This window comes from Peromyscus maniculatus, chromosome 1, assembly GCF_049852395.1.
Source record: "Peromyscus maniculatus bairdii isolate BWxNUB_F1_BW_parent chromosome 1, HU_Pman_BW_mat_3.1, whole genome shotgun sequence".
Classification (NCBI taxonomy): domain Eukaryota; kingdom Metazoa; phylum Chordata; class Mammalia; order Rodentia; family Cricetidae; genus Peromyscus; species Peromyscus maniculatus.
In genome coordinates, this window is record NC_134852.1 from 26,474,454 (window position 1) to 26,546,542 (window position 72,089).

General features: G+C 40.9%; 1 long non-coding RNA gene and 1 pseudogene across 3 annotated transcripts in view; one reads left to right on the plus strand and one right to left on the minus strand.

Annotated features, from left to right (window-relative positions):
• Positions 1-23,599: 23,599 nt before the first annotated feature.
• On the minus strand, positions 23,600-34,566 carry LOC143272156 (pregnancy-specific glycoprotein 22-like; annotated as a pseudogene). The gene is made up of 6 exons (XR_013049609.1): positions 34,286-34,566; positions 32,877-33,236; positions 29,493-29,852; positions 27,892-28,251; positions 26,950-26,988; positions 23,600-25,192 (listed from the first exon to the last, which is right to left on the minus strand). The product of XR_013049609.1 is annotated as a pregnancy-specific glycoprotein 22-like (transcript).
• Positions 34,567-68,907: 34,341 nt separating this feature from the next.
• LOC143272563 (uncharacterized) overlaps positions 68,908-72,089 on the plus strand; it is a 12,831-nt gene continuing 9,649 nt past the window's right edge. The window contains exon 1 of one of the 2 annotated variants that reach the window (XR_013050223.1): positions 68,908-70,957. This is a non-coding gene — a long non-coding RNA (uncharacterized LOC143272563). Of the gene's footprint in view, positions 70,958-71,490 lie in introns of those variants that run through there. The other variant, XR_013050219.1, reaches the window with a different exon arrangement.

The following is a 72,089-nucleotide window of genomic DNA, read 5'->3' on the forward strand; positions in this document are numbered from 1 at the left end:
TTTTTACTATGTTAATCCTGCCTATCCATGAGCATGGGAGATCTTTCCATTTTTTGACATCTTCTTCAATTTCTTTTTTCAGGGACTTGTCATATAGTTCCTTCACTTGCTTGGTTAGTGTTACCCCAAGGTATTTAATATCATGTAAAGGGTGATCTTTCTCTGATTCCTTTCTCAGCCCATTTGTCATTTGAATATAGGAGGACTACTGATTATTTTAAATTAATCTAGTATCCTGCTACATTACTGAAGTTGTTTATAAGCTGTATGAGTTCCTTGGTTGAATTTTTTGGGTCATTTATGTATGCTATCATGTCATGTGCAAATAGTAAAAGCTTGACTTCTTCCTTTCCAATTTGTATCCCCTTGATCTCCTTTTGTTGTCTTATTGCTCTGGCTAGAACTTCAAGTTCTATAATGAATAATTATGAGGAGAACGGACAGCCTTGTCTTGTTCCTGATTTTAGTGGAATCACTTTGAGGTTCTCTCCATTTTCTTTGATGTTGGCTGTTGGCTTGCTGTAAATTGCCTTTGTTATGCTTAGGTATGTTCCCTGTATTCCTGATCTCTCCAAGACCTTTATCATGAAGGGGTGTTGGATTTTGTCAAAGGCCTTTCAGCATCTGCTGAGATGATGATCAAGATTTTTTTCTTTCAGTTTGTTTATATGGTGTATTACATTGACAGACTTTTGTATGTTGTACCGCCCTTGCATCTCTGGGATGAAGCTTACTTGATCATAGTGGATAATTGTTTTGATGTATTCTTGGAGTCTGTTTGTTGATATTTTATTGAATATTTTTGCATCAATGTTCATGAGGGAGATTGGTCTGTAGTTCTCTTGGTTTGTAGTGCACTTTGTTTGGCTTGGAAATCCAGGTAATTGTAGCCTCATAGAAGGTGTTTGGTAACATTCCTTCTGTTTGTATTGTGTGGAACAATTTAAAGAGTATTGGTATTATCTCTTTTTTGAAGATGTGGTAGAAACCTACCAGATCTGGCTAGGAGAAGTCTTTCCAATTCAATGGTCTTAAGAAGCAAGCTGGTGTAGCTATCCTAATGTTCAGCAAAATAGACTTCAATCTAAAATCATTCAAAAGATGCGTATGTAAGGACATTACATATGCATCACAGCATAGATGAACCAAGATGAAGTTTCAATTCTGAACATTTTTGTTCCAAACACAAGGGCACCCCATATGTTAAAAAAACACTAGTAAAGTTTAAATCACACATAAAGCCCACACATCAATAGTGGGAGACTCCAACACCCCACTCTCACCACTCGACAGATTTGCTAAATCGAAACTTAACAGAGAAATAAGGGACTTAACCAATGGTTTTTTTTTTTTTTTGGTTTTTCGAGACAGGGTTTCTCTGCGTAGCTTTGCACCTTTCCTGGAGCTCACTTGGTAGCCCAGGCTGGCCTCGAACTCACAGAGATCCGCCTGGCTCTGCCTCCCGAGTGCTGGGATTAAAGGCGTGAGCCACCACCGCCCGGCGGACTTAACCAATGTTATGACTCAAATGGCTTTTTGTATTTTCATATGAAGGTGAGAATGATCTTTAAAAAATTGTGTTGAGATTTTGAAGCAGAATGCTTTGAATCTGTAGACTGCTATTTTTAGATATTAATCCTACTGACCAATGAGCACGGGAGATTTTTTTCATTTTCTGATATCTTCTTCACTTTCTTCCTCAAATACTTGAAGTTTTGATTATACAAGTCTTTCACTTGCTTTGTTATTGTTTTCCATAAGATATTTTATTATTTTATACTATTTGAGGCTCCTTTGAAGTTTTTTTTTTTTTTTTTTTTTTTTTTTTTTTTTTGGCTGTGTTTCTTTCTCTAATTTCATTCTGGATCCTCTTAAGAAATTTTGGCGGTGGCTAACTAGTAATAGCAGTGACTCTTCTTTATATGAGTTTGGGGTCAGAGTTTCAGATACTGCTTCCCTCAAACTCTCTGGTCTTGGGATTTTTTTTTGTGGGGAGCCTTTTAGTGATTATGCTCTTTTATTAGCTTTTCATGACCTGTTTAAATTACATGTGTGATCTTGATTTCATTTTGGTCAGTGGGACCTATTCTTTCTGATGTGTTTATCTTAGTGTACTTAGAAGGATCTGGAAGAGTATTTCCAAGTAGGATTATCTGAGATGTTGGGAAAGACCACCACTAAAGTTTCCTGGAGTCATCCTGGAACTGTGGGTCTGGATGCATTCAAATGCAGGGAAGAAGAGAGCCACCTTCAGAGGCTCCTGGTTCTGCTTCCCACTCACCATGTATGAGCTCTTACTTGTCATCCATCTTGTGAAAATTAAGACCTCTGACAAGTTAAGTAAAACACCCCTTCCTTGATGGTGTTTATAGCAGCAAGTATTGAAACAACATACAAGAGTAAATAGTAGCTGTGAAAATGTGACATGATCCCTCTTTGATGGAAGACTAACCATGAGAAATAAAACACACTTGTGATGGCTAAACTTGGTTCTCAACTTGACTCTATCTGGAATTAACAAAACTACAAAATGGAGAGCACAACTGTCAGAAATTATTGCTTAACATGAAAGTAGGGAAATCCCCTATTTGAAAATAGGGACTTTTAAGGAAGGAAGACACATTCCTTTATTCCAGACCTAGAGGCTGAGGGGGTCTGGATGTCAGATCATCTGGGCCATGGTGTCATTGGGGATGTTTCAGGGGGTATTGGCTGGTCAAACTTGATGAATCTTAATCTGGAATAAATCCATAGCCTCTTGCTTTCTGTGGAAACAAAAGCAGAGCCTCCTTTCCAAAGCAACATATTCTTATATTCAAATATTGGAGTCAAGGTACCTTTAAAACGTACATATTGGCTTAACTCAACAGCTTTTACAATCAAATGTTTTTTTCTGAATTTAAAAGTCCTAAAGACAACACTATCCAGATTCTCTGTGTAATATCCATGTTCACATGGCTTTTTTTAATACTACCTTTATTGTCTCTTTAAAGACTTTATTTTTAAGAACTATTACTTTATATAACTGTATATGTTCCTTTTGATCTCTCTTTCAAGCCACATACATTTTTACACACCTCGTAAAGCATTTAAAGTCTTGTTTCATCTGAATATGTCTTATTGTGAATCTAATGCTTTTAAACTTCAGCATTACTAGGACTCAAATGGCAGCTTTGGCTGGTGGCTCTGCCCACCTCAGCTTCCCAACATGGCTGTGGTACATTTACCACCAGCTCTGGGACCCACCATCAACTCTTAGAAACAGTGGTTCTATGCTTCTATCAAAGCAGCATGTAGGCCAGAAACCTCTTCTTCTTCTTCTTCTTCTTCTTCTTCTTCTTCTTCTTCTTCTTCTTCTTCTTCTTCTTCTTCTTCTTCTTCTAAACTAGCAGAAACTATATCCAATACACAGCATAGTGCACAGGTTGGAGGCACCTCTGTGTAACATAGCATAGGTCAAGCCTGCATGCCACGAAACCCCCATGGAGTACCTCAAACCCACAAGCTGCCACTAACTTGAGAGAGACAACTAGGAAGCTGTTTTTAGCTCCATTTTAGAATCTTTTTTCTCATGTTTTAGGTGGAAACTCTTGCCAACCTGTTGGGTACCATTATGTTCTAGGCCAGCCAACCTCCCTGGCAGAGCACTCGCAAAAACCAATCCTGATAAACAATATCTGCAGGCTCCAAATGTCCTTCTGATAAACGTTGTTGGAAAATTCCTCTGGACTCCAACCAGAGAGCTCAAAGGTTACACACCCTGACCTAGTCCTATGACACAAAGCCTTTTAACACCCTGCTTGCAATTTTTCCCTTTAAAAAACTCCATTCTGAGAGCTCAGGGATGTCCTCCTTCCAGCCCCTGTGTCAGAGAGTTGGACACAGACCAAGCCCTGGCTTGCTTGTAATTCTTAAACCCCTGTGTGTTTCACATTGTATATCGGCTCTGTGGTGGTCTTGCTCTGGGGTCTTGAGATTCGGGCACAACACCTACATCTCATCTCGCTCCAGTTAGTCCTGTCTTGTTGAGACTCTCTAAGCCTAGAGGACACAAATAAGTACAGATTCAATCAGCTCAGCCATTCTCATGGCTTTCCTGTAAGTCTGGCTCCAACATTACTTAACTGTTAATTCAGGAAAAAAAATCAATCAATTTTTTTGGTCCCTTAATTTTGATTAATCTCAACTACGTGAGAGGGAAACTGTTCATTAAAGGAAAAAAAATTGACAGAACCAAACTGAAACACACATACATACACACACACACACACACACACACACACACACACACACACACACAAACACACACTCTCTAGACCAAAGGATTACCCAACACATGTTCATACACATGAACATACAAGGAGAATCAGGTGAAGTCTCACACAAATTCTTAACCATGGATAGTGGCACCATGCACACAACTCTTGTTTGACCACAGAGAAAGTGCCTTTACCAGACATTCCTCAAGACTTGAGAGCCAAACAACTCCTAAACTGTTTCCTTCATTTGTGGAAATGATAAATTCCTCTGAAGTGTAATACAGCAATTAAGCAAAGGATGTCTTGAGAGCCTGGAACTCAGGAGGACCACACCCTAAGACAGCCTTGTTCTCCATACCCATCCTACATCAAGGGGCTCTGAGTCCCACACTGTATCTATTTCTGGTCTCTGGGAACTCAGTGGAACCTTCCTAAATGTAGGGTAATTACCAGAGAACACTGCTAGGACATGGATGCAATCCAATAGAAAGTCTGGATTGTCAGGTTTTCAATTTCCCTGGGTGTTTGGGGACCCACTGTACCATGGAGCCTTTCTAGGGTAGCTCTCAAGCACAGATTGCATATTCTGAATTCATACAATTCTGTTAAAAAGAAGAGTTAGCCAGAACCTGCATAAAGCAAGCAAAACAGTAGGGGGAGAACATAATTGATTTATTATGCTGTTGTTTTAATTTTGGCAGCTGGTGCTGTGGAGGTGATGGATTTTGTAGTCTGAGCTGTACTTCCCCATGGGATCTGGTGATACCTCACACATATTTTGGACAGTGAAGCAGCTGGCCATGGCAAGCTTCTCCTATGAGTCCAGCAGGGTTTTTGTTTTTGTCTTTCAGGAGAATGAAGACTGAGGAATCTGAAGAACACTGGACAAATAAGACATATCCTCTAGAAAAAAAAATGTCCCAAGAAAAGGAGTAAATTGGCCTATTGGTATATCACATATAAAATTTCATAAATCTTCCTAAATGATTATTTCTGCTTTTCTCTACATACACTTAACACAAATGCACTTTATGTAGCCCCAGTTCAATTAAAAATTAAAGCTGTTTTTGGAATGGAGAATGGCTCTCTCCTTCTCTAAACCCAAGCATGTTGGTAAAAGGAAAATGCAAAATCTGTGTATCATGTCAGAAAAAAGAGCCATCTGATATGGGACAGAAGAAAACCAAATAAATTAAGGAACTATTTTATTGCCATTAATCTCAAATCTTTGGTTCAGTTTCGATTCTTTAAACTTTTATTAAGGTATGAATTTTACAACAAAAATTATAAGATTTATATATACATATACATATATATATTAAGCCTTTGTTATGATATTAATTGTCATATAGTGTATGAACTAATTCTAGTGATAAAAAGGCTTCATTTAGTTGCCTATACATGTTTTTTGTATTCATGTTTCTATCAGGTTTATGTATGGAATCATGCCCAGGTCTAACAGCAAATTTGAAGTCTCCAAAAAGATGATGGAGCCCTACTATGAAGGGTCCACATGGACAATAATAATACCACTAAACTGACATCATCACCCAAAGATCAGCTTTGGACTACAAACTGCTGCTCAGAACAATTTCGAGATGGCTAGCTGAGATGATCCAGCCTCACAGACTATTTGAACAAAGACTTGAGATAAGCCGCCCTGCACTTTTGCATTATGCAGAGACTGGACCACAAATGATACATCTACCACTCCAGAACTTGACAATTAACCCCAAATTTGTCTTTTCATCATCCTCTAAAGATGTCTTCACCAAAGACAGCAGAATGTAATTTCAAGAACACAACGCCCATATACCCAATAGATGGGATGGGTGGTTTTTGGTTTTTCAATGTGTTTTGGGTTTGGGATAGTTGTCATTGTTTAGGATGGTTGGTTATAAGTTGTTATTGTTAATGGCCAAGAAAGAGGTTAAATAAAGGAGATTATATTTTAGATTCTTATTTGAAAAAAAAGAAAAAAGAGGATATAGATAAGAGGTAGATTATTGAATCTACTCTGAAAAAAAGATATAGAAATGATAGAATAAAGGGTAGATTATTGAATCTACTCTGAAAAGAAAAAAGTACAGGATATAGATATGATATAGACAAAAAGTTATATTATTGAATCTACTTTTAAAAGCCAACTACTAGTTTTAAATACATTGGATTGGATTTTATATATTGTATACAAATTATATATATCTATTGAGATTTATATTGTTAGAAGAAAACGCTCTACATATATTTCTAATCTTGTCAGGATTTTGTAGCTATACAGTTTCTTTAACAATGTAATGCAGTTTGCTAATCCTTGGATGTTATTATTACCAAATATCAGAATATAAAGAAAGGAAAGATAGTAGTTAGACATTACAATCAAACTTGTAATCATATTAGGTATGTTTTCAAGGCCAAGCAGTGATAAATTTTCGATAGACAGGTCATCTTCAAACCCTTTGGAGATCTACAGAATAAGGCATTTCAAATGTTTTGGTAACACAGATTTTATTTCTTTTATAATGACTATGAGACATTTCTGCTCCTAGCAGCAACAGTCTACTTCAGAGAAGATATGGCCATTGAAAAAGCTATATAAAGAGATAACTTTCATTATTGCAAATGTTAGCGCCTGTGCAAGTAAGTGCCCTTGCATTGACTGCTGAGAGTATGCTATCCAAAATGGACAAAAAGTAAACAAAACAAAGGATTACCAATCCTTGCCAAGATAAGAGTGGTTGCAGCTTTGGCACCAGGTGTCCCCTGAGGCCAGGACAATGTGGCACCATTGCTGAAGTGGCTTTGCAATCTGGAAAAGGTACAGTGTCCCTTTCTTTGAAGACATCTAAACAGGCAGTGGACCGATGGCTTCTGGTGTTTAGTGGAACAGTAGCTGAAATATTTATTCTTGAAAGAGGAACTAGGCTGATGGAGTCTAACCTCTCAAAGGTAGACTGGCATTTCATAAAGGAGATGAAGTCACCCACAAGCCAGGGAAGCTGAATTCCAAATACACCAGCAATTTCCAGAATTTAAAATCCTGAATCATGACAAGACACTGGCAGAATTCACGTTTATCTGGTACATGGAATACTCAAACCCAATGTGAGATCGAGCTGTAGGCCTTGTGTACATCCCACTTCACAAATGAGTCTGTCGGACATGCTAAACCTGTAGGCCAAAGATGATGCTCCAAGGTGCATAGAAACCTCAGGTGACTGTTCAGGCAGTTGGCTGTTTTTGTAGTAACTCATTTTTTAGAAGTCACTTGTTTGCACTTCCTGTTTTACTAGTTAATATTATTTCCTTCTCGGGTCTCTGAGGGAGTTGAAGATGAGATATTTATGGTTACAGTTTTCCTTGTTAAGAAATTTCAGAAAAGAATTTCACTAAGGAGGTGTAAGTTTATAGATTTCAAAGACACCATAAGATGCTTTTCTATTGGTAATACAAGATAGAATAGAAAGTGAATTAGGTACATTTTGGACTCAACAAAATAAGAAAGATAGAGAAGCAGTTTCTCTGAATTTGTCAAATGCAAATGGACTACACATTGTTGATTTATATTTTGCTTGTACATATTATATATAGTTATTGTACTTATTGTATATAATTTTTCTCATATTAGTTATAAATTTTCTTAATTTTAGTTAGACAAAAAAGGGGAAATGTGGTGATATTTTATTTGTGCTTTAATTAAGTTTGCCTTGAGATCAGAGGAAAGCCAGCCACTATAGTAAACATAGAAGTCAGAGAATGCACATCCTTAATCCTATCACTTAGCAGGCAGGGTCTCTGTGTGTTCAAGGTAGGGAACAGAGCCAAGCATGGTGACACATGCCTTTATTCCCAGTACCAACCATAGAGACCTAGAGGTATGTACAGACAGACAGAGGGTGACTGAGCTGTGTAGGAATTGGAAGTGAGGGAACTAGACTAAGAGGGCCAATGAGAGGGCAGAAAAGCAAGGCTATAAAGGCATGGGCAGACAGGAAGTAACTTGCATTTGGAATCTGCAGAGTTGGTGAGGTAAGGTTGGCTGGTGGCTTTCCCTATTTTCCTGATCTAAGGCTTTCACCCCTGTATTGGCTGGGTGGTTTTATATAATAAGACCATTTTAGAAATTCTTCTACCAAACACATAGGGAGAGACAGAGAAAGAGATGGAGAGAGTGAGACTGAGAAAGAATGAGAATAAGAGACAGATACTTAGCAACACAGAGACACAGAGAGGGAGATGCTATAAAGACAACCAGAGGTGGTTACCACACATTCCCACACTAGAACAAAGGGAATGAGACTCTCTCTCTCTCTCTCTCTCTCTCTCTCTCTCTCTCTCTCTCTCTCTCTCTGTGTGTGTGTGTGTGTGTGTGTGTGTGTGTGTGTGTAATTATTAGAATGATGTACAGGCTGTCTATATTCCTGCTAATCCAACAATGGATGGCTATGAACAGAAATTCCATACATCCAAAGGATGCTCAGTCAATGAGGCTGGATGTCTCAGCTAGTCTTCAGTAGATGCTGGAATCCAAAAGGAGTAGGCTCTAATGCCAGTGAAGGTGAACAAGCAGGCAAACATGCTAGGAAGGTAAGAGCAAGAAGGTAAAGCACAAAGACTTTATCTTTAGTGTGTCTTTACAAGCTTTCAGCAGAAAGTATGACCCAATTAAAAATGTGTTTTCCTGCCTCAACACCCAGGATAAAGGAGTGAGTCTTCTTGCCTCAAGATCCAGATAGAAGTGGTTCTTCCTACGTGGTGGTGAGTTCAAGGCCACATTGGAAAGAGCCAGGCATGGTGACACATGCCTTTAATCTCAAGAAGTGAGCCTTTAATCCCAGGGAGTGATGGCAAAACCAGAAAGATATATAAGGCGTGAAGACTAGAAAGTACAAACATTTGGCTGGTTAATCTTTTAGACTTCTAGCACCAGTTCAGCCGAGATTCATTCAGATATGAGGACTCAGAGGTTTCCAGTCTGAGGACACAAGATCAGCTGAGGAACAGGCAAGGTGAAGTTAGCTGTGGCTTGTTCTGTCTCTCTGATCTTCCAGTGTTCACCCCAATAACTGGCCTCAGGTTTGATTTTATTAATAAGACCTACGATTTCTGCTACATCTGACTCCCAACGTTCATAGTATGAATTCACAAAAAAGCTGCTTGCCTGTGGCCTTGTGGGCCCCTGCTCAGACCTGAGTTACTTTGAGCCAGTTTGGTGAAGCACACTGGCTGGATTTACTGAAGGAGGCAGAGGCATGAGGATCCTGAGTTTGAAGCCGGCCTAGGAATCTGGCTAAGGAGAAGCTTTGGCTGGGGCTCAACCACAAAGGTGGCAGTGGAATCATGGATGCAGCCACTGCCGCTCCCAGTTGCTGGCTGCTTCTCATTCCTGTTGGTGACTGCGGTGATGCTGCTACCTGGGACGAAGGGTTTACTGCTGCTTGTTCAGAGAATTGCCAGGACCATCATGTTACAAGAAAGCATCAACAAAGGTCAGTTTGGAAAAGTTTGGCAAGACAAATGGTGGGGAGAAATTGCTGTCATGATTTTCTCTTCTAGGGAAGAATGTTCATGGTTCTGAGAGACAGACATTTATCAGACTGTGATTACTCCAAACCACAGAGGAGACAAAAAGAAAAGTCTGCAGGGAATCATGACCATGCTTAACAGCAACTTTGAAATCTTTAAAAAGCTTAATGGATCCCACAATGACGATTCCACACAGACTATGATAAATCTATTAACACCATGGAAAGATCGACTTTGGACTACAAACTACTCAGAACAATTTTGAGATGGCAAGCTGAGATGATCCAGCCTGACAGACTACTTAAACAAGGACTAGAAACAAGCCCTGCACTTTCTCATTATGCAGTGACTGGACAAATGATACAGGACTTGACAATTAACCCAAAAACTTTTCTTTTCAGGATCCCTTAAAGATGCCTTCACCCCCAGAAAGCAGGAAGTAATTTTAAGAAAATGACACCCACATTCCCAAGAGGTTGGATGGGAGGTTTTTGGTGTTTAATAAGTTTTGGATATTGTCATTGTTTATGATGTTTGGTTACATGTTCTCAATTGGTGTACGGTGTGCTTATGTCTCCAGTTTTCACTTGTGTTCCTGGGGGCTGTTTTCTTGGTGAGGGGGCTGCAGAAAGGGCAGCTGGCCACTCTCTGGGGCTCCAATGAAGTGGGGGAAGGGGTACAGGATGTGGCCCCAGGGCTTGGGACTAGAGACCTGGTGTTATCAGTTCAGAGATGGGGCCTTACCTATTCCCAATCTAGGCAGATTGGTCTTTTGTCTGGTTTTCACTAGTGTCACAGGGGACTGTTTTATTGGTGAGGGGGGCAGGGGAAGGGTCAGCTAGCCCAACTCTGGGGCTCCAGTGGCTTGGGGGAGGGGTACAGGATGTGCCCCCAGGGCCTAGGGGCTAGGGAACTGGTCTGCCCAGTCCAGAGATGGGGCCTTACCTGTTCCTAATCTGGGCAGGTTGGGCTTATGTCTCTGGTTTTCTTTCTTTCTTTTTTCTTTTTTTTTGGTTTTTCAAGGCAGGGTTTCTCTGTGTAGCTTTGCACCTTTCCTGGAACTCACTTTGGAGGCCAGTCTGGCCTCGAACTCACAGATCCTCCTGCCTCTGCCTCCCAAGTGCTGGGATTAAAGGTGTGTGCCACCAGCGCCCGGCCTGGTTTTCACTTTAAATGCCATATTCTATAGGTCTTTGAAGTATTTGAAGACCATCTATCTAAAATATATCTCTATATGATTGTGAAAACATACTTAACTATCTATAAATTTGATGATGATAGACAACTAACTACTGATATTTCTTGAATATCTTAAATAGTGTATAATAATAGTTTTCAAATATTAGAACTTTAGATTATATATTTTAAAACTGCATAGGTATAGTATCTTAAAAAAAAGTAGAAATATACAGACAGTATAACAAAATTGACTTTAAATTTATGTCAATAAACTAAAATCCATACCAATGTAAAATATTTTGAGATTAACAGTTGTTTTTAAGATTAAAGTAGATTCAATAGTCTACCCTTTCTTAAATCATGATAATCTACTCTTTTACCCATCATTTCTATATCATATCCCCTTTTCTTCTTTAGAAAGATACTGACTGTGACCATTAACCATTTATAACCGACCCCCCCCTTCAATGAAAACAAACATTCATAAACAATATTTTGGGAATTTGGGTGTAGTTCCCATGACTCCTTCCTGCTGATTGTGGGTGTTGGTAATCTTTTTTTTTTTTTTTTTGGTTTTTTGAGACAGGGTTTCTCTGTGTAGCTTTGCGCCTTTCCTGGGACTCACTTGGTAGCCCAGGCTGGCCTCGAACTCACAGAGATCCGCCTGGCTCTGCCTCCCGAGTGCTGGGATTAAAGACGTGCGCCACCACCGCCAGGCTGGTGTTGGTAATCTTATGGGGACCCTGAGAAAATTTACAATTATGGTAAAGTCCTGAGTGGGGTATTTTGTGCTGCTGGTCGATCTCAGCCAGAAGCATTGAAACTGTTTTGGATGCAGAACTCAGAAGAAACTGTAAGTGAGGTGTATTGAATTGTTGGATCATCTGGGACATCTGTTTTATTGGTGTCCGGTCCACTTGTTCTGAAAATATAGAAACTTCTAAAGGTAGCATATGTATCTGCATCAATATAAATATAAACTGTATTGTATACAAACCAGTCAAAGATAATTTTTGTATTATATTGAGGCAGGTAAAATATATGTTACATGTCTTATAGTTACTTTAGGTTTATTTTCTCATGTCTGTATTTAAGATTTCATGGGGTCTTCCCAAATAAAATCTGATTTTTTCGAGAGACCGGCCCCCAGCTCCCAGCCTGCCCCTGACGACTTCCCTTCTGGACCAGAGGTGAGTGCCTGGGTCCAACCAGGACCCCATCCCTGGCCACCAGCCACTCCTGAGAGACCTGCCCAACTTGGCACCAGGTTCTGGCCACCGGGCAGCTCCCCTTCTAGCCCCACCGGGAGGGATCCCCATTTCCAAGCCCCCGGCAGCCCCTGCAGTCTCCGCACCCTGCCCCCACGCCCATCTGCCCAAGACCCCACCCACTTCCTGAGACTTAGAGACCGGCCCCCAGCTCCCAGCCTGCCCCCGACGACGACGACTTCCCTTCTTGACCAGAGGTGAGTACCCGGGTCCAACCCGGACCCCATTCCTGGCCACCAGCCACTCCTGAGAGGCCTGCCCAGCTTGGCGCCGGGTTCTGGCCACCGGGCAGCTCCCCTTCTAGCCCCACCGGGAGCGATCCCCATTTCCAAGCCCCCGGCAGCCCCTGCAGTCTCCGCGCCCTGCCCCCACGCCCATCTGCCCGAGACCCCACCCACTTCCTGAGACTTAGAGACCGGCCCCCAGCTCCCAGCCTGCCCCTGACGACTTCCCTTCTGGACCAGAGGTGAGTGCCTGGGTCCAGCCAGGACCCCATCCCTGGCCACCAGCCACTCCTGAGAGGCCTGCCCAACTTGGCACCAGGTTCTGGCCACCGGGCAGCTCCCCTTCTAGCCCCACCGGGAGGGATCCCCATTTCCAAGCCCCCGGCAGCCCCTGCAGTCTCCGCGCCCTGCCCCCACGCCCATCTGCCCAAGACCCCACCCACTTCCTGAGACTTAGAGACCGGCCCCCAGCTCCCAGCCTGTCCCCGACTGCCATTCTGGACCAGAGCTTGCCCCTGACTTCCCTTCTGGACCAAAGAGTTGGACAAGAGAACTCCCTTTTGGACAAGAGAGAGAGTCTTCCTGAGTCTGTCAGCTCTTTGTGAAACAAGTCCACTGATAAGACCAAGAAGGAATCACAAGGAGATGGGCAGACGTCAAAGCAGAAGTACATACAGCAAAATGAAGAGCAATACAGCATCACCAGAACCTAGCTCGCCTCCAACATCTAGACCTGAACACCAAAAATTGGAAGAAGCAGAAGAAAGTAGCCTTATGAGTAACTTCATGAAGAAGGTAGAGGCTTGTGTAGAGGAAAAGACAAGAAAATTGGAAGAACGCTGTAAACAACTAGAGGAAAGGGCAAACAAATTAGAAGAAAACAATAAAGCCCTCCAAGAAAACAATAAAGTCCTGGAAGAAAACATTAAAATCCTGGAAGAAAACAATAAAGCACTGAAAGAAAATCATGAAAAAGCAATGAAACAAACAAAGGAAACAGTCCAAGATCTGAAAAGGGAAATTGAAAAAATGAAAAAGACACAAACAGAGGGGATGCTGGAAATAGAAAACCTGAGTAAAAGATCAGGAACTTCGGATGCAAGTATAACCAACAGAATGCAAGAGATGGAAGAGAGGATTTCTGGCATTGAAGATACAGTAGAAGAAATAGTTCCATCAGTCGAAGGAAACACTAAAGCCAACAAAGTCATGAACCAAAATGTCCAAGAAATCTGGGACACCATAAAAAGACCAAACTTACGAATTATAGGGATAGAAGAAGGTGAAGAATACCAACTCAAAGGCACAGAAAATATATTCAACAAAATTATAGAAGAAAACTTTCCCAACTTAAAGAAGGAAATGCCTATGAAGATACAAGAAGCCTATAGAACACCAAACAGACTAGACCCCCAAAAAAAGTCCCCTCGACACATAATAATTAAACAACTAAATGTACAGAATAAAGAAAGAATATTAAGAGCAGCCAAGGAAAAAGGCCAAGTGACCTATAAAGGTAAACCCATCAGAATAACACCCGATTTCTCAATGGAGACTTTGAAAGCCAGAAGGACCTGGACAGATGTAATGCAGACACTAAGAGACCATGGATGTCAGCCAAGACTAATATACCCAGCAAAACTTTCAATCATCATAGACGGAAGGAACAAGACATTCGAAGACAAAACCAGATTTAAACAATACCTATCCACAAACCCAGCCCTACAGAAAGCACTAGAAGGAAAATTCCAACCGAGGGAAGTCAGATACACACTTGAAAACACAGGCAATAGATAAAGCCACAACAGTAAACCCCAAAGAAGAGAAGTACACACACACTACCACCAAAAATAACAGAAATGAAGAATCACTGGTCATTAATATCCCTTAATATCAACGGACTTAATTCACCTATAAAAAGACATAGACTTACAGAATGGATACGAAAGCAGGACCCATCCTTCTGCTGCATACAAGAAACACATCTCAAATTCAAAGATAGACACTACCTAAGAATAAAAGGCTGGGAAAAGACTTTTCAATCAAATGGTCTTAAGAAACAAGCAGGGGTAGCCATCCTGATATCCAACAAAATAGACTTCAAACTAAAATCAATCAAAAGAGATCAAGAAGGACATTACATCCTCATCACAGGAAAGATCGACCAAGATGAAGTTTCAATTCTGAACATATATGCCCCAAACATAAGGGCACCCACATATGTAAAAGAAACATTACTAAAGCTTAAACCACATATAAAACCCCACACATTAATAGTGGGAGATCTCAACACCCCACTTTCACCACTGGACAGATCTCCCAAATCGAAACTTAACAGAGAAATAAAGGACTTAACCGATGTCATGACCCAATTGGACCTAATAGATATCTACAGAACATTCCATCCTAACAAGAAAGAATATACTTTCTTCTCAGCACCCCATGGAACTTTCTCTAAAATCGACCACATACTTGGCCACAAAGCAAATCTCAACAGATACAAAACAATCAGAATAACCTCCTGTGTTCTATCAGATCACCATGGTTTAAAGCTAGATTTCAACAACAACAAAAACTACAGAAAACCTACAACCTCATGGAAACTGAATAATGCTCAACTGAATCACCAATGGGTTAAGGAAGAAATAAAGAAAGAAATTAAAGACTTCCTAGAGATCAATGAAAATGAAGACACCACATACCCAAACTTATGGGACACTATGAAAGCAGTGCTAAGAGGGAAATTCATAGCACTAAATGCCCACATAAAGAAGTTGGAGAAATCGCACACTAGTGAATTAACAGCACATCTGAAAGCTCTAGAACAAGAAGAAGCAAAGTCTCCCAGGAAGAATAGACGCCAGGAAATTATCAAAGTGAGAGGTGAAATTAATAAATTAGAAACTAAGAGAATAATACAAAAAATTAATGAAACAAAGAGTTGGTTCTTTGAGAAAATCAACAAGATAGACAAGCCCTTAGCCAAACTAACCAAAAGACAGAGAGAGAGAATCCAAATCAACAAAATCAGAAATGAAAAGGGGGACATAACAACAGACATTGAGGAAATCCAGAGAATTATAAGGTCATATTTCAAAAACCTCTACTCCACAAAACTGGAAAACCTAAAAGAAATGGACATTTTTCTGGATAGATACCACATACCTAAGTTTAATCAAGACCAGATAAACTATTTAAATAGTCCAATAACCCCTAAGGAAATAGAAACAGTCATTAAAGGTCTCCCAACCAAAAAAAGCCCAGGACCAGATGGTTTCAGCGCAGAATTCTACCAGATCTTCAAAGAAGAGTTAATACCAATACTCTCTAAATTGTTCCACATAATAGAAACAGAAGGAACATTACCAAACTCCTTCTATGAGGCTACAATTACCCTGATTCCTAAACCAAACAAGGATGCAACAAAGAAAGAGAACTACAGACCGATCTCCCTCATGAACATTGATGCAAAAATACTCAATAAAATACTGGCAAACAGACTCCAAGAACACATCAGAACAATTATCCACCATGATCAAGTAGGCTTCATCCCAGGGATGCAAGGGTGGTTCAACATACGAAAGTCCATCAATGTAATACACCATATAAACAAACTCAAAGAAAAAAACCACATGATCATCTCACTAGATGCAGAAAAGGCATTTGACAAAATCCAACACCCCTTCATGATAAAAGTCTTGGAGCGATCAGGAATACAGGGAACATACCTAAACATAATAAAGGCAATATATAGCAAACCAACAGCCAACATCAAATTAAATGGAGAGAAACTCAAAGCAATTCCACTAAAATCAGGAACGAGACAAGGCTGTCCACTCTCCCCATACTTATTCAATATAGTACTTGAAGTTCTAGCCAGAGCAATAAGACAACATAAGGAGATTAAGGGGATTCAAATTGGAAAGGAAGAAGTCAAGCTTTCCCTATTTGCAGACGACATGATAGTATACTTGAGTGACCCCAAAGATTCCACCCAGGAATTGATAAAGCTTATAAACACCTTCAGCAACATAGCAGGATACAAAATCAACTCAAAAAAATCAGTAGCCCTCCTATATACAATGGACAAAGAAGCTGAGAAGGCAATTAGAGATACATCACCCTTTACAATAGCCAAAAATGACATAAAATACCTTGGGGTAACACTAACCAAGCAAGTGAAGGACCTATATGACAAGAACTTTAAGTCCCTGAAAAAAGAAATTGAAGAAGATCTCAGAAAATGGAAAGATCTTCCATGCTCATGGATAGGCAGGGTTAACATAGTAAAAATGGCAATCTTACCAAAAGCAATTTACAGATTCAATGCAATCCCCATCAAAATACCAACACAATTCTTCACAGATCTGGAAAGAACAATACTCAACTTCATATGGAAAAACAAAAAACCCAGGATAGCTAAAAGAAACCTGTACAATAAAACAACTTCTGGAGGCATCACAATCCCCGACTTCAAGCTCTACTATAGAGCTACAGTAATAAAAACAGCCTGGTATTGGCATAAAAACCGACATGTGGACCAATGGAATCGAATTGAAGACCCTGACATTAACCCACACACCTATGGACATATAATTTTTGACAAAGAAGCCAAAAGTGTACAATGGAAAAAAGAAAGCATCTTCAACAAATGGTGCTGGCATAACTGGATATCAGCGTGTAGAAGGCTGCAAATAGATCCATATCTGTCACCGTGCACAAAACTTAAGTCCAAGTGGATCAAAGACCTCAACATAAATCCAGCTACTCTGAACCTGCTAGAAGAAAAAGTAGGAAATAGTCTTGAACGCCTTGGCATAGGAGATCACTTCCTAAATATAACACCAGTAGCGCAGACACTGAGACAAACAATCAATCAATGGGACCTCTTGAAACTGAGAAGCTTTTGTAGAGCAAAGGATACGGTCAACAAGGCAAAGCGACAGCTTACAGAATGGGAAAAGATCTTCACCAACCCCACATCTGACAGAGGACTGATATCCAGAATATATAAGGAACTCAAGAAATTAGACATCAAAAGGACCAACAGTCCAATTGAGAAATGGGCTTTAGAACTAAACAGAGAATTCTCAACAGAGGAATTCCAAATGGCTGAAAGACATTTAAGGAATTGCTCAACTTCCCTAATCATCAGGGAAATGCAAATCAAGACAACTCTGAGATACCACCTTACGCCTGTCAGAGTGGCTAAGATCAAAAACACTGAAGACACTTTATGCTGGAGAGGATGTGGAACTAGGGGAACTCTCCTCCACTGCTGGTGGGAATGCAAGCTTGTACAACCACTTTGGAAATCAATATGGCGCTTCCTTAGAAAATTGGGAATCAATCTCCCCCAAGATCCAGCTATACCACTCCTGGGCATATACCCAAGAAATGCTCAATCATACCACAAGAGCACTTGCTCAGCTATGTTCATATCAGCATTGTTTGTAATAGCCAAAACCTGGAAACAACCTAGATGCCCTTCAACTGAAGAATGGATAAATAAATTGTGGCACATATACACAATGGAATACTACTCAGCAGAGAAAAACAACGACATCACACGGTTTGCAGGCAAATGGATGGATCTAGAAAAAATCATCCTGAGTGAGGTAACCCAGACTCAGAAAGACAAATATGGTATGTACTCACTCATAGGAAGATGCTAGATGTGGAACAAGGATGACTAGACTGCTACTCACATCACCAGTGAGGCTACCTGGAAAACGGGACCCCCAAAAAAAGACACGGAGAAATGGACAAGATCTACATGAATAGCCTGGTCATGAGTGGGAACAATGAAGGGCGACAGTCGAGGGAAAGAGTGGGAGATCCTAGCTGGATCAAGAAAAGAGAGGGAGAACAAGGAATAGGAGACCATGGTAAATGAAGACCACATGAGAAGGTGAGAAGGGGAGGAAGCAGAGAGCTAGGGAGGCCCACGAAGATCCACAAAGATACCCCCTCAAAAGACTGCTGGCAATGGTCGCGAGACGGCAGGAACTGACCTACTCTGGTGATGGGATGGCCAGACACCCAAATAGTGGTGCCATAAACCCCATCCAAGGACTGAGGAATCTGAAGGCAGACATCCACGGCTGGTCCCCTGGTGGAGCACTGGGAGTCTAATTAGTGAGTAAGAAGAGGATTTATATGAGCGAGAATTGTTGAAGCCAAGGTTGGATAAAGCACCGGGACAAATAACCAAATGAATGGAAGCACAGGATCTATGAACCAAAGGCTGAGGGGCCCCCAACTGGATCAGGCCACCTGAACGGGTGAGACAGTCATTTGGCTTGATCTGTTTGGGAGGCAGCTGTGCATTGGTGCCAGGTCCTGGGCTCGTTGCATGAGTTGGCTGTTTGAATCCTGGGACTTATGCAGGGACACTTGGCTCGGTCTGGGAGGGGGGAATGGACCTGCCTGGACTGAGTCTACCAGGTCAACCCCGGTCCTCGGGGGAGACCTTGATCTGGAGGAGGTGGGAATGGGGGGTGGGCTGGGGGGAGGGGTGGGCGAGAGGGGGAGAACAGGGGATTCTGTGGCTATTATGTTGAACTGAATGGTGTTATAAAATAATAATAATAATAATAATAAAAAAAATTATAAAAAGATAAAAAAAAAAAATCTGATTTTTTCTTAATCCATAATAAATATATAGTTTCTCATTTCCTGTGTAAACAAAAACAGAACCTCTTTTTTCAAAGTAACATATCTTCTGACTTAAACATTGCAAACAAGATTTTTCCAAAATGTACAGGTTGGTTTAATCCAGCAGCCTCTACAACTAAATGCCTCATAGCAGTTAAAAATCCCAAGACATCATAATAATATACAGAATCTAAACTGTCTATGTATTTTCCATCTTTATTTAGCTTTTTTATATTATTTTATTTCCTTTTTTTTTATTTTATTATTTTAAACTATATATCTTTTTATGACTTTCTATACTTTCTCTTTTTTCTCTCAAGTCTGCACACATTTTTTAAAATAAGGTGACCCATTTAGAGGATGTTTCCTTCTGAATCTGTTTTATTGTATATCTATAATCTTTTTCTTATCACTGCTTTAAACTGCTAAGGAGGCAAGGACCAAAGTTGTGGCTTTGGCTATTGGCTCTGCCCTGCTCAGCTTCCTAACATGGCAGAGGTATCCAGGAGAGTTGCACTTATTCCCCCTAACTCTGAGGTCCATGATGCCATCAGGTAGCATGAAGCTGGCCCACAAACCTTTTTTTTTGTCTGTATGAGTAAATGATAAATCCACCATGCAGCATGCTGCGTGGTTTGGAGACACCTCTGCGTACGTAGGCAGGAATCTGTCATGTTATGCTGAAGCTAAAATGCTGCAGCATCTCTGTACTGTGGCCTGCATAAGAAACTAGGAAGCTGGGTTTTTTTGGGGGGTTGTTGTTGTTGTTGTTGTTGCTCCATTTATGTGTTCTAGAACATTTTTAAAGCTTTCTTTGGTCTTATGTGGGAATTCCTGCCCCATGTGGGTTGCCATTTGTAAATATAGGCTATTCTGTCCCACCCAGTCCCACAGTCACTTTTAAAATAATCATTGAGAGGCTTAATATCAACTACAAATACATATTCACAGCACACAGAAATATATCCCAAAGCAACTACATATATGTCTCTATATAAATATGTAAAGAACATCATCTGGGCATTTAGTGTTGTTCATCTCTATATGTGTTTACATCAGAACAACTGGGATTGGATGACACACTAGAGGATCATCCCTGGAAATACTTAATCTCCCTCTCTCAATACTCGATACTTAATTGCCTATAGCTCTTCATTCAGGGGAGGGACCATCTCCATCCATGCTGCCATGTCAATTGGTGTTGTCATTTTCAGGTCTGTTTAGATGGACACATGGTTGACATTTCTTGGATGCAGCTTCCCTGGCATATATAGAAGACACAATCTCACATGACATGACATGGTTCTCTGACTCTTACATTTCACCACCTCTTCTTCAGAGATGTGCCCTGAGCCTAAAACAAGAGGATTACATTATATACAAAGATCAATTTGGGCTGGGGACGCTGTGGTGTTTCATTGTTCTCCACATTTGGACAAGTTTTGGGTTCCATTGGTGGCCTCCACCAGTGCAAAAAGAAGCATCTTGAAGAATGCTGAAAGAAACACTTGTCTGTGGGTTTATCTACCACAGGTTGGGATATATCCTGAATCTCAGATCTAGGTGTTAAAGCTACCATGTTCTTTCTCTCCACTGGGCTGGAGTTGATGATTGTAGTTAGGTCAAACAGTGCTGTGCAGACAACAGAGAGGAGATAGCCCTGTGTGGGACCTCTGACCCTTGCAAAGACATGTTTCCATGGGTGTTATTCACTAACCTCCCTGCCAACCAGAATCACAAGAAAATAAATAAGAAAATGAATCATAGTCAGGTGCAAGAAGATCTAAGAGATCAGAGATAGTGGGGACTCCTTGCAGTAGGGGACGAACACAGACTTTTCATGTGTGAGCTGAGCTACAGAGCTTGATGGTAGACAGAGCAAAGACTGACTTGTAGGATGAAGTGCTGTGTCCCTCCAGATGTACTGTCCTCAACTGCTTAGCTTGGACCAAAGCTCTTCAAGGCTTTGCTGTCTAAGGCCATCCTACAGATAGTTGTTAATGAGAGTTCCATTGCACTTCACTGGGAAGCCTCACAGTCTGTCCTACAGACTTGACATGTAAATAGAAACCTCAGACAGGATACCAGGAACAGGCTTCCTTTCAGCTCAGTGGTCCAGCAGGACCACAACATGAGCCATGCTACTCATATGTTTCATGATGACTGACATGAGCCACTGGTTCCCTAAGGATGAAGAGTAAATATAGGAATGATCTAGGAATGTGAAGGAACAAGGTAGTGTTTACAACAGAACTACCTTTGAACTTACATGTTAACACCCCTTCTCTTAGACACATTAACCATATAGACAGCTGTCTTGAAGTTCAAGTAGAAACTGACGATCCAACCTCCAAAAACTAGAAGCAAGAACTTTCTAAAAATGACCTGATGGCCGATATTGCATAACAGGTGTGCTGGTTAGTGTGTGTCACCTGACAAGCTAGAGATATCTGGGGAACCTCAAGAAATTTCCTCCATCAGCATGATTTGTAGGTACATCTATACAGCATTAATTTAATTATTGATAGTCATGTGAGGGCACCTCCCACTGTGGATGGTAACATTACTAAGCAGGTCATACTGGGATATACAAGGAAAAGATAACTGAGGGAATGATGGAGAGCAAGCCAGGAGGCATTGTTCCTCCATTGTCTCTCTCTAAGTTCGATTGGTAAAAATAATGATACAAATAAAGAAAAACAGTAGAGAAAATTAAAGAATTAAAAGATTATTCTTTCAAGTTTTTAATGGTATTGATGGCCTTTAATTACATTAATTACATTAACTTTGTTTTTTTAAAGATTAACATTATTGGCTATGTGGTGGTCACACACACCTTTAATTACAGCACTTAGGAGGCATAAGGAGGTGGTTCTCTGAGTTTAAGAGCAGCCCAGTCTACAGAGCCAGATCTAGGAAAGCAAGACCTACACAGAAACCTTGTCTCAAAAAAATGAAACCAACAGAAAGATTAATAATACTAATACTAGAAGTGAAATTTGAGACCTTACTGCCTATTCTTCAGAATATTAAGAATTCCATTAGTATTCAATAGCTATGTGCAAACTGTTGAGTGAGCTAGATGAAGCAAATTCCTGAAAGCCCATAACCTAATGAGATGGAAGCCTGAAGAGACACAAAACTGATTCCATGTATAACACATACCTGAATCAATAAAGACATGTTTCAAAGTGCAGAGTTTTAATGATGAAACTAGCCAAACTAGGTATAGAGGGTAGGCCATGCAGGAGGGGCCATGTGGAAACCCACAGTAGACTCAGTATTAGGTGGGGACACTGACAACTTTCACTCAAACACCAGGATCAATACCAGGATGCTGCTGTGGCCAAATCTGTTCTGTATTCCCTTAGGAGTCCTAGACAGAACAAGTAGGCAAGACATAGAAATGAAAGGTGGCCAATCAATTGACTATGAAATATATATATATATATATATATATATATATATATATATATATATATCCAGGAAAAAGGACCCTGTGCACGATCACATTGTACATGCCACTCTCAGGATGAAACACAAAAATCCAGGATAGCTAAAAGAACCCTGTACAGCATAGCAACCTCTGGAGGCATCACGATCCCTGACTTCAAGCACTACAATAGAGCTATAGTAATAAAAAAAGTTTGGTACTGGCATAAAAACAACAACATGTGGAGCAATGGAATCAAATTGAAGACCCTGACATTAATCCGTACAGGTATGAACACCTAATTTTTGACAAAGAAGTCCTCAATGGAAAAATCTCAAATGGCTGAAAGACATTCAAGGAATTGCTCAACATCCTTAGTCATCAGGGAAATGCAAATCACAAGGACTATGAGATAGCATCTTACAACTGTCAGAATGGCTAAGAACAAAAACAATGCAGACAGCTTATTTTCGAGAAAATGTGGAGGGAGGGGAACATTCCTCCACTGTTGGTGGGAATGCAAACTTGTACAGCCACTTTGGAAATCAGTTTGGAGGTTTCTCAGAAAATTGGGAGTCAATCTACCTCAAGACCCAGCTATACCACTCTTGTGCATATACACAAGGAATGCTCAATCATACCACAAGGACACATGCTCAACTATGTTCATAGCAGCATTATTTGTAACAGCCAGAACATGGATACAACCTAGATGCCCCTCAACTGAAGAATGGACAAATAAAATGTGGTACATATACACAATGGAGTAGTACTCAGCAGAGAAAAAAAATGACATCATGAGGTCTGCAGGCAAATGGATGGAACTAGAAAATATCATCCTAAGTGAGGTAATCCAGATTCAGAAAGACAAACATGGTATGTACTCACTCATAAATGGATACTAGATATAAAGCAAAAGATAACCAGATTGGAACCCACAGTTCCAGAAAGGCTAGCTAGTAAGGAGGACCCTAAGAAGGATGCATGGATCGTCCAGCACTGGAGAAAAGGATGAGATCTACATGAGCAAATGGGGTGGGGTGGGGTAATAGAGGGCAAGGGATGGGGGATGAGAGCTTAGGGGTACAGGAGGTTCGAGCTGGAGCAGGAACAGAGTGGGAGAGCAAGGAAAGAGGTACCATGATAAATGAAGACACCATGGGAATAGGAAGAAGAAGAGTTCTAGGGAGGTTCCCAGGAATCCACAAGGATGACCCCACCATAGACTACTGGCAATAGTGGAGAGGGTGCTTAAGCTGGCCTCCTCTGGTGATTGGATGGCCTAATACCTTAACTGTCATTGTAGAAATCTCATCCAGTGATTGATGGAAACAAATGCAGAGATCCTTGGCCAAGTCCAATGTGGAGCTCCAAGAGCCCAATGGATGAGAGAGAGGAGGGATTCTATGAGCAGGGGATATCAAGACTATGGAAAAAATACAGAGACAACTAGGCAAACTAGTGGAGACACACGAACTGTGAACCAATAGCTGAGAAGCCCTCATGGTACTGGACTACGCCCTCTAGACAAGTCAGACAGTCGTTTAGCTTAAACTGTTTAGGGGGCATCCAGGCAGCGGGATTAGAACCTGTTCCCAGTGCATGAGCTGCCTTTTTGAAACCTAGTGCCTATGGTGAGACACTTTGCTCAGTCTTGGTGCAGAGATGAGGGGCTTAGACCTGCCTCAATTTAATGTACCAGGCACTGCTGATCCCCCATGGGAGACCTTGCCTTGGAGGAGGTGAGAATGGAGGATGGCTTGTGGGAAAAAGCTGGGTGGTGGGAAGAGGAAGGACAGGCGATTCTGTGGTTGGTATGTAAAATAAATAGAAAATCTCTTAATAAAAAAATAAAATAAAATAAATATTTAGGAACCAGTTATGTCCACAGAGAAAAATGGACAGACTTTTCTGTCACTCTTCCTTCCTTCACATGGATGACTGTTGTGTAGAGAGGCCTTGATTTTAGGTAAAACTATTGGAACATATGAGAGGATGGTAATCTCTATGCAAACAGTGCACCATTTAACAGGTGATTTACAGAATACAGAAGTTTGGGCAGTTCCTGAAATAAATCCCACACATTCTGAGGATAGATTATATGTTTAATCCACAACTAAGCTCTTAACCCCTTCACAGTATTGATTACCATATTGATGTCCTTATTTTCCTTTGGAGACTAAGTCTCACTATGAATGCTGGCCTTTCTTTGTTTATACATTTATCCCAGGATTACAGGCTTGAGTCACCATATGGCTGTACCTGAGTGGTAACTGAAAGTTTTTTACCACATTACTTTTCTCCATTTTATACCCCATTGATAAAGAAATGCCCTCACTCTGTTATAGGATTAGAGGAGAAGTTACTCATGCATCACGACCAGGCTGACAGGAAGACTGGTCTTCGAACTGACAGGGTTGAAGACCTCACACTTATACTCTCCAGCATCCTCGCTCCTGACAGGATATATTCTGAGTCCACAATTCATGGGGGACAGGGACATCCTCTCTGTGAGCTGCAGACTCTGATTATTGAAGATCCAACGGATGGAGATTCCAATATCAGCTGAGAGGCAACTGAAGAGCACAGAGCTCTGTACTGTGACTGTGGTATCAGAGACTCCCAGCAAGGGCATTGTCACAGGCTCTGTAAAGAAACAGAGGAGTGGACACAATGACATTAGTCCTTCAGAGATCTCAACCAGCCCCCCTATAGATTACACTTAATCAAGCCTCCATGGTAGGTAAGTTAGAACTGTGACAATAATCATATCTTCTGCTTTGGATCTGTTCCCCATGGCCTGTGTGATCCTGATTCAAGCACTGTTACCTCTGCCTCCAGTTCACTATAATATGACAAACTGTGCATGATCATTGCCATGTGTATGAGTTAAGGTTAGGTGTGAGCAATGGCCTGACCTTGGGATCTGGGTGAGCTGCTCATATCAACATCATCTGTTACTCTTTGCCTATGGAAGAGAATTTTTTTTAAAGATTTATTTATTTATTATGTATACAATATTCCGTCTGCATATATTGCTACACCCCAGAAGAGGGCACAAGATCTCATTACAGATGGGTGTGAGCCACCATGTTGTTGCTGGGAATTGAACTCAGGACCTCTGGAAGAGCAGTCAGTGCTCTTAACCTCTGAGCCATCTCTCCAGCCCCGGAAGAGAATTTTTTAAACTCAACCTCTTAGGACAGGGAGCTGCCTGGAGAAATGTCCCTTCTGTGCCTTCTCCTGAGGACCTGACACTCCTCTGAAGTCTCCCAAGACCATCAGAAGAGATGGATTATGTCCTGATTCCTGTCCACTGAGACTCACTCAGGAGGAGATGCCATTTGACCTATGAACTGCAGCTGTCACAGCAGTGCACAGCTGGCTCCACGCTCTATAGGACTTGGACAGTCAGTAAAGCCTTGTTCCCTCTCAGCTCTGACAGGAAGTCAAATTATAGCCTTGAGGAGATGCTCTCTAGGGTCAACTAAAGTTGAGTCTATGACAGAAGTCTGGAGCCAGTGCTTCTTCCCTTACTGTATAGTAAGCTGGGCAGTGGTAAGTGGGTATCTACAGACTAAAAGAAAGGGTCGAAGGGAAGAGAGACAAATTTACAAATATGGAGATATATATTGTCTTTGGTAAAAAGGTAGAGCCCTGCATACTGAGAAGCTTAGGTGCATCAGTCAGTGAGGTAGGTAACAGTACCTGCCCAACTCAGATGAATAAGAAAATTACCTCCATGACCTCAGTGCATCTGAATGAGTCATACCCTCTGTGTAAAATCTCTCCCCAGATGTCTTCATGTTCACTGTCCTCACATGCCTGCTCACACACAGAATATGTGTGTGATGGGAGTGCCTTCTCCCACTTCTTCCTCTACAGACTGAGTCTTCACCTTCTGACCTCTTTGATCTTTTCCCTCTCTGGATGCAGTCAACCCCCGACTTCACTTAAAGATGGACCTCCTGGTCTGTATTTTAATCCACTAGAGATGGGGCTTTGTTAGGAAAAACTAGTTTGATCTTTCTAGAAAGTCCAGTGCCTGGAAAGGCTCAGATATATGTGAGAGGATAAAATAACGAATGTCCCAGGACCTTGAATATCCAGGTGTTTATGAAATTCTTCTATTTGGAGCTACTGAAAACTAGTTAAATCTCTAGCGTACATTGCTATGCATGTGTGGGGAGTGGGCATGGATGGTTATGGGTGTGGGTGTTTGTGCAGGTGTATGCCATCCTATGTGTGTGCATGGGTACAAGTCACAGCACCTACACTGAAGTCAAGGGACAACTTGATGGTCCTGCCTGTGTCTTCTCTGTGTGTAAGTTTCAGTCCTCCAGACCACACAGTGAGCACAAGGCTGGTGATCATATCTGTGCCTTAGGACAACAACAACTCACCCCAGGGCTGTCCTCTGCTGTGTTCTCCCAACAGGTCCTCTGTAACACAGAATCCTAAATGAGCACCTAGTCTGCCCTGTGTTTTCAATGCTCTGAGAAGGTGAAATTGGCTCCCATGGGAAGGTGACACAGAAACACACTTCGGGGTGTTGTGTGGACTTCACCTGTTGTCTAGTGGTTACTAAGGGACCTGTAGCTTAAGTCTGGGTGCTGTCCAGTTCAGCAACTCTGTCACCGTTTGCCTATAGGGGAGAAAGTCTCCGGTAGGAACCCCAGAAGACAAGAAAGTCCAAGGAGGACATGTGTTCTCTGTTCCTCTTCTGGGGACTCTGAGCTTCCTGTGAGGTCACATAGTCCATCAGGACAGTTAGTTAATGGCATAGGCTCCTGACCAGCTATTCTCTCACTGCTGAGTCTCTGGAGATGTGCAGGTAGCCTTGCCCAACTGTGACTTACAAGGAAGTACACTGGCTGCTTCCACATACCAATAAAGCCTTGTTCCCTGGCAGTTCTAACAGGAAGTCAAAATGGAGAAGTGACCAAAAGCTCCCCAGTGTCCTCTGGAGTCTAGCCAGAACAGAGATTTGCAGCCAGGGCTTCCTGGTTCCATGGCTTCCTCATCTAGGACCTGCCTGATTCCCACAGTATCATCCTCAGGGATGTCTGTATAGTAAGAGATCCATGTATCTGGCCTTTAGCTGAATTTCTGGGACTCAGTTTACCCAGCACAGGACATCCTCTCTGCAGATAAATACAGGTGACAGGTTCTGATTTATTCCTGTTTATCTACCCTATGTGTGTCCTGCAATAAGGGCCTAAAGACAAGATTGAGGACACAATGCAGTGGTGGAGAGAGAGCCGGAAAAGCCCAGTTCTGACAGTTCAGTGTATAAAGTAGGATAAGCTACACCCAGCAGCTGCAGGCCATAGAGAGTCACTTACTGTTCACATGGAATTGCACGTGTGTCGTCACACTTCCCGAAACTCTGTTTAAAATTTGAAGTGTGTAATAGCCTGGGTCTTTTACAGTGACATCTTGGAGCAGCAGGGATCCGTTGGTGTACACTGTCTCTCTTCCACTGTGTTCAAGCCCCTGGGTGATGGAATTTCTGGTTCTGCTGTATTCTGCGATTTTAAAGACAGGACTGATATACACTCCTTTGTATCAGGAAAAGGCTTGCAGATCTTCTGGCAGATTATGGACTTGGAGAAGAACGCTTTCCCCTTCGATAGCATTCCGTGGCACTGGTTCTATGGTGAGTGGGCCAGAAGGGAGAGGGTTGCAGCAAGTACAAGAGGAAGCTGGAAGGAAAAAGAGAAAAAGCCATCCTATGGGATCGTCATGCTTGGTGGAAAGAAGGCGACCTCTGTCCTGAGTAGATGGGTTCATCACTCAGCCTAGAGATGCAGTTGTGGGTGTGTCTATCCCACTTTTGTGGGAGGTCAGCAACATGACTTCCAGTCCCTCTGTACCCTAAATATGTCATTTCTCTCCATGGAACTCTCCCCTCAGGTGTTTACATGGCTGCCCCTCACTGCCCTCAGTCAGACATTGTGCACACTCATGCACACTGAGGTTTGAGGTGATGTCTCCTCTGACCTTTTCCTCTATACACCCTGGATCTTCCCTTTCTGACTTTTTTCCAAGTTTCCTTTGTGGCCTCAGTCAACCTCTGACTTCACCTTCTAGATGTCCTTGCTGCTCTGCCCTGAAGCCTCCAGGACTAGGACTGGATGAAGGCAGGAGCACTATGGTCTTCTTGGTAGGCTCAGGTATTGGAAAAGGCTGAGGATTAGACTGGCTGGCTTTATGTCAACTTGACACAAGCTAGAGTCAATTAGATAGCGGGAGCCTCAAACAAAAATGCCAACAACAGACTGGCCTGTTGGAAAATCAGTAGGATTTTTTTTTATTGTTGATTGATGCTGGAAGGTCCAACCCAATGAGACCATTTCCATTTCTGGGCTAGTGATCCTAGATGACATAAGACAGCAGGCTCCAAAAGCCACGAGGAGCATGCCAGGGAGCAGCACTCCTCCATTCCCTCTGCTTCCATTCCTGGCTTTTATTTAAGAAACTTTCCTGTTCAGAGCTACTAAATGCCACAGTTTGACATGAACTGCAAAAAAACCATCATTCCCTGTCAACTCTGAGAGGAAGTAACATACCATACCAGATAAATGCTCCCCAGGTTCACATGTAGTTGAGTAGGAGATGACAGGGACCAGGACTTCCTGGGACTCACATCTCTGTGAGGTTGCTATGGTTTCCTCACATGTATGACTAGAGCCTCAGGAGACTGAGCTGACTCTGACATCTGGGCTGAGTTACTTTCTATCAAGTTCTTCCTTAATACAAAGGGGAGCCAGACAATGGAGCCTGATCTATGGTCTTTAGTCTCCACCATGTGTTTCCTGCACTAAGTGCTCAAACCCCTACATGGGGACGCATTGCAGAGAAGAGGTTGTCACAGGCCAGGCATGACAATCCTGTGTGTCTCACCCCCACCTGACACAGAGAATGACCACAGAGAATCACTTACGGTCCACCTGGAGTTGCACATGTGCTGATTCTACTTTCACACCTCTACTCATAGTCCGTAGGGTGTAGAATCCCATGTCTTCACATGTGACATTGTGGAGCAGCAGGGATCCATTGCTGTACACTGTCTCTCTACCGCTGTGTGCAGGGCCCAGCATACTTGAATTCTTCTCTGCTATGTGTCTGGCGACTTCCAATTTCTTGAAATAAATCACACCTTTGTACCAGAAAAGGACTCGAAGATTCTCTGGGAGATTGTAAACAAGTAGAAGAACGCTTGACCCTTCTGCAACCCTGGGTGGAACTGATTCGATAGTGAGCCGGGCAGAGGTGTGAGGGCACCCATGGGTGAATAAGTTGTCTAGAAGAAAAGAGAGAGATCCAACAATATTAATACCTTTGTATTTGGCCAAAAAGGGGCCCTGAGAAGGTGTGTCCATTGTTCAGCCTAGGTTCATGGGTGCTTGTCTCCCTGTCCTACTTGCTGGAGGTCAGTAGGGGTGATCTGTGTATTCCCAGAGTCCCTGACTTGTCATTCCCACCATATGGCACTATTTCCTCAGGTGTCAACATTTCTCCAGCTCACTGCCATCAGATCCCTGCTCACATTTACAGTGGAGTGCTGTTGGCCTGATGTCTGCCTGACCAACCTCTTCCCTACAGACCCTGTGTCTTCACTCTCTGACCCTTCCTGCCACATTCTTTTCCTCTTGTGCTTCCAGTCAATAGCTGACTTCACCTTCTAGCTTCTTTACTGGCCTGTCTGTCAGTCAATAAGCAATGGGGTTTTATGAGAACTGAGATTTTCTTATCTTTTGAAAGAAGTACTGCCCATAAAATCTCAAATACCTGTGGAAAATGAATGAATGATGTCCCAGGACCCTGTATGCCTAGGGAATTATTTAAGAAATTCATAGGTTTGGGGGTACAGAGTTCAATTTTTCCATTTGCTATAATTTTTTTTACACTCACTTGTATTTGTGTGTGAGATTGTGTGCAAGAGCTTATCTCAGGGTGTGTGAGTGAATGTGGGACAGGTACCTATATGGAGTTGAGAGAACAGTTGTGTTCATTGCTTCTCAGGGTGAGAGACAATGAAGCAAATGCCTATATTCCCTCAGTCATATCACTGATCAACACCAGCTTGATTTTTTAATATAACAAGTCACAGCTAAGAACATCAGTCTTCAGAATATGGTGGTCATAGTGAATAAATTTGGGTATTCATTTACTTTCTTTGGTAACCGTTTCTTGTTCACTGAGAGCTTCCTGCAACTGAGCCTCTGTCTGGACCTGTGTCTTCTCACCTACAGACCCCGAGACTCATCTCAGCTTCTTTTCCCCCTTAGGAGACTCCAGAGAGTAGGTGAGCCCTCTCCTCTCACAAACCGTTAACTCATGATCTCCTCCCCTGTGAGCCGGGGCTCCTGAGTGTCTGACATGTTGCAGAGAGGGACAGGGGTACCTCCATTGTCTCAATGGGCTTATCTGTTCTTGTCCTGAGTCACCTCTGCTTCAGCACAGTCGCCAAGATTTCTGGTCCTTTCCCCTTCTAGCTGAGCCTCCTTTCAGGAAGGAGCACCTCCCAGAGTCCCATGGGTTGTGAGGGGCTTTCTGTTCAAAACCATGCTCTGCCCCTCCACTCTCAGTCCTGTCTCTATCCACCTCTCTCTTAATGGTTCAGTCCTGCACACCACACAGTGATCAAAAGAGCTAATGAGCATCTCTGTGCCCTGAGAGAACAGCAGCTCACCCTGGTGCTGTCTTCGGCTATGTCCTGGCCCTGGGTCTATCAGAATCAAGAGAGGGCCTCTGTACTCCCTGTGTGACAAAGAAACCCAGCTGGGCCCCCAGTTTGCCCTATGTTCTCAATGCTCTGGAAAGATGGAACTTGACCTAAGCAAGAAAGTGATGGAGATGTGTGTAAAGCTTCAAAGAACTATTTGAGTGATGCATGGAGAAGAGGACAGATTCATTATCACAGCAGTCCTCAGTCAGGATGCTGACCCAGGACAAAGGCCCGAGAGCAGATGTGTCAGGAGCCTCACATTCTCGTTGTGTGGGAGGAGGTGACATGCATCCTATAAAGAGAGCTCTGGGCTTCACCACCTCATGAAGGATTTTATGATGATGGTCCTACTTCCTTTGCTGACTGAACTGTGTGATGAGTCTGCCCATGGCCTCTTGGATGCCTTGGGCCTTTGTCTAGGTGAATCCCATGGGATAACCTACCTTTCCCAAAGGAAATGAATAAAGGGGGAACTGAACATGAACCCCTGGCAGGGTATCAGACACAAAAAGGAGCCAGAAGGTCTGGGAACGCTGTGACACTGACCTCCAGGTCTGTAGGACAGGAGTAAAAGTCAAGAAACAAGTTCCTAGTTAGGTAAATGTTTTCCCCCAGTGTTGATTGTGTGTCCTGATGCTCCCCCTGTTGATCACTGGGGGAACTGCAGCTCACATCTGGGGAGCTGTGCATCTCAGTAGAGCCTGTAGCCATTTCCCTGCAGGAGAGAATTCCCTGAGGTGGACCCCAGAGGACAAGAACTTGTCAAGAGCACCTGTGTCCTCAGTCCCTCTTCTTTGTGATGCTGACCTTCCCTTGAAGTCTCATAAGCCCATCAGGACGGTTAATGGCCTAGGTACCTGTCAAGCTACGCTGTCCTTGATGAGTCTCTGGAGATGTCCAGGGGATCTAGCCTAACTGTGGCTTTCCAGACAGTGCACTAGCTGGTTCCAGAGAGCACAAGACTTTGACTAGTAGAAAACTCTGTTCCTGACCATAAGGAAGTCAAAATACACCTTTGAATAATGTTTCTCTGCCCTGGCAGTGGTGGCGCACACCTTTAATCCCAGCACTCTGGATTCAGATCCAGGAGGATCTCTGTGAGTTCAAGGCCAGCCTGGTCTAGAGAGCGAGATCCAGGACAGGCACCTAAACTACACAGAGAAAGCCTGTTTCAAAAAATTAAAAAAAAAAGAATGAAAATCACTTACTGTACACACAGAGGTCCTTGCTTCCACTTGTCTGCAAGGACTCAGATCTACTGCAGTCATTCTCCACCTTGCATGTCTTGCACTCAATCCCCAACATGGGGACACATGCAGAGGGAAGATAGGCACAGGCCAAGGCTGAAGATTCCGAGTGTGTCCACTAGAATAGCCCCACCCAGTACCTAGAGTTCAATAAGAATCACTTACTGTGCAGGTTGGTGGTGGTGCACACCTTTAATCCCAGCACTCTGGATTCAGATCCAGGCGGATCTCTGTGAGTTCAAGGCCAGCCTGTGCTACAGAGTGAGTTCCAGGACAGGCTCAAAAGTCACACAGAGAAACCCTGTCTTGAAAAACAAAGCAAAACAAAACAAAACAAATGATCACTTACTGTACACATGGAGGTACATGGTTGTTATTGATACAGTTCGTCCATGTCTATTTATAGTCTCTAGGGTGTAGAATCCTGTGTCCTTATGGGTGACATTCTGAATCCACAGGGATCCATTGCGGTACACTGTCTCTCTACCAACGTGTACAGGCCCCGGCACAAATAAATTGGTGTTCAGTGCATAGAGTGCAATTCTGTGTTTCGTTTTTGTCAGCCTTTTGAACCAAGCAAAGGCTAGAAGATTCTCTGGCAGATTGTGGACATGTAGAAGGACATTGTCTCCTTCGAACACATTGAGTGGCACTGATTCAATGGTGACTTTAGCAGTGGTGGCTAAATGACAGCAGATTAAAAGGGAGGCTAGAAGGAAAGAGAGAGAAACATCAATATTGAGCGAATGTGATCATGACTCAGCTTAGGTTTATGAGGAGGCCTGTGAGCACACTCCTTGATGGAAGTGTACAACATGACCTCCAATCCCTCTGAGTCTCTTATGGAGTCTTTTCCTCACTATGAAATAATTTCCTCACTTGTCTGTCTGCTCCCCCTACAAGTGTCCCCATATCCCTCCTCACGTAAAGAGTATTTGGTGTGAGAAAGCCACTCTGACCTCCTCCTCTAGAGGGTCCTCATGTTCTGACTCTTTTCTCTGTTCTCTCTGTGTGTCAACTCCTGACATCAGCTTCTCCATACACTGACTTACAGTCTGATAGAACCATGGCTTCTGGGAACAGGGATTAGTGTGACCTTCAGGAAGATTCATTTCCTGAAAAAGATTCAGGCACCATTACAGAAAGGAGTGAAAGAAGGAACATAGGAAGGTAGGAAGTAAGGATGTCTCTGTGGTATTATCTACATAGGTCATGGTTTGGAATGAATGGCATTAATTATAATCAAGTTTGGTTTAATTTTTTAGATGTATTTATATACTGTGTATATATTTCTGAAGGCACATGTCTCAGTGTGCATGTGTGCAGATCCATGCCAGAGCCCCTACGTAGAGGACAGAGAAGAACCTGCAGGAGTCTGTTCTCTCCATCTACCCTGTGGGAGCTGAGGACTGAATATAGGTTGTCAAGTCTCCACACATTGAGCCATCTCCCTGGCCCATCCCTGTTGATTTATATTTGGAGTCACCCTGCCATGACTGGGGACATCAGGCTTCAGAACAAGGCAGCCAATGGGACTCACTTTGAATAGGGAGTGGTTGGGGCTTCTCTCCTCCTCTCATCACCTCCTGTCCACTGAGAGCTACAGGATGCTGAGCCTCTGTCCATCACTGTACCTTCTGCCCCGTGACTGCAAACAGAAACCTCAAGTCTCCTCTCAGGTACCTGTCCCCTTTAGGAGACTCCAGCCTGCTTCTGAGCCCCCCTCTATGCCAATAGAAAGAAAATGGGTACTTTTACCTGTGAACAGGAGCCCCTGCCAGGAGGTACAGCCCTTGCAGGGAATCATAGAGGACACCTCCATCTCTCTTCTCACTGTGCCGTCCTCCCTCTGAGGAGAAGAGCTTCAGTTCCAACACAACTCCAGCCCCTGCTGTCCTTCCTTCCTCTGAGCTGAGTGTCCTTCCAGGTAGGAGCACTTCCCACAATCCAATGGGCTGTTGGTTGTTGGATCTGTGTCCAAGACACTGCTCTGTCCCGTCCACTCCCAGTGCTGTCTCACAAGCCTCTCAGCTGTTCTCTCTTTATGTTTCACCTCCAAGCAGCACATTGAGCAACAAGGCTAATAAGCATCCCCATGCCCTCAGAGAACAATCACTCATCTCATGCCTGACATCTGCTCTGTCCTGGCCTTAGGTCTGTCCGCACGTAAGAAGGAGCCTCTATCCTACCTATGTGTCTTTGTGACACAGAGAGCCAGCTGAGCATCTGGTCTGCCCTGTGTCCTCAGTGCTCTGGGAAGGTGAGATTTACTACCTGAAGGAAAAAGGACAGTCTTTGAGGACTGCAAAGGGACTAGCTAAGTGATGACTAGGGATGAAGATCAGTCCTGTATCACTAATGCCACCAGTCAATTGCCTGATCCAGGAGAATGTCCCAGGAGCCATTGTGTGAGGAGTTTCATGTCCTCAGTGTTGGGGTAGAGGCAATCTGTGTGTTCTTGAAAAGTCTGTTAGCTCCATCTTTCTATGAAGGGCTTCAATGTAACCTTCAGCATTATGTGTTGGCTGAGCTGTGTTCGGTGAGGCCATGCCCCCTGCCCCCGATCTTCCTGGGTCACCTTTGCCCTTTGCCTAGGTGATTCCCTGGTAGTAATCCTGTCTTCCCCTATGAGAGATGCCAAAAGAGGCGACTTTAGGGTTCCCCATGTGTTCTCAGAAAAAAGGAAGCAGCCAGTAGGTCTGAACAGAGTCTAGGAAGGAAGCTCTGGGTTAGTGGAGACATGGATAGAAATGAGTTGGCTAGGCAAGGTCATGATTCAGGAAAACAATTTTCTGATTTTTAATGGTGTGTCCTGATATCACCCCATGGAGATCACTGGGAGAATGACAATCTCACGTCTAGGGCTACAGTAGGCATGGTCAACAAGTCAACAGTGAACTTCCTTGATACCCTCAGCACAGGTGGGATGTAGGGCCTGTCATCAGGTTCACTGTGATCTTCAGAACTCCCATTTCCTTCTAGTGTAGGTTGGATCTACACAAGGTTTCAGATTTTTCCTAGGAAGTCCATAAGTTGAAATAGTGTACATCCCGAGGATAGGCACCTTCAGAAGGAGCCCTGTGCTCAGAAAATTTCAGAGGAAAGTCCTAGAACATTTCTCTTGAGAGTCAAAGGAAGTAGATTAATACAGGGGCTGCACATACACTTTCTGGCCCAGCACTGGTGTCTAAAGCCTTCCTTTTCTCTGTCCACAGGTTGCTGAAGGTCTGTTCTCTAGTACAAAGAACACTGATTCAAACTGACATGTCTTCTGCTCTTCCCAATACACTGTTGTATTCTTTTCTCCTGAGTATAGCAGCTTAGGAAAGAGTAAAGTGTTTATTTCCTTCTGGGGCTGTGTCATAGTATAGCACTGAAGGAAGTTAAGGCAGAAAATATGCTGCTTGCTGGCTCATTCACAGGCTCACACTCTGGCTCATGTTTAGCTTTCTATGTCATACATTCAAGGACCATCTGCATAGAGATGGTGCTGCCCAAAGAGAATTGGTCCCTCCTGAACCAATTAAGACAATCCATCAAGACATGTCCACATCCCAACCTGATAAAGATGGGCCATAGACATGAAGTTGCAATTACTCAGTTGGGACTCTTTTTCCACCAATATGACTTTGGGCTATGTTAGGGTGACAGTTAATGCTAACTGGTCCACGGTTTCAAACTGTTAAGTCCTTCTCCTCTATAAGGATGCTACAAAGGAAGTTCCCCATTATCTATCTAACAGTCTCTCTCAGTTCCCGGCAGTCCTCACTTATGCTGATGTTCACAGAATTTCCAAACTGGACACTCAGAGCCTGGACACAGCTTAGGGTCATCTACCCCAGCTTTCATTTTTCCCACTTCCCAGATCCTCAGTCCAGAGATGCTCTAATATCCATCACAGACATCATGAAGAGTTAATGAAACAGCATCATCAAAACGTAAGTTCCATCCTGACTCAGAACAGGCCTCCCAGGCATAGTCCACACCTGCCTCTTCTGGAATCCGAGCAGAAGTCAATCACCAGGTGAGAAATGACAGGAGCTGAGAGCATTTGGGGTAAAGGAACATGAGCATGGGTCAAAGGTCTGGGTGTTCTTTCTGGGTCATGCTGATCAGGAAAGCAAATGGTGGAGGCATGAAGGAATGAGCTAGTGATAGAAAGAAAAATATACTTGACCTAAAGTACAGTCTCTTTCCTTGGGAGAAAGCCCCTGTCACATCCAAGAGCAGTCCTGGAAACCCTGACTCATCTCTGCCCCAGTTGCCAGCCAGCAGGGAAGACTCCTGACAACAGGCTCCCTCACCACATAATAATTAAACCACTAAAAATACAAAATAAAGAAAGAATATAAAGAGCAGCAAAGGAAAAAGGCCAAGTGACTCATAAAGGCAGACCCATCAGAATAACACCCCATTTCTCAATGGAGACTTTGAAAGCCAGAAGGAACTGGACAGATGTAATACAGACACTAAGAGACTATGGATGCCAGCCTAGACTAATATGCCCAGCAAAATTTTCAGTCACTATAGATGGAGTGAACAAGACATTCCAAGACAAAACCTGATTTAAACAATACCTATCCAGCCCTACAGAAAGCACTAGAAGGAAAATTCCAACCTAAGGAGGTCAGATACGCCCTCGAAAATACAGGCAATAGATAACCCCACAGCAGTAAACCTGAAAGAAGAGAAGTACACACATACTACCACCAAAAATAACAAGAATCAACAATCACTGGTCATTAATATCCCTTAATATCAATGGATTTAATTCACCTATAAAAAGACACAGGCTATCAAAATGGATATGAAAGCAGGATCCATCTTTCTGCTGCATACAAGAAATACACCTCAACTTCAAAGATAGACACTACCTCAGAGTAAAAGGCTGGGATAAGTCTTTCCAATCAAATGGACTAAAGAAGCAAGCTGGTGCAGCTATCTTAATATCTAACAAAATAGACTTCAAAATAAAATCAATCAAAAGAGATCAAGAAGGCTATTATATACTTATCCCAGGAAAGATCCACCAAGATGAAGTTTCAATTCTGAACATTATGCCCCAAATACAAGGGTACCCACATATGGAAAAGAAATTTTACTAAAGCTTAAATCATATATAAACCCCCACACATTAATAGTGGGAGACTTCAACACCCCACTCTCACCACTGGACAGATCTCCCAGATCAAAACTTAACAGAGAAATAAGGGACCTAACTGATGTTATGACTTAAATGGACTTAATTAATGTCTACAGAGTATTCCATCCTAACAAAAAAAGAATATACCTTCTTCTCAGCACCCCATGGAACCTTCTCTAAAATTAACCACATACTCAGTCACAAAGCAAATCTCAACAGATACAAAAAAAAAAATGGAATAACCTCCTGTATTCTATCAGACCACCATGGCTTAAAGTTAGAGTTCAACAACAACAAAAATTACAGAAAGCCTACAATCTCATGGAAACTTTATAATGCTCAACTGAATCAGCAACGGGTCGAGGAAGAAATAAAGAAAGAAATTGAAGACTTCCTAGAGATCAATGAAAATGAATGTACTACATACCCAAAGTTATGGGACACTATGAAAGCAGTGCTAAGAGGGTAATTCATAGCACTAAATGTCCACATAAAAAGTTATAGAACTCTCACACTAGTAACTTAACAGCATACCTGAAAGCTCTCGAACAAGAAGAAGCAAAGTCACCCAGGAAGAATAGATGCCAGGAAAAAAATCAAATTGAGAGCTGAAATCAATAAAATGGAGACAAAGACAACAATACAAAGAATCAATGAAACAAAGAGTTGGTTCTTTAAGAAAATCAACAAGATAAACAAACCCTTATCCAGACTAACCTAAAGGCAGAGGGAGCATCCAAATTAACAAAATCAGAAATGAAAAGGGGGATATAACAACTGACAATGAGGAAATCCAGAGAATCATCAGATCATATTTCAAAAACCTATACTCCACAAAATTGGAATATCTAAAAGAAATGAACAATTTTCTGGATAGGTACCACATACTAAAGTTAAATCAAGACCAAATAAACAATTTAAATAGACCAATTACTCCCAAAGAAATAGAAACAGTCTCCCAACCTAAAAAAAAACAACAACCCAGGACCAGATAGTTTCAACACAGAATTATACCAGATTTTCAAAGTAGAGTTACTACCAATATTCTTCAAAATGTTCCACACAATAGAAACAGAAGGAACGTTACCAAACTCCTTTTATGAGGCTCAGTTACTCTGATTCCCAAGCCACACAAAGATGCAACAAGGAGAATTACAGACCAATCTCCCTCATGAACATTGATGCAAAAATATTCAATAAAATATTGGCAAGCTGACTCCAAGAACACATCAAAAACATTATCCACATGATCAAATAGGCTTTATCCCAGTGATGCAAGGATAGTTCAACATACAAAAGTCTGTCAATGTAATACAATCATATAACAAAACTGAAAGAAAAAAACACATGATCATTTCATTAGATGCTGAAAAGGCCTTTGGCAAAATTCAACACCCCTTCATGATAAAGGTCTTGGAGTGACCAGGAATACAGGGAACATACCTACACATAATAAAGGCAATTTACAGCAAGCCAACAGCCACCATGAAAATAAATGGAGAGAAATTCAAAGTGATTCCATTAAAATCAGAAACAAGACAAGGCTGTCCACTCTCCCTATATTTATTCAATATAGTACTTGAAGTTCTTTCTAGCTAAAGCAATAAGACAGCAAAAGGAGATCAAGGGGAACAAATTGGAAAGGAAGAATTTAAACCTTCACTATTTGCAGATGATATGATAGTATATATGAGTTATCCAAAAATTCCACCAGGGAACTCCTAGAACTGATAAACATCTCAGTAATGTGGCAGGATAACGATTAACTCAAAAAAAAATCAGTAGCCTTCCTATATACAAATGATAAACAGTCTGAGAAAGAAATCAGAGAAATATCATCCTTTACAATAACCACAAATAATATAAAATACCTTGGAGTAACTCTAACTAAGCAAGTGAAAGACCTGTATGATGAGAACTTTAAATCTGTGAAGAAAGAATTTGAAGAAGACATTAGAAAATGGAAAGATCTCCCATGCTCTTGGATAAGAAGAATTAACATAGTAAAAATGGCAATCTTACCAAAAGCATTCTACAGATTCATTGTAATCCCCATCAAAATTCCAACACAATTCTTCACAGACCTAGAAAAAAATAATACTCAACTTCATATGGAAAAACAAAAAACCCAGAATAGCTAAAAGAATCCTGTACAACAAAACTACCTCTGGAAGCAACACCCATCCCTGACATCAAGCTCTACTATAGAGCTAACAGTAATAAAAACAGCTTGGTATTGGCATAAAAACTGATATGTGGACCAATGGAATCGAACTGAAGACCGTGACATTAACACACACACACTTATAAACATGTGATTTTTTACAAAGAAGCCAAAATTGTACAATGGAAAAAGAAATCATGTTCAACAAATGGTGTTGACATAACTGGACATCAACATGTAGAAGATTGCAAAAAGATCCATATCTGTCACAATAACAATAACATATCTGCACAAAAACTAAGTCCAAGGGGGCCAAAGACCTCAACATAAATCCAGTTACTCTGAACCTGATAGAAGAGAAAGTAGGAAGTAGTCTTGAATGCATTGGCACTGGAGATCACTTTCTAAATATAGCACTAGTAGCATAGACACCGAGAGCAAAAACTAATAAAGGGGACCTCCTGAAACTGAGAAGCTTCTGTAAGGCAAAGGGCACACTAAATAAGACAAAGCAACAGCCTACAGAATGGGAAAAGATTTTCACCACCCCAACATCTGACAGAGGGCTGACCTCCAAAATATATAAAGAACTGAAGAAACTTGACACCAAACTAACAAACAATCCAATTAAAAATTTGAGCTTAACAGAGAATTCTCAAAGGAAGAATTTCAGCATCCTTAATTATCAGGGAGATGCAAATCAAAACAACTCTGAGATACCATCTTACACCAGTCAGAATGGCTAATATCAAAAGCACTGCAGACAGCTTATGTTGGAGAGGATGTGGAGCAAGGGGAACACTCCTACACTGTTGGTGGGAGTGCAAACTGGTACAGTCACTATGGAAATCAATATGGCGGCTTCTCAGATAATTGCAAATCAATATACCTCAAGACCCAGCTATACCACTATTGGGCATATACCCAAGGAATACTCAGTCATACCACAAGGGCTATGAACTCAACTATGTTCATAGCAGCATTATTTGTAATAGCCAGAACCTGGAAATAACCTAGATGCCCCTCAACTGAAGAATGGACAAAGAAAATGTGGTATATATACATAATGGAGTACTTCTCAGCAGAGAAAAACATCATGAAATTTGCAGGCAAATGGATGGAACCAGAAAATATCATCCTGAGTGAGGTAACCCAGACTCAGAAGGACAAACATGGTATGTACCCACTCATAAGTGGATACTAGACAAAAAGCAAAGAATAATCAAGCAACAACCCACAACTCCAGAGAAGGTAACAGGGAAGACCCAAAGAGGGATGCATGGACTGCACTGGGAAAGGGAAATAGAGATCTTCATGAGGAACCTGGGGATGAAGGGTGGGCAATGGAGGGTAGGGGATAGGGGATGAGAACATAAGGGAATGGGGTGGTTGACCTGGAACAGGGAGGAATGGGGAATGAAAGAGATACCATGATAGAGCGAATCATCATGGGGATAGAGAGAAACCCAGTGCTAGGGAAGTTGCCAGGAATCCCCAAGGATGACTGTAGACTGGGCTATTAGCAATAGTGGAGAGGGTACCTGAATTGAACTGGCTTGCCACAGAGATCAGAACTTTTCTCCAATGACTGGTGGAAGTAGATGCAGAGATCCACAGCCAAACACCAGGTGGAGCTCCAGGAGTCCAGTCAAAAAGAAAGAAGAGAGTTTCTATGAGCAAGTGCATCAGTGCATAATGATGGGGAAACCTGCAGAGATGACCAAACCAAACTAGTGGGAACTCATGAAAGTTGGATCAATGGCTGTGAAGCCTGCATGGGACTGGACTAGGCCCTCTGCATGGTGAGACAATTGTGTATCTTGATCTACTTGGGAGGCCCTCTGGTGGTAGAATCAGAATCCATTCCTGGTGCATGAACAGGCTTTTTGGAGCCCGCTACCCATAATGGGACACCTTTTACAGTCTTGAGGCAGGGGTAAGGGCTTGGACTTGCCTCTACTGGATGTGCCTCCCCATGGGAGGCCTTGCTTTCTTCTGGGAGGGAGTGGAGGGTGGGTTGGGAGAGGAAGCCTGGGGGAGTGGGAGGAGGGAAGGAGTGTTTGATTGGTGTGTAAAATGAATGAGAAAAAAAATTCTTAACTAAAACAAAAAAGAAAATCTGCACAACAGTTTTTAAAGTCATATATCATTCCCTGAAAGTTTCCCCAAATTTACTGAAAAGTCTCAAGATTTCAGTCACCCTCTCCACTGTCCATCCTCTTTCTTGCATTTCAAAGTAAAAATATGGATGTGTCTTCATCTGTCTCTGTAGTTGTTCTTTTATAGTGAGTAATTAAAAATCTCTCACTTTCATTTTGCACATAGTTATAATGTGTGAAAAGAGACCTGTCTACCCATCACTCATGGCACTATTACTCACCTGATTAAATTTGTAAAGATACAGTAATGTCCTAATGAGTTTGGATGTTTTCCATGATATTCCTCTAAGTAAAGCAGTTGATTTGCTCTCTTTTCTAGATAAGTAATTAGGGATGAGAATACTCAAATCTGTGAGCCAATAAAACACACTCTCTAGAACCTTTACTTCAGCATATGGAAGGTTGTAAATGTCAATTCCCAGAGAGCTGTTTAGTAAAAGATGGGAGTTCCTGTTCATTTCCTCAATGACAAATAACACGGCAAAAATAAGCTGGTAGTTTTCCTCCATCAGCCTGCAGGCAAGTGATATTGCATTCAGGAGGGAGCTCAAAACAGTCAGATGTACAAATTTAAATGCAATGGCTTCTACAGTTTGAAAGCTTGTGTTTTGTCAGAAGACATACTTTCACATCTGCTAATGAATGCTTCCAGGTTCCTTAGGCAATTTAGTATTTATGATCTCCCTCATTGAATTCAATCTATCTGTGGCAATAGTTGGATTTTTTATAGTTACATATTTATCATAGATTGCATGTGTATATGCTGTGTATTAGTGTTTCTGTCTCTGATGTGTTTGTATACATATCTCTCATGGGGAAAATTTTCAATGCTTGTGCATGAAATGCAGATGATAACTTCTCTGATTGTATTTGTTGTTCAGCCCACTTTAGATTATGTGTCTTAGTTTTTTCCACTACACATGCCAGAGAAACTTCTGAGAATTTTCTTATCTCATCTTCCCATCTCCCTGCAAGAGCACTTCCAATGTAACTGTGCACTATTATGCCCACTATGATGTGGGTTCTCTGAATCTCAACTCATGTTGCTCACTTGTTTCATAACCACTTTATATGCTCTGTCATCCCCTTATCTTTACAATAATGACTTGTAGTGAAGAAGATAACATACTTTGGAAGGTTAAAAATACACATACAAGGAGGAAAACAAACTTTCAACATGTAATGTTCATAAACCAAGGTTTAATTATTGTTAATTTTTCAAATTTTTCTGTAATTGGGAACCCAAAATGCTTATTTCTATCAAGACAGTTTTAGTTGCTTCATAAAATAAAATATTTGCTGCAAGCCACAGGAAAATATAACTAACAGAATCCAGCTACTATGGCAAAAGCTACTACCTGGAAGGTCAAGGACTTTTCCAGATGTCAAGCCATGTATGCTATGTATACTTTCAAGAACTCCTAACAGTGTATTTATCTGAAATACTTCTCAAGTATCCTAGGCCATAATGGCAAATGGTCTCCTGAATTAAGATAAATACCCTTCTGGAGACAGGACAGTTGCTACCTGCATAGCTTTATTTCTTGTGCAAATGAAGCTCAGACTCTTCTTCCTCTCACAGTCCAAGTGGCATTTCAGAGCAATTGACTCAGAACAAAAGGATTTTTTGCATATCACGTGCAGTGAAGTATTGAGGTTGTACTCCTATCTCTGAGCAGGGTTGTCCCACCCAACCAGGAAGCAGCAAGGCAGAGTTTTTACAGATTGTAGGTGAATTGAGTCAGGTCAGGAGGGTAAGAGAAGAAGAAACATAATAGACAGAGGATCAGAGCACAAATATGAGGTGGAGAGCAAAAGAGCTTAGCTAGAACTAGGACAAGGAGAGGACAGGAAGAAGAGGGACAAAGAGAAGCTGAATCTGAGAACAGAACAGAAGCCATGTAAAGAGAGAACTGTCTCAGAAATTAAAGCAAATGACTAAGAGTTTCATGTGCATATTCATTTAATATCGTCAAAGATTAGATTATTAGCTGCTTGTAGATTCTTCCCAGACCCTAGGAGAGGGCTATCGAGGGGCAAGACCCCCCCATAGACCTCAATAAATATTATTCTTTTTTGTATTGGAAACATCCAATTGGCAAAGAGATTAATTCATTTTATTTGTGAAAAGAAAACAGACATTACATTTCTCAGTACAGAATGGCACATCAGAATTCTTCTATTTAGTTCCTAAGCCTTTTAAAAGTAGGGTGGAGCTTTTTAAGCCGGAACCATTCCCAACTTCATCCCAAATATTTTTCCTTATACCCACATATAAGTGTGGCTCTCACTACTAACAAAAGAAAATACTCGGCCATGCGGTGGTGGTGCACGCCTTTAATCCCAGCACTCGCGGGGCAGAGCCAGGTGGATCTCTGTGAGTTCAAGGCCAGCCTGGGCTACCAAGTGAGTTCCAGGAAAGGTGCAAAGCTACACAGAGAAACCCTATCTCGAAAAAGCAAAAAAAAAAAAAAAAAAAAAAAAAAAGAAAAAAGAATAAGAAAAAGAAAAAGAAAAAGAAAGAAAGAAAAGAAAATACTCAGTGCAACAGAACATAACCAAAGAATAGCAGAAGTCGTGGTGCCCAGGAGAACTGATAAGTCTACCACAAATTTCTTGCAAATATGCTTAGGGAACATGGTGGAATGTGGGCAGAAAGTTTCTGAGGGTCAGATGACCTGGAAATATTTGACATTGTTTGTCTTAGAAATAACAGAGAAGGTATACACATGATACCCCAACAATATGACTGCTTATAAAAGAACTTAACTATGACAACTGTAGACATGCTTCCTCAGAGGATGTAGTCTCATGAAAAGTCACCTGTAGACATAGGACCATAGGCAACTAATTAATGCTTAAAACAGGATGAAATAATAACTTTTATCAATGAAAACCTAATTGTTGTGCCCAGATCATGACCCCCAGAGAGACCACCAAAGACAAGCATCCCGGAATGCAAAAGCAAGGTTTAATTCTGCATATACAAGCCTAGGCAGGGACTTCGTCCAATACATCCAACGCAGTGGAGCCTGGAGGAAGTGCCCACCTATCTGCAAGCTCAGCTTTTAAAGGGAAAAATCACAAGGTTATATCATTTAGGGGTGCTAGTACGGGTACAATTCTGATTGGCTCGCTTCTAGGGACTTCTAGAAATTACTTCTAAGGGAGTGGTTGCCCGCCACCATTTCTCATTGGCTGCCCTCAGGTGGGGGCATTTCTGTGGTCAGTTACCCTGGAAACCAGGGAGAGGACATTCCATAGTCTGGCAGGCATTACCTCGTGACTATCTTGTGACTCTGAACTTCTACACTTCCTTGTTTCTGGAATCCAAACTGAATGTTTTCAGTAACTAATGGCCTATTCCTCAAAGGAGAAATCTTAGGCCTTAATTTTAGGGTGAAAGCATTTTGGTCTTATTTCTAAGATAGCTCATTTTGGTCTCACACTAATCAGTTATCCAACCACAAGTACTCAGCCCCCAAACCATATACATACAAGCAACATTAAATGGACACAACAGGTAGTGATTACATAGTTGTACATATGTATGTACAGTAATAACTATAGAAAAGGATCCCACACATTTGACTGGGATTAATGGGGATGTGTGAGAAGGTATAAAAGGTTACACCAATGGATGTAGGGCCCTGGTCTCCTCCCATATTGGGTAAAGCCATTGTCTGCTTGCTGACCTTGACCAGATGTTCTCCCTATGCTAATTCCCTGCCAGTATCCACCCTCCTGAATGCTTAAGGGAAGTTCCTTGTTTGTGTATCCTGCATATTGGGCATTAACAGCTTAGATGCAAGAATGTAGAATGTTCTGTAGCGAACTTCTGCCCTCTGGGGTTCTCCCATTGTGCTGTAAGCCTATTTTTAAAGTTTCCTCCCTCTTTGAATAAACAGCATTTGGCATTCTGTTGGTGGCAAATGACTTGCTCTCTTTGTCTCTGTTTTTTCGATCCACAGCCCCTCGCTCAGACATGGTGAACGGGTGGTGGTATTGCGGGCGTTATCGCTACAAATGGAGACTTTGCTGAGGAATACAAGGAGTCAAGTGATCAAGTTTCATGATGACTATAATTAAATATTATGAAGAAAGATACAAATTATAAGGAAATTTTAGATTATGTTGGAAATTATTCCAGAATCATATTATGTCTTAAATAGCATAATCACTCTATCCCTGATCATAGGGAAGCACATGTACACTGAAGGATAAGCTTACCAGATATGATAATAACATGTTGTTGGTCCATATCCAGCATCACTCTCTCCCCAATGCATGCATATTTTTTCAATGACAAGTAAACTGAATTAGGAGAAACAACTCATCTTCATATTAAAAATTCATACAAACATAGACTGACAGCTATGTTACTCCTGTGAAAAGAGGTAACACACTTGTTTTGAGCCATCTTAACAATGAACTGGTCTATCCTGGCACTTCCTTCCATCTTCTCACTGTTTCTGACAGTGTATGTATGCTGTAGAATATAGATGTCTAAAGAATCTGGCTCAGGAATAGTCACATAAGAACAATGTTGAACAATGGGGAAAAAAACTCATTGAAATGATTCTAATGATAATCTGTTATATTTGTAGACTGGAGTCTAGCACAATCATCATCAGAGAGGCTTCATCCAGCAACTGATGGGAGCAGGTGTAGAGACCCACAGCCAAACATTAGGCTGAGCTCAGGAAATTCCTCAGAAGAGGGGGAGGAAGGGTTGTAGGAGCCAGAGGGGTTAAGGACACCAGAAGAACACAGCCCACAGAATCAACTAGCCAGGGTTCATAGGAGCTCACAGAAACTGAACCAAGAACCAGGGAGCCTGCATGGGACTGACCTAGGCCCTCTGCATAAATTTTACAGTTGTATTGCTTGGTATTCTTTTTTTCTTTTTTCTTTTATCCCGGCATGATCAGACACCAGATGGCCTGGGAATTGAACCTCTGGAACATCAGTCAGTGCTCTTAACTGCTGAGCCATCTCTCTTCTTAGCTTGGTGTTCTTATGGGATTCCTAACAATGGGAGTGGGGGCTATCTCTGACTCTTTTGTCTTCTTTTGGGACCCTTTTCCTTCCACTGGGTTGCCTCATCCAGCCTTGTTATAAGCAATGTGCCTAGTCTTATTGTAACTTGTAATGCCATGTTTGGTTGATAACCCTAGGAGGGCTGCCCTTTCTGAAGGAAAATGGAGGAGGAAAGCATCTGGGGGAGAGGAAAGGGGGAGGGGGAACTGTGGTTGGGATGTAATATATGAGAGAATAAATAAATAAATAAAAATAATTTAAAAAAAGAACAATGTTGAGTATAACAATTTATTCTAACACCATGATTGTTACATTCCGTGGCTTCCAATTCTTTCACATACATAGTTATTTCAAAGAAAAGGGAAGATGAACGTGAAAACAGAGCACAAATTTTGTAGCTCAAAAATTTTGCTCTCATTAAGAACAGAAATGAGATACTGCCCCCACCCCACCCCGACTTCCCTTCTGGACCAGAGCTCCCATCCTGCCCTGACTTCCCTTCTGGACAAGAGAGGGCTCCCATCCTGCCCCGGACTTCCCGTCCAGATAAGAGCTTCCATCCTGCCCTGGAGTTCCCATTTGGACAAGAGAGCTCCCATCTAGACAAGAGAGAGAGACTTCCTGAATCTGTCAGCTGTGTCTGAACCAAGTGCGCTGGTAAGACCAAGTAGGAACCACAAAGAGATGGGCAGACGTCAAGGCAGAAGTACATACAACAAAATGAAGAGCAATACAGTATCACCAGAACCTAGCCCTCCTCCAACATCTAGACCTGAACATCAAAAATTGGAAGATGCAGAAGAAAACAGCCTTATGAATAACATCATGAAGAAGGTAGAGTCTTGTGTAGAGGAAAAGACAAAAAAAAATAGGAAGAACTCTATAAACAACTAGAGGAAAGGGCAAACAAATTAGAAGAAAACAATAAAGTCCTGGAAGAAAACAATAAAGTACTGAAAGAAAATCATGAAAAAGCAATGAAACAAATAAAGGAAACAGTCCAAGACCTGAAAAGGGAAATAGAAAAAATGAAGAAGACACAAACAGAGGGAATGCTGGAAATAGAAAATCAGAGTTTTTTTTATACAACTCCGGACCTCCTGACAACTCTTGGCAATGTCCACGTTGGGCAATTCTTCAGCTGTGGTTTCTTCTCTTCAGTTCACTCCAGTTTGTATGAAGTTGTCAGAAACCAGAAGCACAGTCATGGACTAAAACAATACCTCCAATGGTCAACATGTTTTTAGAATAATTGCCTGATTTCATTATTTTTCATGGTAAAACATGTCATAACAAGTAGGAGCAATCGTTTCTCCCAAGTTACAATGTTACTGTTAAAGGGATTGGGTCACACATACTGGTGATGGTGTAGAGGAGGAGGAATCTCTTGTACAGCTACTATAGATTATTAACATCATCATTAAGAAACATGCATGTTCATGACAGCTAGTCCACTTCTCTGGATATCAAAGAAATTGATATTGATATAATAGACTGTCTCCTGATCAGCAGAATACATACAACTGCCATTTAAACACAGTACTCTGGATGGACTAGTGATTTCTACATAGGAGGGACTGTGAAGACTGGAGGGGTAAACTTAGGCTGGAGATTTATGATGCAAGCACAATTTGAGTGAATAACACTATCTAAAGACCTGCATTGTACATCATCTACTTTATTACATATAGTGGATAACCAATACAGGTGAGGACCTCAAATCTCCAAACACAAAGCAATGATATGGATATTGACAAATCAACCAGACTTGAGCATTATATTTAAATCCTGCTTAGAAAATATCATATGTCATAAATACATAAAACTATGAAATAAATGAAGATTTTATTTTAAAAGGAGATATTTATTAAGTGCCATTATTTGATCATTGAATATTCCATAATCTGCTGGATTATCATCAGACATAACCAAAATAAAAATATCTTTCTCTGGGTATCCTGGAACTTGCTCTGTAGACCAGCCTGGCTTCCAACTCAAAGAGACCTGTTTGCCTCTGGCTACAGAGTTCTGGGATTAAAGGCCGGTACCATCACCACCTGGCATATATTTTTATTTATTCTTCTCATACAATGCATCCTGATCACAGTTTCCCATCTGCTTACTCCTCCCAGCCCCCATCTCCTCTCTCCACCAGATCCATTGCTCCTCTGATTCTCTTGAGAAAAGAGCCTCCCAAAGATATCAACTGAACATGGCATGAAAAGATTCAATAAGACTAGGCACAAACCCTCATAGCAAGGCTGGGTGAGGTAACCCAGTGAAAGGAAAAGATCCCAAGAGCAGACAATAGGGTCAAAGACATTCCCACTCCCAGTGTTAGGAGTCCCACAAAAAATACCAAGCTAACCAGCAAAACTAAAATGCAGAGGACCTAATGCAGGGCCATGCAGACCTCATTATTGCTGCTTCAGGCTCTCTGAGGCCGTATGAGCCATTCTTAGTTGATTTTTGGGCCATGTTTTCCTCCTGGTATTATCAGTCCATCTGGTTCCTACATTTCCTCCTCTCCCTATTCTTCAGGGTGCCCTGAGCTCCAACAGGAGGATCCCAATGGAGGTCTCCAGTTTAGGCTCTGCCTAATGTTTGGCTGTGGGGGCTGGTGGCCATGTGAGGGGAGCATCAGGTGGCCATTAAGTTTCAAGCAATTAGCCCACCAGGAAGGAAGGCACTGATGGGTGACTCTTACATAGGCAAGGCCCTGAGGGCTTTGGCTCTGGACTGTCTCTTGCTATTGCTGTGCCTTTACATGGTTGCTGCATTTCTCTGGTCTTCCATTTTTCTCTGGTATCTGGCATGGTGTAAATGGGTGTAGGGAGATCTCCACTGCCTTTAATGTAGTGGGATTGGAAATATTCTGCTCTACTTGGCATGTTTCCTATGGATTATTATGAAGATGATTTCCTCTTAAGGTGTACTCTTTAACTGAAGCAGTGATTTTATACTATAATAGTTTTAGTGTAAATGGGATTTGATGACTAAGAGTTTTTGATAAATATAGTGAGGGACTGTGATAGAGGTCATCTGAGTGGGAAATTAATATAGGTAAAGGTAGGATTAGTGTTGCCCTGCCCTGACAAAGCAGAGGCTGCAGAGGATAGAAAATAAGAACAAGGAAGTGTCTCACAGCTAAGACTCATGAGTTTACCTTGAAGAGCTATATAGATTGTGGGTTTGGTTAGGGATTAAGAAAAACAATTGGGTCAGCCGGGCGGTGGTGGCGCACGCCTTTAATCCCAGCACTTGGGAGGCAGAGCCAGGTGGATCTCTGTGAGTTCGAGGCCAGCCTGGGCTACCAAGTTAGTCCCAAGAAAGGCGCAAAGCTACACAGAGAAACCCTGTCTCGAAAAAACCAAAAAAAAAAAAAAAAAAAAAAAAAAAGAAAAACAATTGGGTCTCAGGATCCAGGCTGGCTCAAGTTCATTTAATCTTGATGAATGTGTTCATGAGTTTCAGTGGGCATCATAGCTGAAACAACGGTTTCAATAAGGACTTCATGTAACTACAACACAAAGACTTGAATGGCTAGTTAAGATAATTGGGCAGGACTCTAAAAAATATGAAAAGTGAAACTAGTAACTTTCCCTCCAGCAGGACAAGAAAACCCAAGGGCACAGTAGTGGAGGTGTTCAAGGAGCAACTAAAGCAGGACAAAGAGTCTATGAGGTAAAAGCTCCTCCGTGATTGCTCCTTTGCACACTTGCATAGGCCTGAACACAAGTAAATGGTGGCCCCAGCCACCCTAGTCACTGCAGAGTATGCATGGGGAGCAGCCACACGGGGAGAGCACCCCACTCTACACCCTCCCACTGCTATGTGTCTGGGCAAAACAACCTGAGCTCTCTGGTGGGGAGGAGCCTATGAATCTTTCTGGGCCCACCCCTCTCAGTTTTTCCTCCTTTTCCACTGGGAAAGCAGAGAAAAGATCTATAAAAGGAAAGCGCAGTGGGTTCAAGCAGCCCTGCCAACACATGGACAGCTCCACCAAACCAAGCTCCTTAGGAAAGGCGTCCAGGACAGGTGGTAGGGACAGACTTTCTGGCTGTACTGAGTCACCCTAAAGCAACCTGCCACGAGGCAGACACTTGGGACCCTGCAACACGGTATGAAAGTCAATGGTCAATATGTCTGCCTTCAGGGTTCGTGGCTCCCACGTGTGGGTGCCAGTCACCAGACTAGCCACTGCCTTTGCGGGCTGCGGATCCAGACCAGGGCAGACTTGAAGCGGGCTCACTCCAAGATCAGCCAGGAGTAGATCCTTCTGTTTTGTTATTTTTGTTTGTTCGTTTTATTTTTGTTCTTTTGTTTCTCTTTCTTTCTTTTTCTTTTCTTTTTTCTTTTTTCTATTTTTTTGGTTTTTCGAGACAGGGTTTCTCTGTGTAGCTTTGCGCCTTTCTTGGAGCTCACTTGGTAGCCCAGGCTGGCCTCGAACTCACAGAGATCTGCCTGGCTCTGCTTCCAGAGTGCTGGGATTAAAGGCGTGCGCCACCACCGCCCTGCTGTTCTTTTGTTTTTCAAGAGAGAGTTTCTCTGTGTAGTTTTGGTGCCTGTCCTGGATCTCACTCAGTAGACCAGGCTGGCCTCGAACTCACAGAGATCTGCCTGAGACTCTTCTGATTTAAAGGAATGGGATCTCAGAGCTGCCACTGCCACGGCCCACCCCCTTGACGTCCTGACGTCACGGGCCGCACATAGGGAAGGAGGCCTGCCAGGCAGGAGAAGTGGCCTTTGTTGGCAGAATCTCTGGCGGTTTCAGGCTGAAAGAGAAGCCAATGCCATATTTCAATTTCTTCCAGCAGTTTCCCCATCAGGGCCTGGTGCCAAGGTAAGGAAGAAACCCGGTCTCAGTCTTTTCCTGCACAGGGATGTGGGAGGACAGCCGGGAGCTAGGGGTGGTGCTGGCCAGTTTGGCAGTTTGTTCCAGGAACTGTGGACAGAGTTGTGGGGGAGGGGTGCGGAGGGGGAGGGAATAAACAGTGAAGAGGAAACTCCATTGCCAGTACTTGGAAATTAGGAAGGGGCTGGAGTGTAGCTCAGTTAGCTGAGTGCTTGTTTAGCACTCACAGACTCCTGGATTTGATCTCCAGATCCAGGACACGAAGGTGCATACCTGCAATACCAGCACGTGATAGGTGAAGATAATAAGAGCAGTTCAAGGTCATCTTTAGGGACATATGAAATGCGAGGTCACTGTGGGCTACATCTTGTCTTAAAAAAAAGTGACCACAAAAGAAAAAAAAATGGCCATTCTAAATCAGAGCAACACTGGCTGTCTTGGCTCTAGGCCTGTCCTTTAACTTCAGCCCTTCTGAGGCCGAAGGGTTCCTTCTCCCCCTTATACCCAGGTCCACACTAGGGCCATGTTCAACCCCTAGACCCAGTCTGCCAGCCTCCTAGCCTGTCCAAGGGGTTAAGCATTGGGAGGTCACAGGAGCTGGCGAGGGGGAAAAGTTTATTTAATCAGCGAGTCTCTGAAGTTGTCTAGTTTTCGTCACAGAGAACAGGCATACAAGAAGGAAGGCAGAAGGAACATCATCAGATCACATACACCAGTCAGGCCTGCCACCTCCACCCCCGTCCTTGTGATAGGCAGAGAGACAGCTCTCTCTCAGCCTAGGAGCTTCTTGTGCTTGGCTTAAGCAGAGATCAGTCAGAGCTGTGCACCCTTGCCACTCTGACCCCCCATTGACAAGTCCATCTGCAGAGGCTCCCTCCCTGGGACCCAGATATCTGAGCCCAGCACAGATGAGAAGAATGCAGAAGTCAGCTAGAAAAGCAAACTTTTGGACCTCTGCTCATTGTGAATAATGCAGCTATGAGCCTAGTTGGGCAAGTGTCTTTGTGGTAGGATGGAGCATCCTTTGGGTATATACACAAAAGTATTAAAGCTGGGTCTTGAAGTAGATCATTTCTCAGTTACCACCTGCCCCTAGTCCACTGGCCAAAGCTATTCTATTTCCCCTTCCCAGGGCATTCCCTGCATGGGAATTCTTTCATCCATGTGTTGGATTCTCCTGGTGATGCTTGCATCTTTTGTTCCTGTTTACTTAACTCCTTTTTTTATTTCCAGAATTCCTTCAGTTTGTGTTTTCTTTATTGTTTCTATTTCCATTTTTAGGTTTGAAAAATTTTATTCATTTCCTTTAACTTTATTCTTATCATTCTTTAAGAGATTTATTAATTTTCTCTGTTTTTGTTTGTGTTTTTCTTGATTTCTTTAAGGGATTTATTTATGTCCTCTTTAAGGACATCTATCACCTCCATAAACCTGGTTTTAATGTCTTTATTTTTTTTTGTGCTTCAGTTGTGTTGGAATATTCAGGACTTGTTATAGTAAAATAGCTGGGCTCTGGTGGTGATGTGGCCTTGACATTTGTGGATTGTGCTCTTGGGCTGGCATCTAGGTATCTGGGTTTGTGGTGGTTATAGGTGCAGATGTCAGTTTCTGACTTTATCTTTGTTGGAGGGGTGTTTTTTTTTTTTTTTTTGTTTCTGTATTATCTCTGGTCTCCAGGTTGCTGTGGCCTGTGGTTGAGCATGTGTCCTTCATTCATGTTGAGGGCTGAATTTCTGGTGGCTGGGAAGGCATCTGGTCAAGCAGTGTTTCCCCTGAGTTGGAGGTTTAGACATAGTGATGAGGTGTTGTGGGTGAATTGAGAATGGGAAGTGCACTGAGTGTATGAGGGGCGTATTGTTGGCATGTAACCTACTTGGTCTTATGGTAAACAGCATGGCTTCTGGTCAAGCAGGGGGTCTCTGCCTGAGTCATGAGCTGGGACAAGGTAATGAGGAGGGTAAAGAATGTTGGGGGTAGGTTGGGCAGGCACTGAGAGAGTAGAGGTGGTCTGTGGTGGGTGACCTATCTAGATTTCTGGTCGCCAGCATAACATCTCGTCAAGTAGGTGGTCTCTGTCTGAGTTGTGGGCGGGGACATGACACCTTGGTGAAGATGGGAGGGGCTTGAGAGTAGAGTGGTCCGGAAACTACAGAGGGAGTGAATGTCCTCTGGCAGATGGCATACCTGCAGTTTTGGTGGCCTGCATGGCCTCTGGTCAGGCAGGGGGTCTCTGTTTGAGTTGGGGACTGGGAACACGGGATTTGAATACCTGAAATGTATTTGTCTCAGGAGATCTTTTGCTCTTATCATTCTCTCAATTCCAATGGTCAAGGGTACATTTTCAATAGATTAGTAATTTCTCTTTGTCCTTCATTTTGTTTTTCAGACATTGTACCACAGTGCATTTTATAAGCAAAGTAGGCCCCATATTGATATTGCATCATGTGAAATATAAAGAAAGACTTTTCTAGAAAGAGTTGTCTTGGAGCTGTGCATAAACCATCAATTTTCTAGCCTCAGTGAATGCCTCTGTTAATGATTTTTCTCTCTTTTCTTTTGGGGGGATGAAAGCTCCCCCATCCTATTGTTTTGCTTCCCCAAAGTTACTGTATTACCTAGGTGAAGATTCTGAAGTGAGGTTGCAATGGACAGGTTTCCATTTCTTTCTTTTAAATAAAATGTATTTATATATGTGAATGTTTTCAGCATGTTTTTATATGTACTGCATGCCTGCTGGTGAATATGGAGTCCTGAGGTTGGCACCAAACACTTGGCACTGGATTCAGGTACTGTAGTTAGCTACCACATGTGTAGATAGAATTGAACTGGGTTTCCCTGCTAGAACCAATAGCTTCAGCTATTGGTTCGTAGTTCATGTGTTTCCATTCGTTTGGCTATTTGTCCCTGTGCTTTATCAATCCTTGGTCTCAACAACTCTCGCTCATATAAACCCTCCTCTTTTTTGCCATTTGGACTCCTGGAGTTCCACCTGGGGCCTGGCCGTGAATCTCTGCATCCAGTTCCCTCAGTCATTGGATGAGGATTCTAGCAAGACAATTAGGGTGTTTGGCCATCCTATCACCAGAGTAGGTCAGTTCGGGCTGTCTCTAGACCATTGCCAGTAGTCTATTGTGGGTGTATCTTTGTGGATTTCTGTGGACCTCTCTAGCACTTTGCTTCTTCCTATTCTCATGTGGTCTTCATTTATCATGGTCTCTTATTCCTTGTTCTCCCTCTCTGTTCTTGATCCAGCTGGGACTCCTGCTCTCCTAAACTCTCTGTCCCTCCACCCTCGTCCTTCATTACCCCCACTCACGTCCAGGTTGTTCATGTAGATCTCATCCATTTCTCTGTCATTGGGCGATCCCTGTGTATTTCTTGGGGTCCTGTTTTCTGGGTAGCCTCCCTGGTGTTGTGAGTAGCAGTCTAGTCTTCTTTGTTTTACATCTAGTATCCTCCTATGAGTGAGTACATACCATGTTTGTCTTTCTGAGTCTGTGTTACCTTACTCAGGATGATTTTTTTCTAGATCCATCCATTTACCTGCAAACCTCATGATGTCATTGTTTTTCTCTGCAGAGTAGTATTCCATTGTGTATATGTACCACATTTTATTTATCCATTCTTCAGTTGAAGGGCATCTACATTGTTTCCAGGTTCTGGCTATTACAAACAATGCTGATATGAACATAGTTGAGCGAGTGCCCTTGTAGTATGATTGAGCATTCCTTGGGTATGTGCCCAAGAGTGGTATAGCTGGATCTTGGGGGAGATTGATTCCCAATTTTCTAAGAAACCGCCATATTGATTTCCAAAGTGGTTGTACAAGCTTGCATTCCCACCAGCAGTGTAGGAGAGTTCCCCTAGCTCCATATCCTCTCCAGCATAAGGTGTCTTTAGTGTTTTTGATTTTAGCCATTTTGACAGGTGTAAGGTGGTATCTCAGAGTCATTTTGATTTGTATTTCCCTGATAATTAGGGATGTTGAGCAATTCCTTAAATTTCTTTCAGCTATTTGAGTTTCCTCTGTTGAGAATTCTCTATTTAGTTCTATAGCCCATTTCTTAATTGGACTGTTGGGCATTTTGATGTCTAATTTCTTGAGTTCCTTATATATTCTGGATATCAGTCCTCTGTCAGATGTGGGGTTGATGAAGACCTTGTCCCTTTCTGTAGGCTGTTGCTTTGCCTAGTTGACCATATCCTTTGCTCTACAAAAGCTTCTCAGTTTCAAGAGGTCCCATTGATTGATTGTTTCTCTCAGTGTCTGTGCTACTGGTGTTATATATTTAGGAAGTGATCTCCTATGCCAGTGCATTCAAGACTACTTCCTACTTTCTCTTCTAGCAGGTTCAAGGAGGTGAATTTATGTTGAGGTCTTTGATTCACTTGGACTTAAGTTTTGTGCACAGTGACAGATATGGATCTATTTGCAGCCTTCTACACATTGATATCCAGTTATGCCAGCACCATTTGTTGAAGATGCTTTCTTTTTTCCATTGTACAGTTTTGGTTTCTTTGTCAAAAATTATATGTTCATAGGTGTGTGGATTAATGTCAGGGTCTTCAATTTGATTCCATTGGTCCACATGTCTGTTTTTATGCCAGTACCAAGCTGTTTTTATTATTGTCGCTCTATAGTAGAGCTTGAAGTCAGGGATAATGATGCCTCCAGAGGTTGTTTTATTGTACAGGATTCTTTTGGCTTTCCTGGGTTTTTTGTTTTTCCATATGAAGTTAAGTATCTTTCCAGGTCTGTGAAGAATTGTGTTGGTATTTTGATGGGGATTGCATTGAATCTGTAGATTGCTTTTGGTAAGATTGCCATTTTTACTATGTTAATCCTGCCTATCCATGGACATGAGTGATCTTTCCTTTTTCTGACATCTTCTTCAATTTCTTTTTTCAGGGACTTAAAGTTCTTTTCATATAGGTCCTTCACTTGCTTGGTTAGTGTATTTTATATTATTTGTGGCTACTGTAAAGGGTGATGTTTCTCTGATTTCCTTCTCAGCCTGTTTGTTAATTGTATATAGGAGGGCTACTGATTTTTTTTTTTGAGTTGATCTTGTATCCTGCTATGTTGCTGAAGGTGTTTATAAGCTGTATCAGTTCCTCGGTTGAATCTTTGGGGTCACTCAAGTATACTATCATGTCATCGGCAAATAAGAAAAGCTTGAATTCTTCCTTTCCAATTCGTATCCCCTTAATCTCCTTATGATGTCTTAATGTTCTGTCTAGAACTTCAAGTACTATATTGAATAAGTATGGGGAGAGCAGACAGCCTTGCCTCGTTCCTGATTTTAGTGGAATCGCTTTGAGTTTCTCTCCATTTAAATTGATGTTGGCTGTTGGCTTGCTGTAAATTGCCTTTATTATGTTTAGGTATGTTCCCTGTATTCCTGATCACTCCAAGACCTTTATCATGAAGGGGTGTTGGATTTTGTCAAATGCCTTTTCTGCATCTAGTGAGATGATTATGTGTTTTTTTTTCTTTGAGTTTTTTTATATGGTGTATTACATTGACAGACTTTCGTATGTTGAACCACCCCTGCATCCCTGGGATGAAGCTTACTTGTTCATGGTGGATAATTGTTTTGATGTGTTCTTGGGAGTCTGTTAGCCAGTATTTTATTGAGTATTTTTCATCAATGTTCATGAGGGAGATCATTCTGTAGTTCTCTTTCTTTGTTGTGTCATTGTTTGGTTTCGGAATCATGGTAATTGTAGCTTCATAGAAGGAGTTTGGTAATGTTCCTTCTGTTTCTATTGTGTGGAACAATTTAAAGAGTATTGATATTAACTCTTCTTTGAAGATCTGGTAGAATTCTGCCCTGAAAGCATCTGGTCCTGGGCTTTTTTTTGGTTGGGAGACTTTTAATGACTGTTTCCTTAGGGGTTATTGAACTATTTAAATAGTTTATCTGGTCTTGATTTAACTTAGGTATGTGGTATCTATCCAGAAAATTGTCCATTTCTTTTAGATTTTCCAGTTTTGTGGAGTAGAAGTTTGTGAAGTATGACCTGATGATTCTCTGGATTTCCTCAATGTCTGTTGTTATGTCCCCTTTTCATTTCTGATTTTGTTAATTTGGATGCTCTCTCTCTGTCTTTTGGTTAGTTTGGATAAGGGCTTTTTATCTTGTTGATTTTTCTCAAAGAACCAACTCTTTGTTTCATTAATTTTTTGTATTGTTCTCTTTGTTTCTATTTTATTGATCTCAGCTCTCCCTTTAATAATTTTCTGGCATCTATTCTTCCTGGGAGACTTTGCTTCATCTTGTTCTAGAGTTTTCAGGTGTGCTGTTATGTCACTAGTGTGAGATTTCTCCAACTTCTTTATGTGGGCATTTAATGTTATGAATTTCTCTCTTAGCACCTAGTGTCCCATAAGTTTGGGTATGTGGTATCTTCATTTTTGCTGATCTCTAGGAAGATCTTAATGTCTTTCATTATTTCTCCCTTAACCCATTGGTGATTCAGTTGAGCATTATTTAGTTTCTATAAGATTGTAGGTTTTCTCTAGTTTTTGTTGTTGTTGAAATCTAAATTTAAACCTTGGTGGTCTGATAGAACACAAGAGGTTATTCCAATTGTTTTGAATCTGTTGAGATTTGTTTTGTGGCCAAGTATGTGGTTGATTTTAGAGAAGGTTCCATGGGGTGCTGAGAAGAAGGTATATTGTTTTTTTGTTAGGATGGAAATTTCAGTAGATATCAATTAAGTCCATTTGAGTCATAACATTAGTTAAGTCCTTATTTCTCTGTTAAGTTTTGATCTGGCAGATCTGTCCAGTGGTGAAAATGGGGTGTTGAGATCTCCCACTATTAATGTGTGGGGTTTTATATGTGGTTTAAGCTTTAGTAATGTTTCTCTTACATATGTGGGTGCCATTGTGTTTGGGCATAAATGTACAGAATTGAAACTTCATCTTGGTGGATCTATTTTGTGATGAGTATGTAATGCCCTTCTTGATCTCTTTTGATTGATTTTAGTTTGAAGTCTGTTTTGCTGGATATCAGGATGGGTATACCCACTTGTTTCTTAATACCATTTGATTGAAAAGTCTTTTCTCAGCCTTTTATTCTTAGGTAGTGTCTATCTTTAAATTTGAGGTGTGTTTCTTGTGTGCAGCAGAAAGATGCATCCTGCTTTCATATCCATTCTGTAAGCCAGTGTCTATTTATAGGTGAATTAATTCATTTTCTATTAAGGGATATTAATGACCAGTGATTGTTGATTCCTGTTATCTTTTAGTGGTAGTGTGTGTACTTCTCTATGCCTGTGTTTTTGAGAGTGTATCTGAATTCCTTAGGTTGGAATTTTCCTTCCAGTGCTTTCTGTAGGGCCGGGTTTGTCATGTGGGTGCTGGGATCTGAATGGGTGACCTCTAGAAGACCAATTAGTACTCTTATCTTCTGAAACCATTTTTAAAACATCTCCAGAAAATGTTTATCTAAATGATTAATGGGCATGGATCTTTTACATCGCAAAACAATCTTTTTCCTTAGATCTCTTTTTCTTAGGAATGTATTAACCAGTAGCACATGGTTAATGAATAATTTTGCATTAGAGGGTCTATGGAAATTCAGGGATGTGACTGTGGACATCTTCCAGGAGGAATGGGAATGTCTAGGGTCCTATTAGAGGGACTTGTGCATTGATGTGATGTTTGAGAATTACAGCAATCTATTTTTTTTTTGCTAAGAATTCTCTTCTTTAGTAATGTCTGCATCATCCATGGTATTTACTTGCTTTGTAAACAACCTAGAGACTATCAGAAATGGGGAAAATTCTGGTAATAAACATAACTTTGTTATATTTTTTCCATTATACTTTTCTTTGTTCTCTGAAAACACAACCAATGCTACATACTGTGTGGTCTGTATATTCCTCTTATCTAGTATTTAATGAAAACTACAAATTTTAAGAATGTTGAATTTTCAGAGCAAGGAAATGCATTATAATATACGTAGTGATTTGAATGCATTGATATTAATGTCAGATTAAACCTCTTTCTGAATTTTAAGAAATGTAGAGTGTTTTTAAATAGAGGAAAAAATTTTTAATGAATATTTTGCTGGTTTTATTCAATTCATTTGTTTATTTATTTATGAGGTATTGTCTGTCTATTTAATCCTGGGAGCACAGGACACCATAATTTTAATCTTAGCCCTAGGGGGGATGAGGTAAGAGGATATGGTAAGTTCCTTGCCCATCTGGTTACTTAATGTGTTCTTAGATGACCCAGTCTGTACAGTGTGACCCTCTCAAAAACATAAACAGTAAGAAAATAAAAACCCACCCACATATCTTACAGAGAGCTCCATTTTTAATGCACTATTGCTCAATAATCTATTTGTCCCAACTTCTACAAGGTTTGCATTTTATATAAAAATGAGGTGGCTACTATCAGTCCTCAGTGTTTGATGACAATTAGATTGGTTCTGAGCATGCATCTAATAATAGTGAAACACAAATGGCCTCTGCTGAGAGCTCTGCTTTTAAGAATTTCTAGGTAATTTGTCTTATAGAACTTAACAAAACATCAGTATTTGAATCTGTAAATATGCATCAATCCCTATAAGCCATATTTATACTCATTTTCTAGAGAAATACCATATATGGGGGAAATATATGAATATCTTGAATCAAGGATCAAAACACATGGTCTACCATCCTGTGACTTTCCAAGAGAAGTCTCATAAATTTAATGAGATTGGCAAAATGGCCCAAAAATTCTCTCCATGTATACCTAATAACACAAGTAATCTTACAGAGAACTGCAACAAGTACGGATGTGGTAACCACAGGAATGCCTCTATTGAATCAACAAACCCAAAGAATCATAAAAGTGGGAACACTGGAGAAGAAACTGGCAAACCTAAAGACTGCGGGAAACATTTGAATTTGTGTTCTGCGACAAGTCAAAGAATTCACACTACAAAGGAACTACACAATACTACAGACTATGATGAATCATTTGACTCTAAACATACACTCATGCCAAAACAAATCTCTATTGTACAGGAAGGATACGAATGAAGGAAATGTAGAAAATGCTACACATCATGCTGGAGTCTCAGTAAACATTATAGATCTCATTTTAGAATGAAATACTACAAATGTAAAGAATGTGGAATGTGCTTTTCCCTGTTACATCAGGTTAAAAACCATAATAAAACCCATTGTAGAGAGGCCCCTTACAAATGTAGTAAATGTGAACAATGCTTTATCCAGAAAGAGCAACTTGTGACACATCAGAAAATTCATAGAAATCAGAAATATTTCAAATGTAATCATTGTGAGAATTCTGTTATAAGTGCTGATTGTCTTAGAGCACATCAGAGAATTCATACTGGAGAGAGACCTTTCAAATGCACTGATTGTGAGAAATCCTATACACGTGCCTCAGATCTCAAAGTACATCAGAGAAGTCAAGAAGAAGAGAAATGATTTAAATGTAGTGATTGTGAGAAAACCTATACACGTTCCTTTTCCCTTAAAGAACATCAGAGAATTCATCCAGGAGAGAAACCTTTCAAATGTAGTAAATGTGGGAAATTCTTTAGAATGTTTTCAAATCTTACACAGCATCAGATCGTTCATACAGGAAAGAAACCTCATAAATGTACTGAATGTGAGAAATCCTTTGTACATATATCAAGTCTTAGAAATCACCAAAGAATTCATACAGGATAGAAACTTTAGAAATATAGTGAATGTGAAAAATCCATTACACAGGGTTCAAGCCTTAAGCAACATCAGATCATTCATACAGGAGAGAAAATTGTGAGTAGTGAATGTGGCAAAGACTGTCTTCGTCTAGCGTCTAAGAATACTTGAAAAACATACTGGAATGGAAAGTTTACATCGTAAATAGTGTGGTATATGATTTGTCCAAAGTTCTGTTCTTAAAGGCCACTGCATCTTCATACAAAAGAAACATGGGATATTTGTGGAAACCTTTAATAATTTACAAATTTTGCAAAACGTTGAGAGCTTATACTGAGGAAAAATTTTGAAAATGTGACAATGTAGGACAATTCTCATTGAAACATGTTACTTTTACTTCATCAATCTCAAAAATTGTATACAAATGAAAAATGAAGAAGCCTCTAGACTGTACTGTGTTATATCAGTTCCCTGGAGACTTAAAACTTCCATTCTGAATGGAAGCTGATTAATCAGGAAATACGCACCTCTCATTCATTTCAGGAAGTCAAAAAACTGGCAGGATTCACTATCCTAAAAACCCTAAAGAAATGGGGCTCAGCCATGCTCCTCAGCAGAGGCACTGATTAACTAAATCTCCAGAATGGATGTCCTACAACCTCTGGATCTACCTCCAGGTGTGCAGTGCATTCTGTGTGTCCAGGCTTAGTAAGCCCTGTCCCTGCAGGGCTGGAGTTTTATGGTGACTACTATTTTGTAGTCTGATTTGCTCCTGTTACCAACTTGTTTCCATATTCCTTAAGGTAACCCAAATAAGTTTATTGATTTAACAAGACACACTTCATTACTATCTATTCTTGGTTCTGTTTTCAATCCACATTTTGAGTGAGTAGATTCACATCTTACCAGGAAAGATCTATCATATAACAAGAGCATACCTCATTAATAGTTTTTCCCAAATTGCTATGAATCAGAAAATTAATACTCAGATAGACAGTTAAGGATCAAATGTAGTATATAAAATTCTGACACACTAGTGAATAAGAATTCTTTTTGAGTGACTGTGAAACCCTTTTTAGAAATATGTTTATTAACAGTATTGGATTTGTTAAAATGTCAAAACTGTTTTATGGTTAACCTACAACAGGAACCTCTTTTAAATTCTTGATATTCTGGAACGTAGCTATTAAGTCTCAAAATTTTGTTTTTTAATCCATAAATTCTCCCTTGCAGTTTCCGTAGTGGCCCTTACTATAGGATGCTTTTTTTTTTAGGTTAAATGTTTTTTGTTTGTTTGTTTTATTCTGGTTTTTTTTTTTGGGGGGGGGTTGTTGTTTGCTGTTGTTGTTGTTTTTGGATTTTTGAGACAGGGTTTCTCTGTGTAGCTTTGTGCCTTTCCTGGGACTCACCTGTAGCCCAGGCTGGCCTCGAACTTAAAGGGATCCACCTGGTTCTGCCTCCCGAGTGCTGGGATTAAAGGCATGTGCCGCTGCCGCCGCCGCCTCCGCCGCCACCACCACCACCACTACCACCTGGCTTAAAAGTTTATAATTTTAAAAATATTTTGATTGAATTAGAATTACATCATGTAATCTCCCCTCACATGCTTCTTCCCATCACCTCTCTGATACCATCCCTTGAGCCCAGGTTCTGTCCCCTTCACGCTCAAGTTGATAGCATTTTTTCTATCATTATTTTTAAATGCTTTTATCTGTCAGTCTGATTTTTGTCATTTGTGTATATGTGACATCAAGAAGACTATGCTGTTCTATTGGAAAACCATAAAGCGAGCTCATCCCTGTGAGATGCTAATTGTTGGTGGCATATGAGAGGAACAGTAAGCAGCCTTGGAACTCAGAGCACAGACTGGCCACTAGCAAAATCATGCCAAATGAGCTTGGAGAGGCAGAGCCCCGAGGACTGCGTACTGAGGACTTAGCCTGCTAGCAGATCACAGCTCCACTTGTTATCCTCCTTGTCACAATGTCCCTCATAACCTCTGAATTGTATGAAAACTCTTAAGGCTTCTCACCTCATTGGGCATTGTCACGGGTGCTTAAAATAATAGTGAATGATTCAACCACCACTCTTAGAAAGAACCTAGACAAGTAGATTGTTTATAAAATCAGGTTAAGTTGTTTTTGTTAATGGCTTTAATGTAGAAAGTCTTGGGGGACAATTTAAATGTTAGAAAAGCAACTTTCAGACTTGGTGAGAGGTGATTAATTCCTCGTACCCATTTATGCTCTCATCTTCTCATACGATTTAATAAAAATGTATTAATGAGTGAGTATGCACCCTAGGGATTTAAAATAGCGATGAGTGGTTGCCTTACACATATAAAAGATTAGAATTGGGATTTTTTTTTCAGATTTTTTAAAAGATTATTGATTGATCCTTTCTTTGTAACCATGAAATGAAGCCTGCTAGTAAAAAGAAAACTGGCTGAAAAAGATACCTTCCTTACACTTTGTTAATCTATAGCCCATTGCTAAGACATTAATATGTGTGGGTCTTTGGGAATAATTAGTTTTTTTTTCACCTGAAATATATAAAATGTTTAATCATATCAGGGAAATGAGAAACATGCTATTTTCTTACCAGTATTCATTGTAACCATTCAGTTGAACAATGGAATGTACCCACATTGTAATTTTAATACTGCTTGAAAGATTTTGAGGGGGGTTATGTAAGCTATTGGGGGAAAATAAAGAATGAGGGAAGGAAGATATCAGGAAGGTGTTAGAAGGAAATAACCATGAAAGAGTCTGAAGCAAGACATCAGGAAAAAAGGTAAAAGAAAATACAATGAAGAGAGACCCTGACATTTTGAAGATGTGTATGTATGCGTGTGTCTTTGTGTTTCCTTTTCAATGGCCCCAGAGTATTAAGTTTGACTCCCTTAGATAAAAATCTCAGTTGTGTGCTGTCACCTGCTTCATGCTTTCTCTTCAGTTCCTGAGCTGTTGGAAGCTGGCCTTACATCAACAGCTAATTTTTCATCTGGCAATGCCTGTAGTCCTTGGTTTGGTGGTGGGAACACATGCAATTGGGAAACACCCTAAATGCCCCTGAACTGAGGAATAGATAATTTAAAAAAATATGATAAAAACCAGTGTGACATATTATGTAGCTGTAAAGAAAGTGAAATCATGAACTTTACAGGTAAATGGATGGTATTGCATTAAACCAAATTGAATATGGTAACCCCCAGCCCAGAAAGACAGAGGTCAAAAGTTCTCTTTCCTCTTATTCTTCTAGCTCTAATGCTTCAGACATGAGCACATATTCTAGAGTAATTTCAAAAACCAGAAAAGTAAAAAAAAAACATGATTTCTGGGGTAAGGATCAGGCATTCATAGAGAGGGGAATAGTAAGCTATAAGGTCAAGGAAATGGGAAAGAGGTTCTCTATGTTTGGATTAAATACCAAAAGAGTAAATCATCAGGAATCACACTATTAACTACCCCCATGTGATGATATATGTAAGTCTGCATATAAATCCACATATGTTACTTAAACAACATTTCCTGATCTGTGTTAACAATACTCCATCCAAGAGACAGGGGCCACCTAAAAAAGGCTGCAACATCAGCCATAAGAAACCCTTTTTTGAGTTTGGAGTCAGGGCTGTTGAAGAGACTACCAAAACATTAGAAACCAATGCTACTGCCTTGCTTGGCTCCATCCAACTTGTACAGTGCAATTCCCTATTTCTGAAGATGCCATGCACTTCAAAGAAGGGCCCCAAGGTTTCTCAGCTTCAACTGTCCTGAACATGTTCCTCCTTGAGGACAAGGTTTCATGATCCCGGATGCAACCTACAAAGTTCAAAGGAGGTGAGCAATAAAATGTTCCACCAAATTATGATTCCCATCTGTAGATGTAACCAACTGTCTTATTAAGTAAGAAACACAGAAACAATGTAAAAGAGAAAGCCAAGAGGTCAGAACTCAGAGCTAAAATCTTACCCTTCCTTCTGCTGTGTCCCAGCTTCCCGAAAAGAGAGCTATTTCCTGTGTGTAAGTCATTTTTCTAGTCATTCTGCCTTGTCATTGGTTGTAAACCCAAACACGTGACTGTCACGTCACTGTCTGAATGTACAGCCCCATAGGTCTTAAAGGCATATGTCTCCAATGCTGACTGTATCCCTGAACACACAGAGATCTATGGGATTAAAGGCGTGTGCCACCACTTCCACACTCTATGGCTCTAATAGCTCTGACCCCCAGGCAACTTTATTTATTAACATACAATCAAAATCACATTTCAGTACAATTGGAATACCACCACATTTCCCGTTTTCTATTTTAATAAAAGAAAAAAAAGCAAAAGGTTATAACTAACAAAAGAAAAATTATATACAAAAGTACAGTAAGTATATACAATATATACAAGTAATAAATACCTAAACAGGTATTTGACAAATCAGAGAAAATGATTCCATTATCTATCCTATTTTGGTAAATCCAAGATATATCTAATGCACTTTCTATCCTAATAAATTTTCAACTATAACTAACTAATCTTCAACCATAACTAACTAATCTTCAACTCCCTCAGAGACCCAAGAAGGGAATAATATTAGCTAACAAAAATAAAAACAGGAAGTGCATGCAAGCAACTTCCAAAAAATTTGTGAGTTGACAGAAACAGCCAGCTGCCTGGGCAGTCACCTGAGGTTTCTCCGCAAGTGTTGGGGCATCATCTTCAGCCTATAGGCTTAGTGTATCTGACAGACTCATTTGTGAAGTAGGATGTACACAAGGTCAACAGTTCAACCTCACATTGGCTGAGAGCAGTCCACATACCAGAAACACCTGAATTCCACTAGTGTTCTATCATGATTCAGGATTTTAAATTCTGGAAATTGTTGACAGTTTTTTAATTCAGCTGTCCATTGTTCTTGGCTGTGTATATATGGCTTCATCTCAGCATCCCCTTCTTCTCCACATCCCTCTATTAAGTGCCAGTCTACTATTGAGAGGCGTGAGCTTTCAGCTGCTGTTCCATTGCACAACAGAAGCCATCGGCCCTCTGCCTGTTAAGCTGCCTTCGAGGAAATGGACACTGTACCTTTTCCGGATTGCGAAGGCCACTTCAGGGATGGGGCCATATTGTCCTGGCCTCAGAAGATGCCTTTTGATAAAGCCATAACCACACTTGTTTTGGCAAGAATCAGTAGTCCTTTGTTTCGTGTTCTGTCTGTCCATTTTGTCCTTTTGATTCGAGGATACTTTGTTGTCCAGTGGCTAACTTTTGCCACAATGAAAGTTGACTCCATATGCAGTTTCTTCAATGCCCATATTTTCTCTGAAGTAGATTGGTACTGCCAGGAGCTGACATGTCTCAAAAAAGAAAAATTTTCTAAGTTATTAAAATATTTTAAATGCCATATTCTGTAGATCTCTGAAGGGTTTGAAGATGACCTGTCTAAAACATCTCTGCTCAATTTTTAAAACATATCTAATATGACTACAAGTTCTATTATAATGTCTAACTACTAACTTTCATTTCTTTATAACCTAATAGTTGGTAATAATAACATTCAAGGATCAGAAAATTGCATTACATTGTTAAATGAATGGTATAAATACAATTAGAAATATACATATAGCATTTTCTAACAATATCAATTTCAAATTTGTTTACAATATAAAACAATCCAATCCAATGTAAAGTATTTAAAACTAGTAATTGTCTCTTTCTTTCTTTCTTTCTTTCTTTCTTTCTTTCTTTCTTTCTTTCTTTCTTTCTTTCTTTCTTTCTTTCTTTTTATTATAAGAACCTTAAATTTAATCTCCCTTGCTTAGCCTTTTTCCTAACCCTTGACAATAACTTGTAACCAATCCCCCTAAACACTGAAAATTATCCCAGACCCAAAACCCATTAAAAAGACCAAAAAACCACCCGCCCCACACCACCTCTTTGGGAATGTGGGCGTCGTATTCTTAAAATTGCTTCCTGCTGGGTATGGGCGAAGTTTTCTTTATCCTGAAAGAAAAATTTTAGGTTAATTGTCAAATTCTAGGAAAGGTAACTATATCCTTCATTATCCAGTCTGTGTATAATGCCAAAGTTCAGGGTTTATCTCAAGTCCTTATTCAAGTAGTCTTTGTGACTGGATCATCTCAGCTAGTCATCTCAAAATTGCTCTGAGCACCTTGTAGTTCAAAGCTGATCTGTGGATGATGTTTGTCAGCTTAATGATATTATTATTGTCCACGTGGAATTGTTGTTGTTGTGGGGCCCCATCTTCTTTCTGGAGACTTCAGTTGATGTTAGGCCTGGCCGTGATTTCCTGCAGAAAACTGATAAGAGACTCGAACACAAAGACATATATATGCAGGTAATTGAAGCCTTTTTTTTTTCTAGAATTAGTTAGTACTCTATATGACCATTCATATCTTAACAAAGTTTAAAATGAATATATATCTATATATCTATATATATATTAATCTTGTAAATTTTGATATAAAATTCATACTTTAAGAAAAGTTTAAAGAATCAGAATAGGATCAAAGAGTTGAGTTTAGTAATAGAATAGTCCCTTAATTAATTTGGCTTTTGTCCTGTACCATAGCAGAAAATGGCTCTTTTATTCTGGCATGATACAGGGAGTTTGCATTTTCCTTTTAACAACATGCTTGAGTTTAAAGAAGGAGAGAGCCATTCTCCAACTCCAAAGTCAGCTTTAAATTTTAATTGAACTGGGACTATTAGAAGACCAATAGTTTTAAATCTTTAGAGAAAAGCAGAAACAATCATTTAGGAAGACATAAAATTTTTTAGATAATATATACCCATACACCGTTTCACTCTGTTGGGATAGATGATTTGTCCCTTTTCTTCAGTTGTCTCATTTGTCCAGTGTTCTTCAGATTCCTTAACCTTCATTCTCCTAGAAGACAAAAACAAAAACCTTTCCCCAAGATTAATTTTGGGGCTGTTCCTTTTTGGCAAGTTATTATCTGATTAAATGAAAAGGCATGTGTTATTGATACAAGTTAGTTTAAATTGGATGTTCATGCTGGTTGATGAACTATCATCTCCTCTAATTAAGAGGTCTCTGTTGTTCAAATCGAACCTTTATCATTTTTGATGGTACCCACAGCTTATCTTCTCCTGTAGAAACAAAAGGAAAACCTCGTCCCCAATGTAACACATGTCCTGGTTTCCATTCTGAGGTCAGCACATCCTTAAAGTATATAGGCTGATTTAATTCTGTAGTTTTTTTCTATTATCCAGTGTCTCTCTGCAGCTGTTGTTCCTTTCTCATTGGCATTCAGAAAATTCAAAGTTAATAGAGCATTATGCAGTCTATTTCTGGGGGTTTTTGTTACCTATTTCTGTTTATTTAGCATATCCTTTAGAGTTCTGTTTGATCTTTCTATAACTGCTTGACCTGTAGGATTATGTGGTATGCCTGTAATATGTTTTATATTGTAATAAGCAAAAAAACTGTTTCATTTTAACAGAGACATATGATGGAGCATTGTCAGTTTTGATTTGTGCAGGTATACCCATGATGGCCATACCTTCTAGCAAATGAGTGATTACAGAATCAGCTTTTTCAGAACTCAAAGCAGTTGCCCATTGAAATCCTGAATAAGTATCGATGGTGTGGTGTACATATTTCAATTTTCCAAATTCTGCAAAGTGAAAAACGTCCATCTGCCAGATTTCATTTCTCTGAGTACCCTTTGGTTTACATCCTGCTGGTAATGGCGTTTGATTGTAGAAGGAACAAGTAGGACATTTCTTTACTATTTCTTTGGCTTGTTGCCAGGTTATGGAAAAATCCTTTTTTAAGCCTTTACTATTGACATGATATTTTTTATGAAATTCTGAGGCCTCCAGCACATTTCCTATCAATAATTTATCAATCTCATCATTGCCTTGTGCTAGAGGGCCTGGGAGACCAGTATGGGATAGAATGTGAGTTATATATAAAGGATGATTCCTTTTCCTGATTGTATCTTGTAATTTAATAAATAGTGAAGTTAATTCTCAAACACCAGGGATAAATTCTGCAGTCTCAATATGTAACACCACACTTTCAGCATACTGAGAGTCAGTTACTATGTTGAGAGGTTCTGAAAAATCCATTAATAACAACAGAATAGCATACAATTCTGATTTTTGAACTGAATTATACGGACTTTGAACCACTTTACTTAAATTTTCTGATTTGTAACCTGCCTTTCCTTGTTTGTTGGCATCTGTATAAAATGTCCGAACTCCAGATATGGGTTTTTGCCGTACAATTCAAGGCAAGATCCAATCAGCTCTCTTTATAAGATCAATTCTATCGCTTTTGGGATATTTGCTGTTAATTTCTCCCAAAAAAATTACTGCAAGCTCTTTGCCAAGGTTCACTTTCTGTCCATAATTTTTCAATGTCCTCCTTAGTTAATGGTACGACAATTTCTGCTGGCTCTATTCCTGCTAATTGACGAAGTCTCAATTTTCCTTTGCAAATCAAGTCAGAGATTTTTTTCCACGCAAGTTTTTAATTTTTTATTTGGTTTATTTGGTAAAAATATCCATTCCAATATAATATCTTCCCTCTGCATTAATATTCCAGTAGGAGAACGCCTAGAAGGTAAAATAACCAAAATGCAATCCAGCTTTGGATCAATACGATCCACATGCCCTTCATGTACTTTCTTTTCTACCAAGGCCAATTCTTTTTTAGCTTCAGGTGATAATTCTCTTGGACTATTTAAGTCCTTGTCACCTTCTAAGGTTTTGAACAAATTAGTCACTTCATCATTTTTTACCCCAACAATAGTTCGTAGATGAGAAATATCTCCAAATAATCTTTGAAAGTCATTAAGAGTCTGTAGTCTATCTCTCCTAATTTGCACCTTTTGGGGTCTAATTTTTTGTAGCTCTATTTTATATCCTAAATAATTAATAGAATCTCCTCTTTGTATTTTTTCAGGAGCAATTTGTAATCCCCAGCAAGGCAAAATTTTCTTTAATTCTTCAATCATTCTTTCTAAAGTATCTGCATTTGAGTCAGCTAGTAAAATATCGTCCATATAATGATAAATTATAGATTTAGGAAATTTTTTACATATCACTTCCAATGGCTGTTGTACAAAATATTGGCACAGAGTTGGGCTATTCACCATTCCCTGAGAGAGGACCCTCCATTGAAATCTTTTAACCGGTTGATAATTATTATAAGTAGGCACTGTAAAAGCAAATCTTTCTCTGTCTTTTTCTTGTAAGGGTATTGAAAAGAAACAGTCTTTTAAATCAATAACTGCCGCCAAGCCAAGCAGTTTTTAATGGATTCTTGTCACGTTGGGCGCCATATGTAGATGTAACCAACCATCTTATTAAATGAGAAACACAGAAACAATGTAAAAGAGAAAGCCAAGAGGTCAGAACTCAGAGCTAAAATCTCACCCTTCCTTCTGCTGTGTCCCAGCTTCTCTCTCTCTCTCTCTCTCTCTCTCTCTCTCTCTCTCTCTCTCTCTCTCTCTCTCTCTCTCTCTCTCCCTGGCCACCCTCTTTCCTATCCCCTTCCTCCTTCCAATAAAGCTCTCTGTAACTCTGGTAGTTGTGGCCCTGGCTCGTGACTTTTCCACTGGTAATCAGCTGCACCAACAGTGCCATTGATCCTTTCATTTGGTGCTGTTACTTGGATCCTCCTGCCTCTGCCTTCTTCAGCAAATCCTACTGGCGTGCACCACCCATGGGCCTGAGATCGTATCATATTTCATTTAATGTAAGGCACAGTGAACTACATGATAACCTTTTATGTTGTATAGTATCAAAGTTAAAAATATTGCCAATTATAGTCATAAAATATCATGGCATAGATTTTAGCAATGCTAAAATGTAAAATAAAGAGTAAGGTCGGCACAGTGGCACTGACCTGCAATCCTACCTACTGGGAGAATTACCAAGTTCAAGGTCATCTTGGGGAATATAGTTTTAAAATATTAAATTAAAAATTTTTGTGTCTGCACATTAAGTAGAATTCTGTTATTTCTCTTCATTGAAATACTGTGTTTGTTATCAGTAGAAAGACTAATCATTATTGTATCCACCAAACACTGACTGTCAGGTGCTGGAAGCACTTGTCGATCCTCTTGAAGACATGAATTGAAGCATCACAGTAGCATGATGTAAGATAGCTACAGTGTTGAATCTCTATCCTGTGAATGGGGAAATTGAGTCATGGAGCACATAGAAAGCCTAATATATAACATAATATTGCCAATTATAGTCATAAAATATCATGAATTGTAAGTGGTAGAGATGTCAGTGATGCTAAAATGTGAAAGAAAGAGCAAGATAGGCACAGAGGCACTGGCCTGCAATCCTACCTACTGGGTACTAATAATATATACCTAGTTTATAACAGCAATTAGAGTAGGATTTAAATCCAAGCTGAGTTAAATCTATTGGGTGTTCTGTTATGCAGATGGGCTACTCTAAGGAAGGGTGAAACTTGTGCTAGAGCACTTACCTGAAATGGGACGGCCATGCACTATATCCGTAGCATA